This window comes from Salvelinus sp. IW2-2015, linkage group LG8 (genome assembly GCF_002910315.2).
Source record: "Salvelinus sp. IW2-2015 linkage group LG8, ASM291031v2, whole genome shotgun sequence".
NCBI lineage: Eukaryota > Metazoa > Chordata > Actinopteri > Salmoniformes > Salmonidae > Salvelinus > Salvelinus sp. IW2-2015.
The window spans coordinates 38,846,432-38,904,910 of NC_036848.1; the positions used below are offsets into that span (position 1 = coordinate 38,846,432).

The following is a 58,479-nucleotide window of genomic DNA, read 5'->3' on the forward strand; positions in this document are numbered from 1 at the left end:
GGAGATTGACAGTTCTTTTGTGTTTCTTCCATTTGCGAATAATCGCACCAACTGTTGTCACCTTCTCACCAAGCTGCTTGGCGATGGTCTTGTAGCCCATTCCAGCCTTGTGTAGGTCTACAATCTTGTCCCTGACATCCTTGGAGAGCTCTTTGGTCTTGGCCATGGTGGAGAGTTTGGAATCTGATTGATTGATTGCTTCTGTGGACAGGTGTCTTTTATACAGGTAACAAGCTGAGATTAGGGGCTCGTTACCTGTATAAAAAACACCTGGGAGCCAGAAATCTTTCTGATTGAGAGGGGGTCAAATACTTATTTCCCTCATTAAAATGCAAATCAATTTATAACATTTTTGACATGTGTTTTTCTGGATTTTTTTGTTGTTATTCTGTCTCTCACTGTTCAAATAAACCTACCATTAAAATTATAGACTGATCATTTCTTTGTCAGTGGGCAAACGTACAAAATCAGCAGGGGATCAAATACTTTTTACCCTCACTGTATATATATATATATATATATATATATATATATATATATGAAAAATAAAGTTGAATGTAAACATTCTATTTTCGAGGACGGTTGAAATAATGAATGTTGAAATCAAAAACCAAACAACTGAAAGCAAAATGCATAGAATTGTAAACAAAAATAAGACATCAAAATCAAAACCAAAAAACTTGTACGCAAATCATTTTAAAGCGAGAGCAAAACTATGACAAATTATTTAAAAAGATATTTGAAAACGAATGCAACCTATTGAATACATTTTGCCTACTCTCTTGCCTGAATTAATTACCTTTTGGTTACGCTACTCGTAAATTAGCTTTCGATGTCTGCTTCTTTGCTTTCAATGACCGTTTTTCTTTCGATTGGGAATTTTGGTATTATTTTTTCGTGAAGGGCGGGGTTTAGAGGGAGGCGTAGACAATGAGTCTCCATTGGTCCACTCGTTTTGGAGTGACGGTTTTTCTTAACCCAATCAATGAACATGATAGACAGGCTTTTTCTATTGGCTACATAGCCAGATGGTCTGACGTCACCACCACGCCAAATCTTTCCCACTGTGTTATAAACATGGCGAACCAGTTAACAAAACCTGCACTAAACTTTGGGTAACTAGTTCGATTTTGCGTCATTAAATGTATTAGATACACACGCTACTAATATCCGTACATTACCCGTGACTAACAACTGTGAATTACGTTAGCGTAGTTGGCTGGTTTTGGTGTCGGATTAACTAGCCAAATCGACATGGAATTAATGGAAAGACCTCATWGCATGCATGTAACGTTACAGCAGGCCACTGTCAGCAATATATATGTGGATGTGTGAGAAACCCTAAATCGCTTTTCTCATAACAATACCTGAAGCCTAGACTCAATCTTGCCTAAAATGTATTTTAAAGATACGCTTAATATATTGACCTGTTAAGTTACAATTTTGAAGTACGTTACTTAACTAGTTTAGTCGGCTGTCTTAAAGTTGTCTGACTAACTAGACAAATGGAATGAATCGCAAGACTGCATGCCTGTAACTAGTCGCTGCCAGCCTGTAGCTAGCCACTACCAGCCGTAGGGTTGTACATATGTTTGTATCAAACCAAATCACGTCGAAAATAGCCATTGATTAGAACCATCATTAATGGACCCAGTTATGCTAGCTAGGTAACGTTACATGTATCCACCATGACGAGACTCTTACGTCATGAGATTGAAATCACATTTCGCCCTTTATGGACAGCTACTTGGTTTACAGAAAGCATACTTTCAAACTAGTCATCTGATTTGTATCTGAATTACCCTTAGATAACAAAATGTTCTGGACTAGCTGGCTATTTAAGCTAGAGACATTCAAATGTGGTCAAGTCAGTTAATGCATTTCCCCATATATCCAGCTGATGTTCACTTTGTGTTCAGCAGAGAGTATTCAGAGGTGGTTTTGGCTGCACACAGCCTCATCTCTGTGCTGATCCAGACTATGAGTCAGGTTCAGAGTCCAGTGCCACTGCATCAATTGCATGGTCTGGGGCATCATCAGCTGACAGAGGTGCAAGGACAGGCCCAGAGACAGCTGCATTCCTCCAGTAACCAGGAGATGGCCATGTGCATATCAATGGTCCCAGAATACAGTAAATGWGTAATTTTGCTGTCTATACTGTAAAAGGCTGCGTCAATCGAATCTGGTATCAGGATAAAATGTGATTCAAAGTCACCGAATATACTTTAAGTATTTTTATTTAGCATACGTGATAAATGGTAAATACAATTTTTGTATATACGGGTTCACTGTATCACCACGCAGGGTAAAGCAGAGAACTGACTGAAATAGTACAGACATCTTTTATACTGTGACAGATGTAGTTCCAACTTTAGAGTTGGCCTGTSACAGTAGAGGCTTAGCGTGGTTTAAACRTGCTAGCCTATCGGTYGTGCCCAGGCTGGTCCCAGCCTCACAGCACACAGGATCCAGATATCCGGCTTTTCTGCAGTCATGCTATGTTTTGTGATTAACATGTCCTATTTCTATAAGGCATATATTTTTGTTAAAAAGATAACAAAACCATCCTTCACAATACCCAACCCATCATAGGGTCTACCCTGTTTTGATGATTAATCAATTCAGCCAATCTGTAATGTATTACTTTTCTCATTAGCATACATCTATTGCACTCACTCACACACTTTGAAACTGTTATGCATCCACAGTTGTTTGGTACTTTACACATTTGCAGACACAATAAGATGAATAGACATGCTCTCTGATACATAGTGACACACTTAAATCTCTTTCTGATAGTTGTGTCACTCTTGTATACCTCTTCCATTTCCCTACACTGTTTCTCATTACAATTTTGAGAGCAAATCAAACGTAGACTTATCAATGTGAATTTTCTCCCTTTTACTTGCAGGTCCTTTCTGAACCTCTTCCGGAGGCAGGCTGCCTCTTTACAACATTAACAATGTCAACACTGTATTTCTGATCAATTTGATGTTATTTTAATGGACAAAAAAAATCTGCTTTTCTTTAAAAAAACAAGGACATTTCTAAGTGACCCCAAACTTTTGAACGGTAGTATATATATATATACACACTACCGTTCAAAAGTTGTATATATAACATATATACAGTACTAGTAAAAAGTTTGGACACATCTACTTTACTCATTGGAGGGTTTTTCTTTATTTTGATTGTAGAATAATAGTGAAGACATCGAAACTCTGAAATAACACATATGAAATCATGTAGTAACTAAAGAAGTGTTAAACAAATCCAAATATATTTTTTATTTTGAGATTCTTCAAAGTAGCCACCCTTTGCCTTGATGGAAGTTTTGCACTCTTGGCATTCTCTCAACCAGCTTCATGAGGAATGCTTTTCCAACTGTCTTGAAGGAGTTCCCACATATGCTGAGAACTTGTTGGCTGCTTTTCATAGTTTTGATGTCTTTATTTTTACTATTTTCTATTGTAGAATAATAATTAAGAAACTCTTGAATGAGTAGGTGTGTCCAAACTTTTGACTGGTACTGTATATATCATTTTTAAGTCCAAAAATTGATGTAGAAACTACAGATTGCCTCTAAGTATATCAAAAGTTTGCGAGTTTTAGCATGTGCCATTAGGTCTATGGATTTTTWGAAAATTCAGCATGAATTACATTGAACAATAAAAGTTTACTCTATAGGCTGGGATCCACACTATGCAGCTGTTGCGAGAGCGCATGTTTCACTGGCTGTCCACTGGTTTCAAAAACAATTATTGATAGTGTTACGAATCCCTTTTGGCCCGACAGTCAAGGGGGGGATGGTAACGAGACCCGTAACATAACTCATGCAAATTATAATTGTGAAAAAGATAGTGAGAACGAAATAACCACAGACAACTAAATTACCGTCAAACACACATGGTTTATTTGAAAACACAGGGGGGGGGGGGAAGAAAGAAATAATAAGTATCCAAAAACACCCCTAAGCTAGACTAGCCTACGTCACCAACAGCTAACTAACTAACCAAAAATACAGGGGGCGGTCCACCCAGTTCTAACTAGTGTTTATATGCAAAGTATTCCTACGGGTAATGTATGCCCATGGGCGACCTGTCTGGTTACCCCCTTTTCCCACCGTCAAACAAACACCACAACAAAACCAATAGTCACAGGTGGGGACAAAGTGACATGTAGTTGCAAACCAAACAAGAGATCTACAGACAGATGGTATTGACAGAGAGATTGAGCTCTGGAGAAAACAACTGACAGGGTTTTTAAACCAAGGGAAAGGGGTTGTGATTGGGTAAGGGAAAAGGAGCAGGTGTCTTCCGATTAGTGACTGATTGATGACTGATTGGGGAATGATGATTGTCACCTGTGAGTAGGGGAGAAGGAGAGAACAGAAATACACACAGAATACTTGTATCCGTAACAATAGGCAGTTTAAACTTCTTGAGTTCAATCATTATTGGTTTCAAATACACATTTAGATTTATGAACATCKATCCACAACAACCACAATCCCTAAGGCACAAATAGCTAAATGAGAGAGCAGCAGTGTGATTCACATCCTTGCGCTATGTAGATATCAATAATACGTGATGTCCGTATCGCTGTAGAATACACCCCTGCAGTCATCCTTACATCCAATGGTTAATTCAAATTGGATCATTTTTGGATACAGCAGTCGCACCATTGGAAGACATAGCTTGGACTAAAGCCTACAAAAGCCCATTCCTGCTCTTTTCCCGCGATCCATCAAACACATTTGGTGTGTCATCATAGTGGTCTCTGACTTGTGGTCAGATTTGCTCAGGTGGAACAAATTTAAACTTTCGCCTTTTTCAATCCTGATTTAAATGTCATTGCTAAAACAAAGAAGTGTCCAAAAAAAATCGCTAAAATCCTTTCTGAATTGAAAAGTAATCCTCGAAGTAATCATAGTTTTTCAAAAGTATCTAATCTGATTACAATACTTTTGCTGGTAACGTAACGGATTACAGTTACAGTTTTTTGTAATTATTTACATGTAACAGATTACATGAAATCCGTTACTTCCCAACCCTGGTTAAAATGATGATGTCCACAGTGCTCAAACATTGTCATCTAGTATACCTTACACTACTTCACAACTGAAGTGTATCTAAATTACTATGCATTATGATCTCACCTAACAAAACGACACTACAGATGAAATACTACATGATAATTGATGAGAGAGAGGCAGGCATTTGGATCTGAGGTTATCTATGATGTGAAGCGTGTTCGCCACCAGGTGGAGTTCTCAGCGCAAAAAATGAAAACAAATTGGAGTATCTTAAATTCCACTGCACCCAAAGTGCCGTGACGAACAGGGGAATACCTATTCAATTTCACTGTCAAGTTCAACCCATTTTCTGAGGATGGTTAGCCTATAGGGCTGTAGGGGATCGTGTAAAGAGAACAAAAGAGAAGAACTGAACTACTACGTTACTTCACTTTGGTTGGCAGTGGTGGGCTGACGACCACTTAGCACGTGCGCTCCCACGCAGTTGCACTCTGAAATTCCTTCTGTCAGAGCGCACCATCCAAGGTCGCCTTCCCGCCTGTCGCTTTCTTGCTACTGAGACCTCAAATTGAATGGCTACGGAGATGTAGCGATCTCGTACTTTAGGAGCAGCTCTTGCGGTGCGCGCGGTAAAATGCGTAAATGACTTAACTGTAAAATACAGATGTTCCGTTTTTTTGGACGGTGATGATTCTGACTTTCCACTCTCTGATTAGTGTTACAAGTCATTCGGTGTTCTCCTAAAACGGGTGTTGGCAATTGCTCCGAACATATGGGACTGGAACAGCTGCATCAGAACTTGGAGTGGCGCGTTCGAAGTTGCATGCGCTGTTGAATGAAAGAACTAAACTACCAAGAGCAATTCCTCAACTCTGCACATTTGTTTGATTTCAAAAGTGTTTGTTACATATTTATTATATTATTTATTTATTTTTTAAAGAATACGAATATTAATTTTAGACCAACGCGCTTAACGCTCTTGGAGCCTTGATCGGGAGCTTGGAATGGACTCCACAAAGATGACTTTGGACCGGAGCCCTCTGCCTCCCAAGACAAACTCTCTCCATTCCGTGGGTTTACCTGCCTGTTCACCCAAACGGCGCTTCATAAAGCTGGGGAGAAAACCAAGTGATGGCTCTTCACAGTAAGCAATGCATGTAGGCCTACTGTACTACAATGCTTTTCAAAAAATGAAAGCATTGTATTTGGGACAAATCATTCACTAAACCCTAAACCCCAACTAAATCTTGTAATGAATAATGTGGAAATTGAGCAAGTTGAGGTGACTAAACTGCTTAGAGTAACTCTGGATTGTAAACTGTCATGGTCAAAACATATTGATACAACAGTAGCTTAGATGGGGAGAAGTCTGTCCATAATAAAGCGCTGCTCTTCCTTCTTAACAGCACTGTCGACAAGGCAGGTCATACAGGCCCTAATTTTGTCGCACCTGGACTACTGTTCAGTCATGTAGTCAAGTGCCACAAAGAGGGACTTAGGAAAATTGCAGTTGACTCAGAACAGGGCAGCACGGCTGGCCATTAGATGTTCACAGAGAGCTAACATTAATGACATGTACAGTTTCAAGGTTGATGCATGTTGTAGGTGCATGTCGCTCATGGTACCCCGGAATTTGCTATATCATCCACGGGGTTAAAGGTTATGGAATTTTTAGAACCTTTCCAATAGAGTACCACAGTATGAGTTATAATACCAGGGTTGGCAACTACCCCCTGGCCCAACCCCTAGATGGGGGGTGGTTTGACAGTTTATTCAGACTATAATGAAATGAAATGGGGAGACAGGCAAATGGGAGAAACTGTAGGAAGGTTGGAAGCAGGGATTGATCCCTGTTCTCAGGTGGAAAGTTGTATGCGACACGTGCCAAGGAGTGTTACCACTACACCAAGGCTCTGCACAGGAAATACTAATATTCATGGTTGATGGCAGTGGGGAACCAAACCATAGATTGTAGTCTCCTTGTCAATCGACAGCTTTCAAGGTAAGAACACAAACATTTTGTAATTTGGGTGAATGATCTCTTTAAAATAGGACTGGAATAAAATCCTGCTTGCTCTCCAGAAGGGCTGGCCACCCCTGATCTGTGTTCCCAAGTGCTGGGTGTTGTTATAACAATTCATTTCTCAAAATCACCCAGCCTTTAAGAAAAATCGAATGAATATCAATATTCAGGTGATTTACACATACTAGTTTAAGATCCTTTCCATTATCTTACTCTACACAGACAGAAGTTGTGAGTCCCCTTAACATCTCTGCCTAGCATGTGCACAATATATTTGATTCCTGGAGCATTTAATATCCAATGCGTATTTGTATGACTTATTCAAAACTGCCCATGAATGGCTGCAAAAATACATAGCCTCATATCATAATGTATTTTCAAAGACACAAGTAGGCATATCAAATTTCAAATATGTGAATAGACTGGCAAAACTGTGAAGAAGTGGAATAATAAAATAAGTGTGGGGATTAATAGTAGTGTTCTTGCTGACAAGCACACTAATTACCCTATATTTTAGCCCATTGTTAAAAATGAGAATTGTTKCACTGATCAGACTAAATTAGGTAAATATATAATTACATCTTCTGAAGACAAGATTACATAAATCTGACCGTACATGTCCCTAACCAAATAATTTTTCGATGTATTGTTCCCGCTCTAGAATCAAACTTGAACTTTTGGGTTCACAATCTATTTGACAAAATTATATTCATAGTTACAAAATCATGTCACCCACTGGCAATAAAATAAAAAAAAATGGGGGATGCATGCCAGCAAAGCCACTACACAACACAACACTAAACAATACATTAATTGCACTATAATGGTGGCAAACGGTGCCCACAATCTGTTAGGGCCTACATTAAGCTGTTCCAACAGCAGAGTCCTAACAGAAGTCGCAACACCTTAACACTGCTACACCTGGCTATCAGCGGAGCCTTGTCTGGCAGCGAAACAGTTCATTCAGCCTCATTTACTGCCTTTAAAAAAACATATCTGATATGGCTGACTTGCTTAAACAACTGTGGTTTCTARTGACAATTYAGATGTACAAACTATGGCATWAGGGAACGACAAGCGGATAAGAGGCAGTCCTTAATTTTGATTAAGACATTCATGAACGAGCTAGGACGGACGTATTCAATATAACTATTTGTTCAGCACTTTTGAAATGTACAGCAACAGAATTCAGAACATGTGCCGTTCTTACAGTGTTCTCCCTGTACACCAAGTCAGAACCGTAGGATAAATTAAAGGGGCATATATGCAATGAAAGCTCTTACAATATTCGATGATTACATTTCTCAAAAACGGGTTATAGGCTAGATGTGCACCACCAAGTCAGAACAGTAGGTGAAATAAATAGGTGAAAATATACCAAATAAAGTAGAATCATGATGACGTCTGTGATCTTCAGGTCGTAGCTCTAGAAAGAGGCCCGAGTTCCGAATGTACAATTCCGAGTTGGATGAAAGTTCAAAACACATTTTCCCAGTCGTAGCTCGTTTTCCCCGAGTTCCCAGTTGCTTGAACTCACTAAAGTCAGATTTTGCAGTTCCAAGTTAACAGTTGTTTTGAGCGAGGCACCAATCATGCTTCATTGACAGCATGGCCAATGTTGAATGTTTATAATTTTAAACTAGGAAAAGAGACTCTTAATTTTTATTGACTTGGCCAAAGCTTTTGATACGGTAGACCATTCCATTCTTGTGGGCCGGCTAAGGAGTATTGGTGTCTCTGAGGGGTCTTTGGCCTGGTTTGCTAACTACCTCTCTCAAAGAGCGCAGTGTACAAAGTTAGAACATCTGCTTCTTCCTACAGCTCAGGCAGMAGGAAGCACTCTCATCCATCTTATACTCAGCTTGCCCCTCCCCGGATTTTGTGTTAAACGCTCTATAACAAAGCTTTCTTAGTGTCCATCAAGGTTTCTCTACCCTTAACCTTGTTCTGAACACCTCCAAAACAAAGGTCATGTGGTTCGGTAAGAAGAATGCTTCTCTCCCCACAGGTGTTATTACTACCTCTGAGGGTTCAAAGCTTGAGGTAGTCACCTCATACAAGTAATTGGGAGTATGGCTAGACTGTGCACTGTCCTTCTCTCAGCACACATCAAAGCTGCAGGCTAAAGTTAAAATCTAGACTTGGTTTCCTCTATCGTAATCGCTCCTCTTTCACCCCAGCTGTCAAACTAACCCTGATTCAGATGACCATCTTACCCATGCTAGATTACGGCAATATAGTTTATTGATCGGCAGGTAAGGGTGCTCTTGAGCGGCTAGACGTTCTTTACCATTCGACCATCAGATTTGCCACCAATGCTCCTTATAGGACACATCACTGCACTCTATACTCCTCTGTAAACTGGTCATCTCTGTATACCCGTCGCAAGACCCACTGGTTGATGCTTATTTTAAAAACCCTCTTTGGCCTCACTCCCCCCTATCTGAGATATTTACTGCAGCCCTCATCCTCCACATACAACACCCGTTTTGCCAGTCACATTCTGTTTGAGTTTATTTATTTTATTTTTACAGGGACAGTGCACATTAATCAACGTTTCAGTAAAAGTGCCGGTTTTAGCCAACTGGCTAATTTTCAACTGCAGTCCATTAAAGGTCCCCAAAGCACACACATCCCTGGGTCGCTCCTCTTTTCAGTTCACTGCAACTAGCGACTGGAACGAGCTGCAGCAAACACTCAAACAGGACAGTTCAATCTCAATCTCTTCATTCAAAGACTCAATCATGGACACTTACTGACAGTTGCTTTGTGTGATGTATTATTGTCTCTACCTTCTTGCCCTTTGTGCTGTTGTCTGTGCCCAATAATGTGTGTACCATCTTTTGTGCTGCTACCATGTTGTTGTTATGTTGTGTTGCTACCATGCTGTGTTGTCATGTGTTGCTGCCTTGCTGTGTTGTTGTCTTAGGTCTCTCTTTATGTAGTGTTGTGTTGTCTCTCTTGTTGTGATGTGTGTTTTGTCCTATATTTATATTGTATTTATTTATTTTAATCCCAGGCCCCCGTCCCCACAGGAGGCCTTTTGCCTTTTGGTAGGCCGTCATTGTAAATAAGAATTTGTTCTTAACTGACTTGTCTAGTTAAATAAAGGTTAAATTTAAAAATAATAATAATACACATTAAAAAAAAAATTATACTTGGGACCACACAGCCACTCACTGAATAGCAGGCTAATGATTGCTTTGTAATGCTTGCAGTTAGCCACTGATTCCTTCCTAACCACTCATTGTTGAATTAGCGATTTCCAACTTGCTGTGTAATGTTTGTCCAATGGCCGATGAGCACCGATACGTTTTATCTATAATTTATTTTCATATGGCAAGGATTAAAAAGGATTTGCCAGTAGATTGTCGACTTGATTTATGATGATGACTGCTAGCTAAGATTTTGAAGGTATGATGTTGACATGATCAGTCCAATCAAAGCCACTGTAGATATGTGATTTGACGTCATTTTATCTGTGGCCAATGACCTTGAGCCTTCTTGTATGGGCACTTTTTAATATAACTCTATGGCAGCACCCAAGGGGCTTGCATTTTCTAGCTCTACCCAGTGACCGAACACTGAGCCAATCACGGCACAACGCTCCGTATTTTCTGCTGGCTTGCCCCACCACCACAGAAAGCACTGACCTAGGCTGAAACACCTGCATTTTGGAACTGCCTTACTCCAGAAAAAGAGACCATGTTTGTATACGGCTTTATTAACTCAATTATATGTATATATATATATTTTTTATATTGTTTACAAACTGATATGTGACATGTATTAATACCAAAATAACATGCAAAACAGGAAAGCCCCACCTGCCCTGAATGAGGGGCCGCCTCTGATGTCACCCTACCAAACTTCCCTGATAAAACATACTTTAGGTCTCTGCTGCCTTTTCGTTGTGACAGCTTAAATTCCGATCACCAAACGAGCCTGTCATGGACTAATGCAGGTGTGGATTCATTTGACTTTAGTACATGCTGTCAGAAGGCTGCATTCTGCAATAGGGACGGGAGTAACAGAAACCTCATTTTGTTGGCAACATTGTACATACAATGTAGTGCTACTGTGCTGCTCATTTTACAGTTTTACAATCACAGCGGAGAGTGCTCTAATCTTGAGGGGTGTTTCTAAAAAAATATTTTTTGCATCCAATCCCCTTGATCCCTTTCATAACTAGACCAATCAAATGTTTCAATGTGCTGCGGTTCACTGTGCTGTGGTAAGACAGTACAATGATAGAGGTTCCACTCGTGGTGTTGAATTGCAGGTGCAGATGCTCCGGATTCAAAATGATTTGGAGCACAGTTGAAAAGTTAACGCATTGACTATACAATTGACTAATTAGAAAAAGAAAAGCAGTACTGCGTGAGATATAAGAGGTGTGCCGTGTGAGCGTGACAAGAAGGTCAAATGCGGTCAAACACGGAAATGATTCCAATGGTTTTTCCACCTTTCATTTTTCACATAGGGGATTTTTTTTAAACACTTCAAATAAGGGCTGTGTTTCATGTAGACTTGACATTTTGACCATAACCATGTAAATCTCTCTCGGACAAGGTGACTTTTATCAATATATTCGCCAGTATTTACCCCCCTAAAAAAATGAAATGCTAATTTGCTGCTAATGTGGCTATCATACAGAACTACAAATGTCTGTTTCTATCAAGTTTAGGTAAGACCCAGATGCAGACAGTGTAGAAGTAACAATAGTTTATTACAACCACAGGGGCAGGCAAACGACAGGTCAAGGCACTCAGGGGTCAGTAATCCAGAAAGGGTGTAAACGGTCCAGAACAGCAGGCAGTTTCAGGGTCAGGGCAGGTAGGGGTCAATAATCCAGAACGGTGGGGGTAAGGTACAAAACGGCAGGCATCTCAGGGTGAGGGCAGGCAGAACGGGTCAAAACCGGGAAGGACTAGAAAACAGGAGCGGGAAAACAAACGCTGGTAGGTTTTACGAACAAAACGAACGGGCAACAGACAAACAGAGAACACAGGTATAAATACACAGGGGATAATGGGGAAGATGGGCGACACCTGGAGGAGGGGTGGAGACAATCACAAAGACAGGTGAAACAGATCAGGGTGTGACAGTCTCAAGCTTCACATCACTCACCAGAGCCATGATGATCTGGATCAAATCAAATCAAATGTATTTATATAGCCCTTCTTACATCAGCTGATATCTCAAAGTGCTGTACAGAAACACAGCCTAAACCCCAAACAGCAAAGCAATGCAGGTGTAGAAGCACGGTGGCTAGAAAAACTCCTAGAAAGGCCTAGGAAGAAACCTCGAGAGGAACTAGGCTATGAGGGGTGGCCAGTCCTCTTCTGGCTGTGCCGGGTGGAAGATTATAACAGAACATGCCAAGATGTTCAAACTTTCATAAATGACCAGCATGGTCAAATAATAATAATCACAGTAGGTGTCGAGGGTGCAGCAAGTCAGCACCTCAGGAGTAAATGTCAGTTGGCTTTTCATAGCCGATCATTAAGAGTATCTCTACCGCTCCTGCTGTCTCTAGAGAGTTGAAAACAGCAGGTCTGGGACAGGTAGCACGTCCGGTGAACAGGTCAGGGTTCCATAGCCGCAGGCAGAACAGTTGAAACTGGAGCAGCAGCACGGCAGGTGGACTGGGGACAGCAAGGAGTCATCATGCCAGGTAGTCCTGAGGCATGTACCTAGGGCTCAGGTCCTCCGAGAGAGAGAAAGAAAGAGAGAATTAGAGAGAGCATACTTAAATTCACACAGGACACCGGATAAGAGAGAAGTACTCCAGATATAACAAACTGACCCTAGCCCCCCGACACATAAACTACTGCAGCATAAATACTGGAGGCTGAGACAGGAGGGGTCAGGAGGACACGGTTGGCGCCATCCGATGATACCCCCGGACAGGGCCAAACAGGAAGGATATAACCCCACCCACTTTGCCAAAGCACAGCCCCCACACCACTAGAGGGATATCTTCAACCACCAATTTACCATCCTGAGACAAGGTCGAGTATAGCCCACAAAGATCTCCGCCACGGCACAACCCAAGGGGGGGCGCCAACCCAGACAGGAAGATCACGTCAGTGACTCAACTCACTCAAGTGACGCGCCCCTCCTAGGGACGGCATGAAAGAGCACCAGTAAGCCAGTGACTCAGCCCCTGTATATAGGGTTAGAGGCAGAGAATCCCAGTGGAGAGAGGGGAACCGGCCAGGCAGAGACAGCAAGGGCGGTTCGTTGCTCCAGAGCCTTTCCGTTCACCTTCACACTCCTGGGCCAGACTACACTCAATCATATGACCCACTGAAGAGATGAGTCTTCAGTAAAGACTTAAAAGTTGAGACCGAGTCTGCGTCTCTCACATGGGTAGGCAGACCATTCCATAAAAATGGAGCTCTATAGGAGAAAGCCCTGCCTCCAGCTGTTTGCTTAGAAATTCTAGGGACAATTAGGAGGCCTGCGTCTTGTGACTGTAGCGTACGTGTAGGTATGTATGGCAGGACCAAATCGGAAAGATAGGTAGGAGCAAACCCATGTAATGCTTTGTAGGTTAGCAGTAAAACCTTCAAATCAGCCCTTGCCTTAACAGGAAGCCAGTGTAGGGAGGCTAGCACTGGAGTAATATGATACATTTTTTGGGTTCTAGTCAGGATTCTAGCAGCCGTATTTAGCACTAACTGAAGTTTATTTTGTGCTTTATCCGGGTAGCCGGAAAGTAGAGCATTACAGTAGTCTAACCTAGAAGTAACAAAAGCATGGATGCATCATTTTTGGACAGAAAGTTTCTGATTTTTGCAATGTTACGTAGATGGAAAAAAGCTGTCCTTGAAACATTCTTGATATGTTCGTCAAAAGAGAGATCAGGGTCCAGAGTAAKGCCGAGGTCCTTCACAGTTTTATTTGAGACAACTTTACAACCATCAAGATTAATTGTCAGATTCAACAGAAGATCTCTTTGTTTCTTGGGACCTAGAACAAGCATCTCTGTTTTGTCCGATGAGATTGCCGAATCAAGGCAAAGCTAAGAATCTCTGGATTAACTATCTAATGTTTGCTCAATTTAATAATGAATACATTGGCTACATTTTATAAATTGACAAATATGTAAACTGTCTTGAGTAAGTTTTAAATTTACACAATACATGTTATCTAGCATGGTTAGCTAGTCAGTGAGACTAGCCTGGCTAGATGGCTACATTAGCCATCAATTTGTCGAGCTATTTACATGCATGAGAAATGTATAGTTTTCTTTGGCCTTTATAAACCAACAGTCTCGCTTGCTCGTTAACTAGCTAGCTAGCGTAGATGGTGAAGCCAGGCATTTAAAGGCCCTTACACACTGGCCGCAATAAATGCCAAATGAACCTCAATAGATTTCTGGGTACCGTGGGTAGAGACCAGTGGTCCCAGTTGTTGTCAGCTTGGATGTTGTCATTAAAACATTGTTTGATTGGTTGGCAAGATGAACTCTGCTCCTTGGTCAATATGCTGTTTTACATTTTGTGTTATTTGTACTGGTCTAATTCCTAAAATGGAAAAGCAGAAGGGATGTCCCCAATTAGTCGACTGGTTGATTGTTTGGGCGGTAGGCTATTGGTCGACCAAGTAATTTCTTGTTGAGTCATAGCAAATATATATATTTTTCATAGCACACGAGACACCTGTCTTATTCGTGCCCATCTCAGTGTATTAATCCATTGCGGAGGCCGAGACTAAAAGCCAATTTGTGCTTTATCCATTAATGTGGTCGGAGGCTTRGTATGGCGGGTGTGACGCAATTGCAGAGCCTCCGGAGGCAAGCAGAGGCCAAATCTAGCTCCGTACCGCATCGCCGTCCGCCTCTCAAATTTTGGAACAATGCAGAGGGCTCTGTATAGCTCCGCATTGACATGATTGGTGGGCGGTACGTCCTGTATAAATACAAATTCACTTCCTTGACATCTTCCTTGCGATGTTTGCTCTATAACCTGTTAGTTCATATGCCTTGCGACCGTGATATATAGGCCTAAAGGCCGAGACAATAAGAAGACACAGTGGCAGAATATATTCAACCACACCTTTGTTTCATCATAAAACCGGAGAGCAACCTCTGTCCGGTGAAGTCCACAAAGCATATTGCATGTAACAGACAGTTACATGACCTACAGCATGGTCAAGCAAGTTAATGTTTCCGCCATTTTCGGACCACTAAACAACTATTGATTTAGAACCATGGAGAGTTACCGCAAGTCACAAAGGAAACAGGAACTGCCTCAACTGGGCTCCCGAGGGGCGCAGCGGTCTAAGGCACTGCATCTCAGTGCTAGAGGCATCACTGCATACCCAGGTTCGATTTCAGGCCGTGATTGGGAGTCCCATAGGGTAGCGAACAATTGGCCCAGTGTCGTCTGGGTTAGGGTTTGGCCGGGATAGGCCGTCATTGTAGATAAGAATTTGTTCTTAACTGACTTGCCTAGTTAAAAAATGTAAAATAAATAAATAAAAACTATTCCAGCACCATTTCAACTTCAACATTTCAACATCATAAAATCACATGTGCTTAGTCTAATACAGTGACAACTAAAAGATTCCAAAAACAGTTTAGTCCAATCAACGTCAGCTAAATATGATGTGGCTGTCCATGGTTCTGATTTCTCTCTGTGTGTGTGTGTGTGTGTGTGTGTGTGTGTGTGTGCGCGTCATGTTGATGAAACGGTCTATCACTCTGTCATACTGTACACGCTTTTAGTTTTTGTAGTCCTAGGCTACCTGGCTAAAATGCTTGCTCGCTAGACTAACTTCCACTCATGGGTAACGTTAGGTCGTTAACATTAGCCTTTTACATCTAGCTGCATATTGAACTTCCATCTTCTCAGAACAGGGGCACAACAATGTATGAATGAATGCTTGGATCAGAACCAGAATCATGTTAATGTCAATGATGTATGCTCTCAATGTGATTTGATAGGAGTGACGCCAAATCCAAACAGGCTTCCCTTGACACTTTTTTTTAGTGAGCCAGGACCATTCAAAGTTGAGCTCGACGCTGATTGGCTATTATTTTATATATTTTTTAATCAAGGGAGGCCAAATGCATTCAATGCTACGGGCGGCAATAATGTCATACTCGTTTGGTCCAGACAGCATCAGATAGATGGCCTACACGTAGAGAGACAGTGGGGCGCTTTTTGGCTTGCTCGGATGCTTTCTCCAGTGAGATACATTCAGCCTCTTGCGAATTAAAGGAAATGTATGAAACACAGAGAGTCATAACATCAATTATTTTATAGATATTTTCTTTTTTTCTTGATGATTTTTTTGGGGAAGCCTGGCTTCCCTTGGCATCCATGAATACACGCCACCAGTTGTTTGCAGAGCTCACAACCTATGCTAGACTTGTGAGAAACAAGTTTTGGTTTAAATTGGCATTCCACATGAGAAAGGTTGCCGACTTCTCGTGTAGCCTATTACCGCCAACTTCAGGAGAGTAATGGCAGAATCTGCGAAAGCCAGGTAGAGCGGGAGGAGGATGGTTGATTTCTGTGTCTTATCTCATCAAACAGTGCGCTTAAAGCATCAGACCAGCTCAATGCATATATATAGTTGATTTTTATTAAAACACAGTCTATATATGGAAAATATACCTTTTAAAATGTTTACCAATCAATTGGTTGAAAGAACAGACGACTTTCGTCTATCTTGCTTTAATACAGCAGTGCATTCTGACACAGTGAATTGAAATAGATTTCACCTCGTTTATATTGTTGGCAGACATAAGGGATTAAATATGGCTAAAGAAGAAGAGGTTCTGGTAAAATAAGGGTATGTTGCTATTGTCATCTAGGTTGCTAGCTAGCTAGCTTTTTGGCAAGAAACTAGCCTAGTATTCATGGCACATTGTAAATATCTGACTGCTACTAGGATAGTATTCTGTACAAGATACAAGACCAAATGCATAAATAAGCCAACAAATATGAGTTAAATCAAATGTGGAAGAGTAAATGAAAATGTAAAATATATAGTTCGTTTTAGATCAAGGTAGGTAGTAGCTGGCAGCAAAGGTGCCGGAGCTTGCAGGGATTTGTAGTTTTGCATGATGTCTATTTTGATGCTAATTAGCTTTTTTGAAACAGAGAGTAAATAGAGACTTATATATTGATAAAAGTCACCTTGTCCAAGAGAGATTTACACGGTTATTAAAATGTCACGCCAGGGAAAACCTACATGAAACAGAGACCTTGTTTGAAGTGGTTCTAAATTCCCCTATGGGAAAAATTAATGGTTAGAAAATGGTTGGAACCATTTCTGGTTTTAATCACTAGGTTTTATGGGTATTATGACCCATGTACTGTGGGGCTCTATAAACGTTAATCTGAAAGAAACGACTCAAATTCCCTTAACAATGAAGCATTGAGCAATTAAAATAAGAAGCTTACATGGATTGTTGCAGAAATAGGTCTAACAACATCATATTATCTCATTAACAGACTGAGCATAGCACAGTAAAGTAAGATTGGGGACTGTTGATGGATGGATGGTAATGTCTAGTTGAGACTCAATGTTGATACCTTTCTCAAAGAGGGTAGAGATATCATGAGGAAGTGACACAGTGGATTTAGATTACTATTCTTTAGATTTTCTGGAGGGTTTTTTAATTAGAGTTCTACAGTGTGTCATTCTAGCATTTTGTAACACTCTTATTGGTGGGACAACATTGCTTACTGACAGAGCGATTTCTCTCTATAGTTCTCTATCCCTTTATCTCTCTTTCTCATTATCTCGATCTGTGTCCCCCCCAGGTCAGGCTCCTCTGGTTCCAGTACCAGGTCAGCTGACAGTGTGGGCGTGGTAGTCATCAGACAGCCATCCAGGAGTCGCATCCGTCGTCATACCAACCGCTTGTCTTCTGTGTTCCAGCGAGGCTCCGCCCATAACGCCACCGCTATGGCCTTACCCGGGTTACCTGGCATACCTAGCCATGCTTGGAAGGAGTCGAATGACAGAAGTATGCCTTTTTCTAATCAAAATTGTATTTTTATAAACATTAACCCTAACCTTGACAATGACAAATGAGTTGGCTTAAGCAGAAAGCATCTGACTGGCAAGCAGTCTAAACCTTAACCCCGACCCCAGCCTAAAATAAATGAAGTGCACTTGCTTACCAGTTCTGATGATGTAGTCACTACTGTTATTCCTGACGCGTCCATCTAGTTTCTCCCGGGGATGCATCAATGACAGATGACCCTGCTGAACTGTCCAATCAGATAACGGCCCCAGGCATTCTGAAGATCTTTGGCAGTGAGATCTGCCAGGGGGCCAACTACAAGAGTGTCCTGGCAACAACACACTCCAGTGCTAAGGAGCTGGTCAAAGAGGCACTGGAGAGGTACAGGAGTGTGCGTGTGTTTGTGCGCATGTGTGTATGCATGTTGTCTTAGATTTCTTAGACTTTGGGTAGATTTAAAGATCTATCACCGTCCCCTTCCATTGTTTGTTATGGTATTCTATGTCCTATATACAGTACCAGTCAAAAGTTTGGACACACCTACTTATTCAAAGGTTTTCCTTTATTTTTACTATTTTCTACATTTTAGAATAATAATGAAGACATCAAAATTCTGAAATAACACATGGAATCATGTAGTAAGCAAAAAAATACATTTTTTATTTTAGATTCTTCAAAGTAGCCACCCTTTGCCTTGATGACAGCTTTGCACACTCTTGGCATTCTCTCAACCAGCTTCACCTGGAATGCTTTTCCAACAGTCTTGAAGGAGTTCCCACATATGCTGAGCGCTTGTTGGCTGCTTTTCCTTCATTCTGCAGTCCAACTCATCCCAAACCATCTCAATTGAGTTGAGGTTGGGTGATTGTGGAGGCCAGGTCATCTGATGCAGTACTCCATCACTCTCCATCACTCTCCTTCTTGGTCAAATAGCCCTTACACAGCCTGGAGGTGTGTTGGGTCATTGTCCTGTTGAAAAACAAATGAGCACAAACCAGATGGGATGGTGTATCGCTGCAGTATGCTGTGGTAGGCATGCTGGTTAAGTGTGCCTTGAATTCTAAATTAATCACAGGCAGTGTCACCAGCAAAGCACCACCACACCATCACACCTCCTCCTCCATGCTTCAAGGTGGGAACCACACATGCAGAGATCATACGTTCACCTACTCTGCGTCTCACAAAGACATAGCGGTTAGAACCATAAATCTCAAATTTGGACTCATCAGACCAAAGGACAGATTTCCAACGGTCTAATGTCCATTGCTCGTGTTTCTTGGCCCAAGCAAGTCTCTTCTTCTTATTGGTGTCCTTTAGTAGTGGTTTCTTTGCAGCAATTCAACCATGAAGGCCTGATTCACGCAGTCTCCTCTGAACAGTTGATGTTGAGACGTGTCTGTTACTTGAGCATTTATTTGGGCTGCTTTTTTCTGAGGCTGTTAACTCGAATGAACTTATCCTCTGCAGCAGAGGTAACTCTGGGTCTTCCTTTCCTGTTGCAATCCTCATGAGAGCCAGTTTCCTCATAGCTTGAAGTTTTACGCATTGACTGACCTTCATGTCTTAAAGTAATGATGGACTGTCGTTTCTCTTTGCTTATTTGAGTTGTTCTTGGCGTAATATGGACTTGCTCTTTTACCAAATAGGGCTGTCTTCTGTATACCACCCCTACCTTGTCACTACAACACTGATTGGCTCAAACGCATTAAGAAGGAAAGAAATTCCACAAATTAACTTTTAACATGGCACACCTGTTAATTGAAATGCATTCCAAGTGACTACCTCATGAAGTTGGTTGAGAGAATGCCAAGTGTGTGCAAAGCTGTCATCAAGGCAAAGGGTGGCTACTTTGAAGAATCTCAAATGTACAATATATTTTGATTTGTTTAACACTTTTTTGTTTACTGAATGATTCCATATGTGTTATTTCACCATTTGGATGTCTTCACTATTATTCTACAATGTAGAAAATAGTAATAAAAAAATAAAAAACTTGAATGAGTAGGTGTGTCCAAACTTTTGACTGGTACTGTACTTACGGAGAATCATAAATATACTCTAATGACATACGGAGTCTTTGATCGTATATGAAACTTGTTTGGCAATTGTTTTAACGACGTGACATGTGCAGCTTGTTATCCAGTGTCAGGGGCATGTGAGCTGTAAGTACTATACCAGAGCGCCCATTGTGAAGTAGATGACTAATGCACATCCTTCACGCTGGTGTTGAGCCTATGCTATGCAAGGAATAGAATTCAGACAAATGTATATATTGCTCTCAAGGGTAGTTGTTTAGTATAACTGCAGTATAGTGCATTGAGTGTACATGTCCGGTGTGTGTGGTGTGTCATGTTTTGTTTTGGCTATATCTTCAGTATAATGCATTGAGTGTGTGTGTGCCAGATCTAGCGTTTACATGGGCGTTATGGAACATTCTAGAGAGAACCACAAACCGTGAAGGCTGACCAATTTAACCATGCTGTTGAGAGCCTCTCTCACTCTCACTCTCACTCTCACTCTCTCACCTTACTTAATATACTGTATTATAACCAGAAACAGAATGGAGATACTCAGGGTGGGTTTCTGAGCTTGGTGTGTTAATGCACATGCAGAGACAGTTTACCAGACATAGACTAAGCCTACTGAAGTCCGTTCCCATTGTCCTCCAAGAGTTGTTCGTTGTAAATACTATCCTTGTTATAAACAGCTTCAATTCCTTTAATTGCCCAATTCCTTTAATTGCCCAGGTACGGTCTGAACAAGGAAGAGGCGGAGTCATATGTTCTCTGCGACTCCATTGGCTACGTGGGTGACCACCAGTGGAAGACGGAATGCTTCCGGGTCGTCAGTGACAACGAGAAGCCCCTCCTCCTGCAGTCACTATGGAAACCCAGGGAGGGTTTGGCGAGGCGGTTTGAGATCCAGAGGAGAGCCAGTGTGGAGGAAAAGAGATCAAGAGACAAGGACACGGTCACTGCTGGTAGGACTGATAGGGAGACTGCAAGGTCTGCAGTACTAGTGGTTTTCTTTGTTCCCTGGTAGTTAATTGATTGATTAATGTGGGATATGATACCAGGGTAGGGTCTTTGCTAGGGGGAAGGGACTAAGGGACAGCAAAATGACGTAGAGGTGCATCCTGTTATGTGTTTGTCTTATGAATGGTTAAACCAACTCTTATGATAGCCCCCTGCCTGTGTTTTACTGTTTTACCGTTTTAATGTTGAACGTTTCTCTCTCCCAACCATCATATCCACCACTGCAGTCTGTTTCCTGCACGTTAGCTTCTGCATGTTGACTTTGGCAGCCACACACACACACATATCCAAACTCTCTCCTGTCTCTCAGGCATCAACGCCCAGGCTCGTAAACTCCAGAAGAGCCGCTCTAGAGTCACCTCTGCCCTGATCGAGAGGAGGAGTGTTTATGTGACCTCTACCCAAGAGAGGGGTGTGTGTGGGGCTCGGAACCAAAAGGACAGGGGTGGGAGGGTATGTGGGGGCCAGAACAAGTCTGAACGGGGGCCGGGTCTGTGGAGGAGCCAGAGTGAAGCAGACCTCTCATCCCAGTCCACAGAAACACAACAGAAACACCAACAGAACCCCACTGAGCCCCTTAGTCAGAACCCCAATGAGTTCCACACTCCCAGTCAAGACAAGAACCACAATCAGTGTCACAGTCAGGACCATGAACAGAATGTGGAACTGAATCACAAATTGAACCCCGATAAGAACCTCAAACAGAGAGATGGAGAGAGCTACGTTGACGCCAATGTTTCCCCTCTGGAGGACCCTGGATCAGAGACTTACACAGAGCCCCTCTGTCCTTCCCCTGAGATGGAGATAGAGAGGGAGAGAGAGAGGGAGGAGACAGAGAGCAGTGACGATAACATAACACTTTACTCCATTCACCCTCCCCAAGACTGCCCCTACCTACTGCTGCTACAGGGCTACAGCAACAGACAGGTAGGAAACACAGTACCCCATTCACTCACCCCACGAGTACCCCACACACATTGAGTCTCATCAATCCCTCTCTTGAACACCTCTCTCCCCTGTCTCTCTCCCCTTTCTCTCCTCTCCTCTCTCCCTCACCCTTCTCTCCCTCCTTCTCTTTCTGAGGTTGCTGCTCCATATGGAAACAGATAACAATGTTCTCATTCTCTCAAGGTGTCTGTGCACAATGGACAGAGAATCTATCACATTATTCTCTCCCTCGTGGCTCCACTTTGTCCTCAAACTCTGCCTGCTCTTACTCACCGCATTGGGCACACACACACACACACACACACACACACACACACACACACACACACACACACACACACACACACACACACACACACACACACACACACACACACACACACACACACACACACACACACACGCACACACACACACATTGGTGATGTTCCATCACATGCTGCAGGGGCGGACCGGCCATCTGGAATTTCATGCAAATGCCAGATGGGCTGGTCCATTTTTAGCCCAGTTGGCCTTTTTATCATTATTTGGCCAATAATGGGGGCATCAAGGGAAAAAATGGACGGTGTGTTAGAAATGCTAAGGCCGAGTTCTGGTCCCAGTCCGCCCCTGACATGCTATCTCTGGCTCACAGTAAACATTACAGTTGGAACATATGAGATTCCAGGCAAGCAATCCCATTTTCCCACTGGAAAAATCCACAGAGACAGTTAGGGACAAACAGCGGAGAGAATCCTTCTTGGAAATGCCAGCGTGAGCAGAAACGTGTGTAAAAACACAGATCCGGATACAGAGTGGTGCAACAGTGGCACTGCTTCCTGACTGATTACAGTGGGCTATAACGGATTCAGGGCGGGATACATACACACGCATGCACACGCACACACGTGCATGCATGATGTGCACACATACGCAACACAAGTAATCTTAGGTCAGCACCTAGGATTTTGAATGTATTTGTTTATTGTTCCCATAGTAATCAATTTGTTATCTCACACGAAGGGTGAATCATCCAAATATAATAGTTTCAAACTCACTCATGTGTAACACACATTTAATCTTGGATAGAGGCTAAATAAAAAGTTGAATGCTAGGTGTTTTGGTATTGAACTCATCTCATACTGTTTGTTCTGCCAGGTATTCTAAAACTAAATTATCTCTCTCTCTGGTAATTTCTATGTAATAGGACCCATGAACATCAAATCAAATGTATTTATATAGCCCTTCTTACTGTAACAGTATAACTTTAGACCGTCCCCTCGCCCCGACACGGGTACGAACCAGGGACCTTCTGCACACATCAACAACGGTCGCCCACGAAGCATCGTTACCCATCGCTCCACAAAGGCCGCAGGCCTTGCAGAGCAAGGGGAAACCCTACTTCAAGTCTCAGAGCAAGTGACGTAACCGATTGAAACGCTATTTGCGCGTACCCGCTAACTAGCCATTTCACATCCGTTACACTCACCCCCCTTTTCGACCTCCTCCTTTTCCGCAGCAACCAGTGATCCGGGTCAACAGCATCAATGTAACAGTATAACTTTACGGCTCCCCTCGCCCCGACCCGGGCGCGAACCAGGGACCCTCTGCGCACATCAACAACTGACACCCACGAAGCGTCGTTACCCATCGCTCCACAAAAGCCGCGGGCCCTTGCAGAGCAAGGGGAAACCCTACTTCAATTCTCAGAGCAAGTGACGTAACCGATTGAAACGTATTAGCACGTACCCGCTAACTAGCTAGCCATTTCACATCCGTTACATTACATCAGCTGATATATCAAAGTGCTGTACAGAAACCAGCCTAAAACCCCAAACAGCAAGCAATGCAGGTGTAGAAGCACGGTGGCTAGGAAAAACTCCCTAGAAAGGCCAAAACCTAGGAAGAAACCTAGAGAGGGACCAGGCTATGAGGGGTGGCCAGTCCTCTTCTGGCTGTGCCGGGTGGAGATTATAACAGAACATGGCCAAGATGTTCAAATGTTCATAAATGACCAGCATGTGAAGTTCATAGGAGCATGTCAAATTGGGTGTCAAATAAAAGCTAAGAGTCTATATGTTTGAGAAATTAAGGCATATATACATTTTCAACCATTTTCCATCCTAAAAATTTGCAATAAGCAAAGGCTTTGATTTCTGGTCAAACAGATGGAAAAGGGGTCTTCATTTAAAAAAATATATATTCTAGATTTTTTCTAAGTATTAGAAATACATCAAAACACAATCATGTTGAAGTAAAGACCCCTGCCAACTAATATCAACACTTATATTTAGTTTTGGAGAAATTATTTGCCTTCTGTGAGTTAAAAAACATTGCCTTATGCCTTGTAATTACATGACCAAAAACCCACATATCTTTAAGATATTACTCTGCAATTGAATTGACTACAATGGGAAACCATAGTAGTCACATACAACAGTTGGGTCACCTGCTACTGTTCTCCCTTAGCATACTGTTATGTTCAGCTCATACAGTGCCTTCAGAAAGTATTCATACCCCTTTACTTATTCTCCATTTTGTTGTTACAGCCTGAATTCGAAATTTATTAAATTATTATTTTTTCTCTCACCAATTTACACACAATAACCTAAAATGATCCAGGGAAAACCTGTTTTTATAAATAATTGCAAATGTATTGAAAATCTAATTTACATAAGTAGTCACACCCCTGAGTCAATACTTTGTAGAAGCACCTTTGGCGGTGATTACAGCTTTGAGTCATCTTGGGTATGTCTGTATCAGCTCTGCACATCTGGATTTGGGGTGTTTCTCCCATTCTTCCTTGTAGATTTTCTAAAGCTCTGTTAAGTTAGATGGGGAGTGGCGGTGAACAGAAATCTTCAAGTCTTTCCACAGATTTTCAATTGGATTCAAGTCTGGGCTTTGGCTGGGCCACTCAAGGACTTTCACATTCTTGTTCTGAAGCCATTCCAGCATTGCTTTGGCTTGGCTGTATGCTTGGGGTCATTGTCCTGTTGGACTGTAAATCTTCCAACAGGAAAATGACGTTTGCAGTCTGGACAAGGGTTGTTTGCACTCTGAAGCAGGTTCTCATCAACAGTTTTCCTGTAGTTGGCTCCATTAATTGTTCCCTCTTATCCTTAAAGTTCTCCATGTCCTTACCGCTGAAAAGCATCCCCATAGCATGATGCTGCCACCACCATGCTTCACGGTAGGGATGGTGTTAGGCAGGTGATGATCTGTGCCTYGTATTCTTCATGCATTCAGGCCAWAGAGTTCAATTTGTCTCATCAGACCACAGAATATTTTGCCTTATGCTCTGAGTCTTTCATGTGCCTTTTTGACAACTCCAGGTGTGCTGTCATGTGCCTTTTTCTCAGAAGTGGCTTCCATCGGGCCACTCTCCCATAAAGCCCAGATTGGTAAAGTGCTGTAGAAACTGTTGTCCTTCTGGCAGGTTCTCCCATCTTAGCCAAGGAACTCTGTACTTCTGTCAGAGTGGTCATTGGGGTTCTTGSTCACCTCCTTGACCAAGGTCCTTCTTGCCCGGTTGTTCAGTTTGGTCGGATGGCCAGCTATAGGCAGAGTCAGGGTAGTTCCATATTTTTTCTATTTTTCCAATGATGGACACCAATGTACTCTTGGAAATGTTCAACACTATAGAAATTGTTTTATACCCTTCCCCAGATATATCCCTCATCACAATTATATCTCAGAGATCTACGGAAAGTTCCTTGGACTTCATGATATAGTTTCTGCTCTGACATGCACAGTCAACTGTGGGACCTTATATAGACAAGTGTGTTTCCTTCTAAATTATGTCCAAACAATTGAATTAAAAAAATATATATATTTCACCTTTATTTAACCAGGTAGGCTAGTTGAGAACAAGTTCTCATTTGCAATTGCGACCTGGCCAAGATAAAGCAAAGCAGTTCGACACATACAACAACACAGAGTTACACATGGAATAAACAAAAGTACCATCAATAATAATAATAATACAGTAGAAAAATCTATATACAGCCTTGTATTGACCTCAGGAGGTCTCCAATCAAGCTGTAGTGACATCTCAATGATGATCAAAGGAAATCAGATGCACCTGAGCTCAATTTGGAGTGTCACAGCAAACGGGTGTGAATACTTATTTCATTTTCAATAAATTTGTAAAAATGTCCAACATGTTTTAACGTTGTCATTATCGGGTATTGTACCAGTCAAAAAATGGACATGTACTAATTCAAGGGTTTTTATTTATTTTTTACTATTTTCTACATTGAAGAATAATAGTGAAGACATCAAAACTATGAAATAACACATATGGAATCATGTAGTAACCAAAAAAGAGTTAAGCAAATCAAAATATATTGTACATTTGAGATTCTTGAAAGTAGCCACACAGTTCTTGCCATAATATGGACTTGGTCTTTTACCAAATAGGGCTATCTTCTGTATACCACCCCTACCTTGTCACAACAGAACTGATTGTCTCAAACACAGGAGGAAAGAAATTCCACAAATTAACTTTTAACATGGCACACCTGTTAATTTAAATGCATTCCAGGTGACTAACTCATGAAGCTGGTTGAGACAATGCCAAGAGTGTGCAAAGCTGTCATCAACCAGATTACTGTACTTTGATGAATCTCAAATATAATATATATTTTTGATTTGTTAAAAATGTTCTGGTTACTACATGATTCCATATGTGTTATTTCATAGTTTTGATGTCTTCACTATTATTCTACAATGAAGAAAATGGAAAAACCCTGGAATGAGTAGGTGTGTCCAAACTTTTGACTGGTACTGTAGATGGGTGAGAATTTTTTTAATTTAATAAATTTTGTATTAAGGTTGTAACACAACAAAATGTGGAATAAGTCAAGGTGTATGAATACTTTCTGAAGGCACTGCAACTGTTTTCTTTATCTTTCTGTCGTCTGGTGGTCAAAGCAAGACTGAAAACAGACAACCCATCCCTCTCACTCTCCCTCTCTCTGCCGCTCTCTCTCTCTTCTTTCTCTCTTCAGTTAATGTCGCCTCTCCCGGCTCTTATTGACACCTACCACCTACCCGCTTTGCAATTACTGTAACAAGCATCCTCACCCACTGAGCACCGACCAAATCGTCCACGGACGTTAAAAAGTAGATCAAATTGGGTCAGTCTGTCCTGGCCGGACCAAATCTGAACCAATTATTGATGTCTATGTTTCACAAGTTTGAACAGTACAGTACAGTAGAGCACAGTAGAGAACAGTACAGTATAGAACAGTACAGTAAAGTAATTGGTATTTGGTATTTTATTAGGACCCCCATTAGCTTTTGCGAAAGCCGCAGTTACTCTTCCTGGGGTCAACACTGAACATGAAACATGACATAATACAGAACATTAATAGACAAGAACAGCTCAAGGACAGAACTACATATATTTAAAAATGGCACACATATCCTACATATCAATACATAGAGTCACACAAAATATCTAGGTCAAAATAGGGGATAGGCGTTGTGCCGTGAGGTGTTGCTTTATCTGTTTTTTGAAACCAGGTTTGCTGTTCATTTGAGCAATATTAGATGGAAGGGAGTTCCATGCAATAAGGGCTCTATATAATACTGWACGCTTTCTTGAATTTGTTCTGGATTTGGGGACTATGAAAAGACTCAAGGTGACATGTCTAGTGGGGTAAGTGTGTGTATCAGAGCTGTGTGTAAGTTGACTATGCAAACAATTTGGAATTTTCAGCACATTAATGTTTCTTATAAAAAMAAGTGATGCAGTCAGTCTRTCCTCAACCCTCCTCAGCCAAGAGAGACTGGCATGCATAGTATTTATATCAGCCCTTTGACTACAATAAAGAGCAAGACGCGCCGCTCTGTTCTGGGCCAGCTGCAGCTTAACTAGGTCTTAGCAGCACTTGACCACATGGCTGGACAGTAATCAAGATAAGACAAAACTAGAGCCTGCAGGACTTGCCTTGTTGAGTGTGGTGTCAAAAAAGCAGAACATCTCTTTATTACGGACAGAACCTTTCCCCATCTTTACAACCATTGAATCTATATGTTTTGACATGACCGTTTACAATCTAAGGTAACACCACGTAATTTAGTCTCCCCAACTTATTCAACAGCCACACCATTCATTACCAGATTCAGCTGAGGTCTAGAGCTTAGGGAATGATTTGTACCAAATACAATGTGCTTAGTGTGCATACAATGTGCATTTCCACTGCACCAGAGTCCAATTGTGGCAAGCTTTACACCACTCCAGCCGACSCTTGGCATTGCGCATGGTGATCTTAGGTTTGTGTGCGGCTGCTCAGCCATGGAAACTAATTTCATGAAGCTCCCAATCGAACAGTTCTTGTCATCTTGCCCTTTTCCTGTTTAAACTTATTGAGCTGGCAGAGTTGCAAAGAAAAATCCATATCTCATACTGGCCAATAAAAATAAAATATTAATATGGGCAAAAGAACACAGACACTGGACAGAGGAACTCTGCCTAGAAGGCCAGCATACCGGAGTCGCCTCTTCACTGTTGACGTTGAGACTGGTGTTTTGTAGGTATTATTTAATGAAGCTGCCAGTTGAGGACTTGTGAGGTGTCTGTTTCTCAAACTAGTACTTGTCCTCTTGCTCAGTTGTGCACCGGGGCCTCCCACTCCTCTCTATTCTGGTTAGATCCAGTTTGTGCTGTTCTGTGAAGGGAGTAGTACACAGCTTTGTACGAGCTCTTCAGTTTCTTGGCAATTTCTCGCATGGAATAGCCTTCATTTCTCAGAACAAGAATAGACTGATGAGTTTCAGAAGAAAGGTCTTTGTTTCTGGCCATTTTGAGCCTGTAATCGAACCCACAAATGATGATGCTCCAGATACTCAACTAGTCTGAAGAAGGCCAGTTGTATTGCTTCTTTAAACAGTACAACAGTTTTCAGCTGTGCTAACATAATTGCAAAAAGGTTTTCTAATGATCAATTAGCCTTTTAAAATTATAAACTTGGATTAGCTAACACAACGTGCCATTGGAACACAGGAATGATGGTTGCTGATAATGGGCCTCCGTACGCCTATGTAGATATTCCATAAAAAATCTTCCGTTTCCAGCTACAATAGTCATTTACAACATTAACAATGTCCACACTGTATTTCTGATCAATTTGATGTTGTTTTAATGGACACCAAGTAATTTAGTCTCCCCAACTTATTCAACAGCCACACCATTCAGTACTGTACAGTACAGTACTGTACAGTAGTGTCGATTTCAGTACTGTACAGTAGTGTCGATTTCAGTACTGTACAGTAGAGCACATTAGAGTAGAGTACCGTATGTGCTGTAGTATAATGTACTTTATTGTACTGTGCTGAACATATCTACTTTCCTGCGCTCTACTGTATGGTACTGAACTCTACTCTGCTGTGCTGTACTGTGATGTCCAAACTTGTGAAACAAAGACGTCTAGGATTGGTTCAGATATGGTCTGTTCCGGACCAACCAAATGTGGTCTTGTTTGGGGATGGAGCTCACTAGAATAATAGCCAGTGTGTAGAAAAATACCCAAATATGGAAAATAAGGATATTGCATATTTCTACCTTTGTGAACCTATTCAGGATACATCACCATGATGAGAATAATATCCATAATTACGAATTTGTTTATTGTACAGATCAGGGGCCCARGATGTAATCCATTATCATAATTCTGTTACTGGATGTAAATCTATTTCACCTACTGTAGTTCAATAACCAAAATATATTTTTTAAACTTAAGATGATGATCAGGGGGATCTGGAGTTGTTCTTTTAAACCCTTTTTAAACTTCWATTTTTCTTACAGGGTGGAACACATGAGGGCCGTGGTGCATGATGTCTGATGGTTGAATGTTGATGTACTGTAGGGTCTTMACCCAATAAAGTAAATGGGATTTTACAATTCAAATTCTCTCTCTTTTTCTCCTCAGGACTTCGTCATCTACGTGCTGAACGGTTCAAGCACTTTGATTGGTCGATGTAGTGGCAAAGACAAGGAGAGGTCAAAGGTTGACTTCCCGCTCTCTGCCCCCGACATCCTGCCTCTTCACTGCTGCCTATGTCGTCATGACCACAACGATAAAGGTTGTTCCACTGTCCGCCTCCGTCCCTTCCACAGTGCTATGGTAACACGGAACGGGGAGACGTTGTCCAAAGAGGCAGAGCTTAGTCCAGGTGATGTCATCGGGATGGGACGTCACTACCTATTCTTGTTCAAGGACCCCACTGCCTGGGTTGTTATGCAGAAGGTGAATACGTTTAGTCACTATAACCACGTTTCCATCCACAGTTGTCATGCGAGTAAAGTCATACCGTATAAAAAAAAATCACTACAGTTGTGATGGAAACAGGGAGTTTTGGTACAATTTTATAAATGGCAACAAATAGTTTGTTTGTTTGACATCGTGGGATCAAAAATGAATTATGCGAGAAATGGCAGTGGAAAAGTATTTATGCGCATATATTGATATAATAACCATCATATTGAAGTAAACTTGGAGTCACGCGATGATATGTTGTGTGGTCCTCCCTCTACGACTCGGGAAACCATGCAGTTTATTAGACTACAGATGAAATAAGTTAGGAACTTCACAGGGTGATGAAAGTGCACGGTGATCTTGATGCTCCTTTCCAATAAATYTCKAGGGTCTMAWTSTGGTGACATGATGATCGATGCTTCTGTTTGACAAATACAAATATTTGAGCTCCTGTCCATAATAATTTCATCATGTAGACTAGCCTACCTGCACAGTCTACCTGCACTGTATTTGCAAGCTGTTGGCTAGAGCACACAGGCTAATACCAGAGTTTTGCTATTTAACACTATTTAACACAAAAATTGGTAGAGTTGAAAATGCAATGGAAACATATTGAAATTTAGATTTTTATTCGCTGTATGAAAACTTGAGCGAAAAAGTACATTTGTGTGCATTACATCATCACGCAGTGATTTTGATCTGCAACAAGTCCATTTGGTGGAAACACACCACTGGTTGGAAAATTATATTTTCTTTATGCCGATTTGAGAATATTTGCATGAAAATCAGTCTCCAATTGTATGGAAACCTAGCTTATGAAAACATTTAGATCTAACAATTTTGTTCTAGCTCTATGTTTGTTACAAAACAGATATTTTTGGGGCAGGTTTTAAGGTTAAAATGTGACTTCTGACGCATTTTGTTTTTAGGTGAAGGACCCCACTTCTTCTCCCGATCCTACAGTTACCGCTGCTCCCGGGGTTCTGCCCCAGGCCACTACACTCMCTACTAGTGAACCAGCACTCTGCAACACCTGTATCTCAGCTAGGAGGGAATCTAGTGGGACCAGAGAAATAAGGTAACATCTGCTCACTGGTTGCTGCTCCTCCAAGCTTTTAGTGATACAGGTCGTTATTGTAAATTATGAAGATTAAATTAAAAAAACTATTCACAAGTTTAAGGACCAGACATTGAAATGGGTTTAGAATATTTATTGAGSAAATGAGAATGAGGATTCAGGAGGGGAATGAGAATGGACTGGATGAAGCCGAGAGCTACAGATGAAGGATCCAGAGGGGTAGAGTTTGGCTTGGAGTCTCAGGTAGACATCATCATCGGGCAGTGGTAGTAGGCTGCTGTGGTGATGGAAATCTCCCCATGAGATCCTTAGAAGAACATAAGAGATACTAGATAGAAGGCGAGATGCTAAACTTGATAAAGCTCGTAAACACACAGCATCGTGCCACGTGATACGCTGCAGAACAAACAGGAAGAACGTTAGTTTGATCAGTTTTAAGTAGGGTGGCAGTGGTGATTAAGGAGAATGAGGACAGGTCGGGAGGCTGATTAGCAATGAGTTGCAGCTAATGCTTGTTGAGTTGCTAGGGAGCTGCGCTCAATGCAACTAATTAAAGTGTTGCATTCAAGTCTGGTCCTCTCCTGAATTTTTGTTCATTCTTAACACCATTAAAACATTTTTTAACTAGACACGTTTCCACTGACATGGTCTTCGTCAGGTCTAGAAGGGCCACAGCTTGCCTAAAAAACCCTGAGGGTCGCGACCTGAACCTACTCTACGTTGTGGAGCACGAGGATGCCGTCGTCAAGGAAATCGTTGCCATGGGGAGTGTCCATAGAGACAAGCCGCCGTTGACTATAGCATTCCTACTGAGTGTGTGTGTCGAACATTCCGCCACACACCTCCAAACCTCAGACCTCCGCAGACTACTGCTGCTCATAGCCAGCCAGGTCCAGAATGCCATGTGGGTAAGTGACGTTACTGTATGTTACTTTATATTCAATATAGCTGTATGAATGATCATCTCTTATTTTCTCTTAAAGTGTATGTAATAAATTATATAACTACATTTGGATCAGAAAAGTTTGTAGGCCTAATATTTCATTTTGTCCCCATGCTTTATAACAGGAACACACCAAGGAGCTTGCTGCTAATCAACCAGAAGTGTGAGTGCCTGCACAAAGCCAAATATTTCCATCTCTGTATTACACAGAGTTATACAGTACCAGTCAAAAGTTTGGACACACCTACTCATTCCAGGGTTTTTCTTTATTTTTACTGTTTTCTACYTTGTAGAATAATAGTGAAGACATCAAAACTATGAAATAACACATATGGAATCATGTAGTAACCAAAAAAGTGTTAAGCAAATCAAAATATATTTTATATTTGAGATTCTTATTTGGTAAAAGACCAAGTCAATATTATGTGAAGTACAGCTCAAATAAGTAAAGAGAAATGACAGTCCATGAATTTCATGACATGAATTTCAGCCAATGCGGAAAATGTCAAGAACTTTGAACGTTTCTTCAAGTGCAGTCGCAAAAAACATAAAGCGCTATGATGAAACTGGCTCTCATGAGGACCGCCACAGGAAAGGAAAACCCAGAYTTAACTTTGCTTCAGAGGATGAGTTCATTAGAGTTAACTGCACCTCAGATTGCAGCCCAAATAAATGCTTCACAGAGTTCAAGTAACAGACACATCTCAAAATCAGRTGTTCAGAGGAGACTGTGTGAATCAGGCCTTCATGGTCATTGCTGCAAAGAAACCACTACTAAAGGACACCAATAAGAATAAGAGACTTTCTTGGGCCAAGAAACACGAGCAATGGACATTAGACCGGTGGAAATCTGTCCTTTGATCTGATGAGTCCAAATTWGAGATTTATGGTTCCAACCGCTGTGTCTTAGGTAAACGGATAATCTCAGCATGCGTGGTTTCCACCATGAAGCATGGAGGAGGAGGTGTGATGGTGTGGGGGTGCTTTGCTTGTGACACTGCCTGTGATTAATTTAGAATTCAAGGCACACTTAACCAGCATGGCTACCACAGCATTCTGCAGCAATACGCCATCCCATCTGGTTTGCAGGTGGGACTATCATTAGTTTTTCAACAGGACAATGACCCAAAACACACCTCCAGGCTTTGTAAGGGCTATTTGACGAATTGAGTGCTGCATGAGATGAACTGGCCTCCACAATCACCTGACCTCAACCCAATTGAGATGGTTAGGGATGAGTTGGACCGCAGAGTGAAGGAAAAGCAGCCAACAAGTGGTCATGTGGGAACTCCTTCAAGACTGTTGGAAAAGCATTCCACATGAAGCTGGTTGAGAGAATACCAAGAGTGCAAAGCTCTCATCAAGGTAAAGGGTGGCTACTTTGAAAAATTTCAAATATAAAATATGTTTTGATTTGCTTAATACTTTTTTGGTTACTACATGATTCCATATGTGTTATTTCATAGTTTTAATGTCTTCACTATTATTCTACAATGTAGAAAATAGTACAAATAAAGAAAACCCCTTGAATGAGTAAGTGTGTCCAGACTTTTGACTGGTACTGTACTTGRCACTGTATGGTTATAGGCATAGGATCTGATTCCAGATCTGTTCCTTGGTATCCCAGTCTCTGTAGTGACCCAGAGGAGCAGCAGCCTCTCAACCTGGCAGAACTGGTCTCAGGCCTGCGTACCCTGGTGGTCTGGATGTCCAACGCCCTGGAGCTGCTGTATTACATCCAACAACAGATGCCCCAAWCACTGGCCTGGAGGTCACATCGAGAACAAGGGGTGGAGGCAGAGGGAGAGGAACACGATGACAAGGAGGATGAAGAGAGGGAGGAGGAGAGTATGGGTTAGTTTTGGGCTTTTCTAGCCTAGCCTCACCTTCTAGCCAGGGGACTAAAAGAGTCTAAAGAAAACCTACTAAGAACTTTACGTAGGATCCATAACATCTATTAAGACATTTACCTATATTTTCTGTTTGTTGTCAGCCCTGTTGGAGATGAGGCTGTCGTGTGTGAGGTCGGCCAGTGAAGAAACCATGACGGTTCTGGAGGAAGTTATCATGTTGACCTTTCAGCAGTGTGTCTACTACCTCACCAAGGTCAGTATCCCACACACCTGAACTTTTAACTCCATCAGTTGAATTTTAGTGAGTTCAGACCCAGAGACTAGACCAGGGGTACACAACTCTGGCCTACAACTGCAGAACTTTAAAGGACTAAACTCCTCAGCAACACTCTACATATCCCATGATGTAGTAGTTAGCTCACCTTGCTTTAGCTTTTCCTTTCAGGGCCTGATGGGTTTGTTGTGTCTCTTAGTCTGAGAAAGAAAAACAGAGAGGGAGTCGGTACAAAGAGTCCAGTTAGTTAGTCCTCTCTAGAGTAGAGCCATGAGAGGTTTTCTGATAGAGCAGCCTTATTGGACTACTACACTGGGGGCTTTATTGCTGGTCACAGACAGACAGCAGGGGTATTGTAGGCCTGTGCGTGTGCGTGTGTGTGTGTGTGTGTGTGTGCGTGCGTGCGTGCGTGCGTGCGCGCGTCAGGCCTCTTGTCATTAAGGAGTTTAGAAGTGTTGCCAGGTGTGTGTGTGTGTATACTGTTTGAGAGGACCTATTGGCAGCTGGGGTACAGCTGGTTGCCCTATATCAGTCGGCACACCATCAGTCAGTGTGCAGTCTGACAAAGAATTCCACAATGGAAGTTTACTTTGTCATCTTTTGATCACTCCTTGGAGAGGGTCAGGGATAGTTGTTATCATAAACAGACGTCATAGACACAGTCCTCACCCACCTCGACCACCCTCTGCCTAACCCTGCCTGTGACCTGTGACTGCACACTACAGTACCACCCAAACCAAGAGAACATGACTCAGTCATGTACAGGTTGCCACGTCAAGCGTTAGCCGTGTTAGCATTAGCATTAGCCAAGGTAAATTAACTCAAGCCGAGCGTTAGGTGCAGCCTATGCTAAATGCTACGCTAACTGGAAGTCAGTTGTATGCTTACTGAGGCAGACGAGGCCATGGCACCGTTCCGTATCTGTTTCCTGTCCAGGAAGGAAGTGGGAGGGAAAGAGCATCATCACTATAATTTATCCAAAGAGGAAACAGAATAGATTCCTGGAGAGGGTTCGGGGATAGGCAGGCTAGCAGGTTAGCAGCGGTGACCTATTGAACTGAAGCTCCCAACCACATGACAGCATTGGTGCATTGGCATTTCAACTGACTCAGTCGACAGATAATGACAAGTGATTCATCCAACAGACAGAACCTTCTCTGTTATGTCTCCTGGGTTTCATAACCAGGTCTTTTTAATAATTCAATTATGATGAGACAGGAGACTAGAAACACTTCAACAATATATCTGGAACATGATCATCTTAACACACATAACTCCCATGGTGCTCTGCGGCACAACCCCAATACACAACATCTCCTCCCCACCTAGTTAAATTGTCCCCATTGTGAACAACAATAATTGTTCTACAAGTCCAAGCATCTAGTTTCCAGCCTAACACTTGTAGGGTAACGGCGGTCAACCTGACTCTCAACAACAATATCTCTAGACTGAGGCGTTGACACAGGTGTAGGTATTTGAGTAGCCTGTGTCACAGTCTCATCACACACTTGTGTTGTTGTGGCTGAGTCAGTGTCGTGAGAACATGACTGTGAGCCCCTAGGTGATGACGGCTGGGTTAGGGTGTCACCCAGTAACAGTTCTGGACCCATCATGACTGGTGGTTCTGTCGGTGTTGCTTTACTCAACCGTAACTGCCCACTGGGCACACTTCGTAATTTTAACTTAATTGGGTAACATTTGGTTGAGACGTTGGTCAACAAGATTACAACTTATGTATATTCACCTACTCAAAGAGACGGCCAACAGTTACTTTTTAATTTTGGTAAGATCGAGTTTGAAAACTATACTCGACTAATAATTACCTCAGTGCATTCATAAAGTATTCAGACCCCTTGAATTTTTGCACATTTTATTACGTTACAGCCTTTTTCTAAAATGTATTACGTAATGTTTCCCCCCTCATCAATCTACACACAATACCCCATAATGACAAAGCGAAAACAGGCTTTTAGAAATGTTTGCAAAAAAACAACAACTAATAACTGAAATACCTTATTTACATAAGTATTCAGACCCTTTGCTATGAGACTCGAAATTGAGCTCAGGTGCATACAGTTTCCACTGATCATCCTTGAGATGTTTGTACAGCTTGATTGGAGTCCACCTGTGGTAAATTACAATTGATTGGACATGATTTGAAAAGGCACACACCAGTCTATATAAGGTCCCACAGTTGACAGTGCATGTCAGAGCAAAAACCAATCCATGAGGTCGAAGGTATTGTCCAGAGAGCTCTGAGACAGGATTGTGTTGAGGCACAGATATAGGGAAGGGTACCAAAACATGTCTGCCGCATTGAAGGTCCCCAAGAACACATTCTTAAATGGAAGAAGTTTGGAACCACCAAGACTCTTCCTAGAGCTGTCCGCCTGGCCAAACTGAGCAATCGGGGCCGAAGGGCCTTGGTCAGAGAGGTGACCAAGAACCCGATGGTCACTCTGACAGAGCTCCAGAATTCCTCTGTGGAGATGGGAAAACCTTCCAGAAGGACAACCATCTCTGCAGCACTCCACCAATCAGGCCTTTATGGTAGAGTGGCCAGACGGACTGGAGTGGCCACTCCTCAGAAAAAGGCACATGACAGCCCACTTGGAGTTTGCCAAAAGGCACCTAAAGGACTCTCAGACCATGAGAAACAAGATTCTCTGTTCTGATGAAACCAAGATTGAACTCTTTGGCCTGAATGCCAAGGTTCACATCTGGAGGAAACCTGGCACCATTCCTACGGTGAAGCATTGTGGTGGCAGCATCATGCTGTGGAGATGTTTTTCAGCGGCAGGGACTGGGAGACTAGTCAGGATCGAAGGAAAGATGAACAGAGCTAAGTACAGAGATCCTTGATGTAAAACTGATCCAGAGCACTCAAGACCTCAGACTGGGGCAAAGGTTCAGCTTCCAACAGGACAATGACCCTAAGCGAACAGCCAAGACAATGCAGGAGTGGCTTCGGGACAAGTCTCTGAATGTCCTTGAGTGGCCCAGCCAGAGCCCGGACTTGAACCCGATTGAACATCTCTGGGGAGACCTGAAAATAGCAGTGCATCGACACTTGAGAGGATCTGCAGAGAAGAATAGGAGAAACTCCCCAAATAGAAGTCTGCCAAGCTTGTAGCGTCATACTCAAGAAGAATCAAGGCTGTAATCGCTGCCAAAGGTGCTTCAACAAAGTACTAAGTAAAGGGTCTGAATACTTACGTAAATGTGATTTGTCTGTTTTTTATTTATAATACATTTGCAAGAAGTGTGTGTAGATTGATGAGAAAAATATATATTTAGTTAATTTTAGAATAAGGCTGTAACGTAACAAAATTTGGAAAAAGAATACTGAATACTTTATATATATATATAAAGAAAGTATTCAGTATTCTTATATATATATATATATATATATACAGTGGGGAGAACAAGTATTTGATACACTGCCGATTTTGCAGGTTTTCCTACTTACAAAGCATGTAGAGGTCTGTAATTTTTATCATAGGTACACTTCAACTGTGAGAGACGGAATCTAAAACAAAAATCCAGAAAACACATTGTATGATTTTAAGTAATTAATTTGCATTTTATTGCATGACATAAGTATTTGATCACCTACCAACCAGTAAGAATTCCGGCTCTCACAGACCTGTTAGTTTTTCTTTAAGAAGCCTCCTGTTCTCCATCATTACCTGTATTAACTGCACCTGTTTGAACTCGTTACCTGTAAAAAGACACCTGTCCACACACTCAATCAAACAGACTCCAACCTCTCCACAATGGCCAAGACCAGAGACGCAGTGTAAGGACATCAGGGATAAAATTGTAGACCTGCACAAAGGCTGGGATGGGCTACAGGACAATAGGCAAGCAGCTTGGTGAGAAGGAAACAACTGTTGGCGGCAATTATTAGAAAATAGAAGAAAATAGAAGAAGTTCAAGATGATGGTCAATCACCCTCGGTCGGGGCTCCATGCAAGATCTACCTCGTGGGGCATCAATTGATCATGAGGAAGGTGAGGGATCAGCCCAGAACTACACGGCAAGGACGCTGGTCAATGACCTGAAGAGAGCTGGGACACAGTCTCAAAGAAAAACCATTAGTAACACACCCTACGCCGTCATGGATCTAAAAATCCTGCAGCGCACACAAGGGCCCCCTGCTCAAGCAGGGCATGTCCAGGCCCGTTCTGAAGTTGCCAATGACCATGTGGATGATCCAGAGGAGGAATGGGAGAAGGTCATGTGGTCTGATGATTCAAAAATAGAGAGCTTTTGGTCTAAACTCCACTCACCGTGTTTGGAGGAAGAAGAAGGATGAGTACAACCCAAGAACACCATCTCAACCGTGAAGCTGGAGGTGGAAATGCATGCATTCTTCTGGGGATGCTTTTCTGCAAAGGGGACAGGACGACTGCACCGTATTGAGGGGAGGATGGATGGGGCCATGTATTGCGAGATCTTAGCCAACAACCTCCTTCCTCAGTAAGAGCATTGAAGATGGGTCGTGGCTGGGTCTTCCAGCATGACAACGACCCAAAACACACACCAGGGCAACTTACGGAGTGGCTCCGTAAGAAGTCATCTCAAGGTCCTGGAGTGGGCTAGCCAGTCTCCAGACCTGAACCCAATAGAAAAATCATTGGAGGGGGCCGAAAGTCCGTATTGCCCAGCGACAGCCCCGAAACCTGAAGGGATCTGGAGAAGATCTGTAGGGAGGAGTGGGCCAAAATCCCTGCTGCAGTGTGTGCAAACCTAGTCAAGAACTACAGAAGACGTATGATCTCTGTAATTGCAAACAAAGGTTTCTGTACCACAATATTAAGTTCTGCTTTTCTGATGTATCAAATACTTATGTCATGCAATAAAATGCAAATTAATTACTTAAAAATCATACAATGTGATTTTCTGGATTTTTGTTTTAGATTCCGTCTCTCATAGTTTGAAGTGTACCTATGATAAAAATTACAGACCTCTACATGCTTTGTAAGTAGGAAAACCTGCAAAATCGGCAGTGTATCAAATACTTGTTCTCCCCACTGTATATATATATATATTTATTTTTTACTCAAACCTCACCACGGGCAGTATGTTTGACGGCCCTGCTGTAATGTCTTTCATGCTACCCAGCTCTCCATTAAAGACTTGTACATGTTTATTTAAGATGGCCGGTAGGCTTGTGTCTCCATGGGTCATTGCAATCCAGTGTGATTCACAAACTGCCCAGTAGTGATGAATAGTCCCCTTTCACGACGTAGAGTGGGAACTTTTCAGTTTGTCCATTTAACTAAACAGTGACCTCAGTGATGCCTCTCACGTCTTTTACGCGATGTGTACTGGTTGAAGTGGAAAGTGTGTCAGTGTCTTTTTGTAGACTGTGTCTGACACGTGATACAGTTGCCCCTGTGTCAATCTCCATACACACTGGTTGCCTCTCTAGCAACTGAGAGACATAGTGGTCGTGCCACAGTCAGTATATTCAGTTCGACTTCCTCGTTGGATGAGTCATTCATCTCAGTGGTCTCTTGCTCAAAAGCGTGAACATGTCTCTTTTTCCTTTTGTTGGAATGTTTCTTTCTTCTTTTCAGTCTTTGATATTTTCTCTTTTTGTTTCTGCACGCTCACTCAGTGGGGCCCTTTTAAACACGCTCGGCAATCCATGTCCTTACACCAGCATACAGGCGCCTGATGTCCAACCCYTGCCACAGCGGAAGCATGTGCCTTCATTTCTCTATCTGTGATTTTCAGTTCCAACTCTGTGCACTTTTCCTGATGAACTCAACTGCTGAGCCTCTTTAGCAGCTAGTTCCATGGACACACTGACCTTCAATGTCTCTTGACAAGGTCAGATTACTTTCAGTCAATAGTCTCTTTTGTGTAGCTTCACTCTGTAGCCCACATACTAGTCTGTCTCTAATGTTGTCATCATTAAACTCTGATAGTTTATTTAATGCAGCAGCAAAGCATTGTCACTGATTCTCCCTCTTCCGGATTTCTTCTGTGGGACCTAAACCTTTAAGCAACTAGTGGTTTTGGTGAAAAGTGTCCTTTCAGTATTTCCACAATATCCCCATACGTCTTATTACCTGGCCTGACTGTCTGTAGGGGCGGCAGGTAACCTAGTGGTTAGAGCTGACAAGGTAAGAATCTGTCGTTCTGTCCCTGAGCAAGGCAGTTAACCCACTGTTCCACGGGCGCCGAAGACGTGGATGTCGATTAAGGCAGCCCCCCGCACCTCTCTGATTCAGAGGGGTTGGGTTAAATGTGGAAGACATATTTCAGTTGAAGGCATTCAGTTGTACAACTGAGAAATGAAGGCACGTGCTTCCCCTTTCCCCTGTAGCAGGCTGCGTAGTAAACTAATGTCTTTGGCCCCGTAACACAAAAAAATGTAGGCACAATTTTATCCTCATCAATGTGATTTGCAATAACTAAATATTCAAACCATTTGTTATGAGCTCCACTGCTCAACACTTTCATCAAGATGTCCAGCGTTTCGAACAATTCCAGACATTTTTAATTTCTCAATAGGCTCCTGATTATCACTCACTTCAATATTGTCCTCAACCACATTTTCTTTAGTCACGTGATCTTCATTCACTTCACTCACTGACTTTTCATCCTCAAGTTAGCTCATTTAGCAGTTTTTAATTACAGAGTTCGTCTTCGCAGTTGAATAAATGTTCTTTCCTTTACTGTATATCCCTCCCATTTGAATATTTTTGTTTTCCTTCTACGACGTCCGTCTTGAATCCTTTTCTGCCGTTAATGACAATGCTAACTCTCTCTCTTAGCTAGCTCGACTATTCACTTGCCTCTGCTAGCAATACACTGTGGTAACATAGAGCCTGTACCACGGAAAATAAGTTTTAAACTTGTAAAAACCAACATCTTCCGGACAGAATAGTTGCTGTAGGTTCAGACTTACTCGTCGTCAATCTTTTGTGATGTCTCCTGGGTTTCATAACCACATCTTTATAACAATTCAATAATGATGAGACGGGAGACAGGAATACAGGTCAACCATTTATCTGAAACGTGGTCATCTCAACACACACAACTTCCATGATGCTCTGCAACACAACCCCAACACACAACACTCTAGATACGTTTGTGGTTTACATATTTTTGCACAATGCAGAAGGAAATGGTTGTCTAGTCTGTGAACTACCTGGCCTCAGTATCCATTTCTGCTGTGCTGGGATGCATTTGAGTCATACGATCCTGAGGGTTTCCAGATGTTTAGGTCATGTATGTTCATTCATGGATGACAATGTAATACTTATTGCTATATCTAAATTCATGTAAATCTAGTGGTTTATTGGTGGTGATTGTGTTGRTCCTAGAGCTGTGCAGAGGTCCGTAGTTCTGGTGATTGTCTTGCTCCTAGAGCTGTGCAGAGCTCCGTAGTTCTGGTGATTATGTTGCTCCTAGAGCTGTGCAGAGCTCCGTAGTTCTGGTGATTGTGTTTTGGCTCCTAGAACTGTGCAAGAGCTCTGTAGTTCTGGTGATTGTTGCTCCTAGGCTGTGCAGAGCTCCCGTAGTTCGGGTGGATTATGTTGCTCCTAGAGCTGTGCAGAAGCTCGCGTAGTTCTGGTGATTGATGTTGTTCCTGAGCTGTGCAGAGCTCCGTAGTTCTGGTGATTTTGTTTGCTCCTAGACGCTGTGGGCAGAGGCCCGAGTTCTGGTTGATTGTGTTGCTCCTAGAGCTGTGGCAGAGCTCCGTAGTTCTGGGTTTGATGTGAGTTGGACTCCTAGAGCTGTGGCAAGAGCTTCTGGTAGTTCTCCGTGTGTTGTTGCTGTGGATGCTGTAGTCGGGTTGTCCTAGAGCTGTGCAGAGCTCTGTAGTTTGGTGATTATGTGGCTTGCCAGAGCTGTGCAGAGCTCCGTGTTCTGGTGATTGTGTTGCTTCTAAGAACTATGCAGAGCTCCGTAGTTCTGGTTGATTGTGTGGTTGGTGGTTTCTCTGGATGTGATCTCCTACATCGATCATATATGTCAGGACTAGAGCTCCAGTTAGTTCTGACAGCTAGACTGGACCAAACAGCTAGGAAATGTGTTAGCAGCAGGGGCGAGCTGTGTTGTGCTTGTGTGTGTGTGTGTTTGTGTGTGCCAGCTAACATTCATGGGGAATAGCTTCGCAAAGCCCCACTTCTTCACAGATATCTATTTCATCTTTGTATGGCAGCCAGGGTATTTTGTGATGGAAAGGGTGTTTATCGAGGGCTGCCTATATGTGTGACTGTGTGTCAAGGTGTGTGTGTGTGTGTGGGGGGGGGGCGTTCAAGAGACAGGAGCCAGAATTTATATTCTCGCCTCTCAATACTCTCGTTTGTCACACCGCCGCTGTTGAGACTACTGGGTCTGGGTCTGGGTCTGGTCTGGGTGGGTAGGTAGGTGGCTGTGTTGCATGTGGGCGCTGTACTGTGGGCATGTGCTACCGTTTCTGAGCAATTCAATGTAAACGCAAACAAGCATAATAACAGAATGAAGTGTGTGTGCTTATGTTGGGATCATGTCGTGCCATCTCCATCTGGTGTAGGGGAAACAGATGCCTGGTGTGGGCTGGAAAACAAAAGACGTCTTCTGGTGATCGGCCGGTCCCAGAGGAGGACCTGGGGCATGAATAACACACACACACACACAGCACAACACACACCCACACACCAACACACACACACACACACACCACACACACACACACACACACAACACACACACACACACACACAGCACACACACACACACACACACACACACACGACACACACACTTTCAGCTACAGAGGCATGATAAGTGCCATGGCTACAGTGTGGCATTACAGTGAACACACTGGAACATGTTGAGGGTGGGTCATTGTTTTGTTGGGCATCTTTGGTGATGAGCTACATTTCCCAATGAAAACATGGACACATTGTTTGGGTCTATTTTCTCGCTAATTTGTCAAGTGTCCCTGTTTGGATGTCATGGAAATGTTACGCTGTATATGCAATGGCTTAAGGACTCAGTGAATGTACAGTATTTGGGCTAATAACAGAGCAATAAGCATGGAGATATATAGGTTCACATACTGCTGTACTATACTGTAAAGGGATGTGAAGGAGAGGAAACACTCCAGAGATTCGTACTGTACACTCAGCAGTTTTATCATGCCAAGCCCACACAAGCAGATTCACAGGCTTTTTTCACAATACATATTCAGCTCGTAGGAATGTCAATCCACAGAGCTCGCTGGCTGGTTGTCTCCAGTGCCAAGTGGAGATTGGAAGAGGGGGGGGTGGGGTAGAGGAGAGGAGAGTGCTGAGGGACAGGGAGCGGTGGGGGGGGGGGGGCTTGTTCTGTCTGACTACAATTAGCCAGAACAAAGCTATCATTGTCATAGCTAGCCTGCCCTGTAGAGCAGAAGAAAGGGGGCTTTTGGCTGAGAAGAAATAAGAGAGAGAGTGGCTGTAGACATTAACTGTAGTCTAGTCTCCCACTACTCTCTCTGTCAGACCTCATCTCTGGTCAAACACCCACATTCACAGCGAAATCATTCTGCTGCAGAGGGAGTGGTATAATTTGTTATATTGTATATACAGTATATTATCTTTGTATCCCCTCTAGACTCTGTACCCAATTCTGCCTAGTTTGCTGGACAGTGACCCATTCAGGGGGAGCAGTGGGCTGCTTCTCCCTGAGCAAAATGAGCCATTCCTGGATAGTGGTGGTGTGCAGGTCCCTGGAGAGACAGACCAGGTCCTGGAGGTACTGACAGAGACCAGCAGACTGCTACAGGACTGTCAGCTCCACCATGAGATCTCCTCTCAGCTCCTGGCCTATCTCTTCTACTTCATCAATGCTTCACTGTTCAACACACTCATGGAGAGAGGTGAGGACACACACACACACACACACACACACACACACACACACACACACACACACACACACATTCTCTTTCTACGTCATTAACACTGATCTTTTTGTGAGTGAAGGTTCAGAGGATGAATTCTACCAGTGGTCCAGAGGGGTCCATATCAGCGCTAACCTAGACCTGCTACTGGACTGGGCCCAAGGGTCTGGACTGGGTGACTTGGTTGTGGAACATCTCCACACACTCTCCTCTGCTGTCAACCTACTGGCCACTCCAAGGGAACAACTAATGCAGGTCAGAGACGCTCATACACACCTGCATGTGCGCACGTGCACGCACACACACACACACACACACACACACACACACACACACACACACACACACGGGAGAGGTGACACACACACGCTCACCCCTCCACACACACATTTTCCCTGTAGTCCTCCTGGGAATCCCTGCGGTGTGCGTTCCCCAGTCTGAGTCCAGCCCAGCTCCACCACCTGCTGAGAGGCTACAGCCCAGCCACACCCTGGCCCCCACACTGGGCCCCTTCTGATGAGGATCAACTAGCTACACAGAACACTGGTCAGTTGGTTGATTGTCTGCTGTTAGTCCACTATAGTAAACATCTGGCTTGTTTTGTGGTTTTGTTTTTTCACAGTTGCCATTTCAAACTGAGACAAGCAAACCAGCAACATAGACACAGTATTAAACCTATGATGACTACATGATATTTGTGCTACACTATCCTTTGATTTACTTTCTCTTAACCCCTCTTGCCCTCCTCTCACTAGCTGATATCCTGGAGAGTTTTGACAGCCACCCTCCCCTGGTGCTGCCCAGCTCTGGTTTCAGCCTGGGGCTCGGGGGAGAGGTGACAGACTCAGGCCTGGCTGGACAGCTCAGGAGGCTGCAGGAGTTTATCAGCAACCTGTCTGTCAAAGAGTCACCAGGGAACTTCAGTCATACGCACACGCAACAGGTAACACATTTGGTTCACAACTTTTGCTTGAATGAATTAGACATGGGTTTATATCTATATGATACTGGTTTACTAGTTTTCCCTGGAACTATTTTGTTCTAGAACTCTTTTAGAACTCATATGGTTTGTTCTGGAACTCCCACAGGATTATGCTGTTCCCACGGAAGCCAAGCTGACAAAAATGGCAACTCTCCCAAAGGCCTCCCTGGAGTCTCTCGAACCCCCCCCCGTAGAGAAGGTCCTACCTCTGGCCTCTCTCCCCAGCCCCTCTCCCCCATCATCCCCCTCTCAATTATCTTCGCCCTCTCCCCTTCACCTTCCTCCCTTTCCCCCACAGCAAAGCCCTTCTCCCCCAAGTGATTTGAACTCTTGTGGGGCCCTACTGACCCAGAAGCTGAAGAGTCTGGAGCTCCAGTTCAGAGAGACAGACCTAAGCCCCCTCACCCAGAGGAGGTCTGCCCTGGACCCCTCCTGCCTCCTCACCCCTCCTAACACCCCCCACAGCCTGGAGCTGGTTGAACCAGAGACTGAGCATCAGGAGGATGAAGAGGTGTTTACTCTAGAGCTACAGAGAGGAGACAGAGGACTGGGATTGGTGGATGCAAGGGTGAGTGACAGAGACAATGATATACACTTTTTAAAAAGTACTATTTGGATCAACCCCCCCCAAAAATACTTTAACTGATTACAAGTAAATTAGTTAGGTTTTCTCATTTGAAAAAAACTACCTTGGTTGAAACCAAATATATAATTCAATGCCAACAGGTATATTTGATTATTACCAAACCTATATTTCAAGTTGGGACCTATTTCTTTCAAAACTGAATCTACTGTAKCCCTTTCGTTAAACCTAATAAATAATAAATACTACCTTAACAGAGACAACTTATCAGGCTGTTTAGTATCATGTGCACATATGGCAGTATCTTTACAGAAGCTGGCAGTATTAAGGTTAAAATTGGAAAAACAAATACAATAGACCAGATTAACTGGAATGACATTCAATATCACGGGTGGACAAAAAGAACAAACTGAAAGCCACGCCCCCAATAAACCACGCCTCCAACTCTTCTGATTGGCTACCGCCGCTACATTGCCCCTACCGCTTTTCAATGCCCATGCCATGAGGTGTTGAAAGCAATTAAGAAGCTTTCATTCAATTCCAAAAATCTCATTGATCTGACAAATTCTTTWTTTGATTTCAGACAAAGTGAATAGAAAAGGTTGAACAAACCAAAGCGTAATTTTAGATCATTCCAAAAGTGTACTCTTCTCTATTCTGACCCATCTGGAACATCCTGCAGCTGTCCAGGACCAGTGGTGTTCGTGCTGTATGAGTGACTGGCCTTAACCTTGGTGAGATTCATCTTTAGGTAATAACTCATTCTGAAAACATTTAGACCTCCCTGGTAGCCCTGATGGCTATCTGAAATAACTCACTCAGAGAAAAAACAACAAGGTCCAAGTTCAAATCAATGAAGCTCAGATGACAGGAGTAGGCATTTTTATCATTTCCTCTATCTGCCCTAAAAAACAGGTTTTGTCATATATAATTGTATGATGTTCTATACATTCTCCTCCACACCTGGGTCCAATAGTCCAGCATGGTGGTCTGAGAACTGTTTGTTTTCTTAAAAATAACAGATAGGTAAGAGCTTTTCAGGACTGGGTTTTTATCTGGGTTTGCATTTTTTAGGTAATTAGTAGACATGAGAGGATGCAAGTGAACTGCTTTTGGTATGCATTGTTTGGCCACTCGGTCTCTGGAAGTGTATTTTGTGTCAGACATTGCCTCCTGGTGGTCTGGGAACTAAGTGCAATTTCGATGTAACCTCATGTCACAGTGAGTAAGGTTTACATGCACCAGGGCCGTAATTATAATATACACTGCTCAAAAAAATAAAGGGAACACTAAAATAACACATCCTAGATCTGAATGAATGAAATATTCTTATTAAATACTTTTTTCTTTACATAGTTGAATGTGCTGACAACAAAATCACACAAAAATTATCAATGGAAATCAAATTMATCAACCCATGGCGGTCTGGATTTGGAGACACACTCAAAATTAAAGTGGAAAACCACACTACAGGCTGATCCAACTTTGATGTAAGGTCCTTAAAACAAGTCAAAATGAGGCTCAGTAGTYTGTGTGGCCTCCACGTGCCTGTATGACCTCCCTACAACGCCTGGGCATGCTCCTGATGAGGTGGCGGATGGTCTCCTGAGGGATCTCCTCCCAGACCTGGACTAAAGCATCCGCCAACTCCTGGACAGTCTGTGGTGCAACGTGGCGTTGGTGGATGGAGCGAGACATGATGTCCCAGATGTGCTCAATTGGATTCAGGTCTGGGGAACGGGCGGGCCAGTCCATAGCATCAATGCCTTCCTCTTGCAGGAACTGCTGACACACTCCAGCCACATGAGGTCTAGCATTGTCTTGCATTAGGAGGAACCCAGGGCCAACCACACCAGCATATGGTCTCACAAGGGGTCTGAGGATCTCATCTCGGTACCTAATGGCAGTCAGGCTACCTCTGGCGAGCACATGGAGGGCTGTGCGCCCCCCCAAAGAAATGCCACCCCACACCATGACTGACCCACCACCAAACCGGTCATGCTGGAGGATGTTGCAGGCAGCAGAACGTTCTCCACGGCGTCTCCAGACTCTGTCACGTCTGTCACGTGCTCAGTGTGAACCTGCTTTCATCTGTGAAGAGCACAGGGCGCCAGTGGTGAATTTGCCAATCTTGGTGTTCTCTGGCAAATGCCAAACGTCCTGCACGGTGTTGGGCTGTAAGCACAACCCCCACCTGTGGACGTCGGGCCCTCATACCACCCTCATGGAGTCTGTTTCTGACCGTTTGAGCAGACACATGCACATTTGTGGCCTGCTGGAGGTCATTTTGCAGGGCTCTGGCAGTGCTCCTCCTGCTCAAAGGCGGAGGTAGCGGTCCTGCTGCTGGGTTGTTGCCCTCCTACGGCCTCCTCCACGTCTCCTGATGTACTGGCCTGTCTCCTGGTAGCGCCTCCATGCTCTGGACACTACGCTGACAGACACAGCAAACCTTCTTGCCACAGCTCGCATTGATGTGCCATCCTGGATGAGCTGCACTACCTGAGCCACTTGTGTGGGTTGTAGACTCCGTCTCATGCTACCACTAGAGTGAAAGCACCGCCAGCATTCAAAAGTGACCAAAACATCAGCCAGGAAGCATAGGAACTGAGAAGTGGTCTGTGGTCACCACCTGCAGAACCACTCCTTTATTGGGGGTGTCTTGCTAATTGCCTATAATTTCCACCTGTTGTCTATTCCATTTGCACAACAGCATGTGAAATTTATTGTCAATCAGTGTTGCTTCCTAAGTGGACAGTTTGATTTCACAGAAGTGTGATTGACTTGGAGTTACATTGTGTTGTTTAAGTGTTCCCTTTATTTTTTTGAGCAGTGTATATTGGGGGGGGATCTCCAGCCCAATTTTCAAATATGCTCAAAATCCCCCCCCCCCCCAACATATTGATATAAAAAAAATAGAAAAACTTTTTTTTTGCTATGCTACAACAGGCAACCACGCACCGCTGTCCGAAATAATCATTAGCAAATGTAATCATAATTATAACTTAACAAAACGCCATTATTATGACTACCGGTTCTAGTATTACGGTGTACAGTACTGCAGTTCTGCGTGTGGCTTGTCCAAGTGGTGTTGCCGTACCCCAGCACAAGCCGTTGCTCGACTGCTGTGGGTAGATATAATCCATGTCAAACACTGTACTGTCTTTCTATTTCATTACTTTCAAATGTATTAACAAGTGGAAAACTAGAATGTAATATGAGTGTTACGTAGGCGATATCACTGTTGATTGTGATAGTTTTAACGTCAACACGTCATTTTGCGCGGAACTGTAATTGTGGAAATAAATATTTTGCAAAAAAGTGTCAGTAATTGCATGGGAGTGGAAACAAAGTTTTTGGTAAAAACGGGCCGATTTGCGAGTGCGAATCAATCAACCATCACTAACGTTAGCTATCATACTAACTCCCCTGGAATGTTCATTAGCCACACATTCACCCAGCGATCAACAATGGTACTCACGCGGGCGTATTCAACTAACGTTAATGTCTTTATTGAGTCAATGTTTCTGGATATAATAATCATTGCCATTCAGATCAGAAATGGTTAGTCATCCATTCCTGAACATCATGGCAAGAAACACCACTTGTTTACTGGTGATATTTACTTAATGTTCACTCTGGTGCGTTCTGAATAACAAGCATTTCGCTACACTCGCATTAACATCTGCTAACCATGTGTATGTGACTAATAKAATTTGATTTGATTTGATTTGAATAGGGAGAGAGCATGAGGATGCCAACAGGGCAGGGAGAGCAGGTGACATGGAGGTGAGTGAGAAAAGGAGCAAATGCTGATGACTGAACTGATATCGCTGTGTTGGTGTTGTTCCTACCACATCATAATTAATGTTGGCACAGGTGAGATTAGGTTTAGGCACAGGCCTCACTGAGGTTAGGGTTAGGTCAATCGGTGGGGGGCAGGGGAATATTCTGTCTGTGGACTGGGGTAACCAACTAACTACAGGTCAGTTGCAATGATGGTCCTGAAGCAACTTTAATTATGATGTTTTAGGAACAACACCAACACGGCGATATCAGATCGTGCAAATATTGATAGTTAAATAGTCTTAACCACCAATATTTGCACGATCTGATATCGSCATGTTAGTGTTGTTCCTACGACATCATAATTAATGTTGCTCCAGGACCATCATTGCAACTGACCTGTAGTTAGTTATGAATAATGACACCACAACAGTCTAATCCTAATGTACAGAGACTCCTGTTGGCCTCCATATGTGTATCAACATTCTTTCTCATCATTAGTTTACAGATAATATTTATTTCATGTTCACTCTGGTGCGTTCAGAGTAGAGGGAGAGGGAGAGGGAGAGGGAGAGAGGGAGGGGGAGAGGGAGAGAGAGAGAGAGAGAGAGCGAGAGAGAGAGAGAGAGAGAGAGAGAGAGAGAGAGAGCGAGAGAGAGCACGAGAGAGCACGAGAGAGCACGAGAGAGCACGAGGATGCCGACAGGGCAGGGAGAGCAGGTGACATGGAGGCGAGTGTCAGCACTTAGTCAGCACTTAGTACACTAACCATAACTAAATACTGAGTGGGCTTCATCAAGTTCACTTCCAGGACAAGCGATGAAGTGTACTTTGAGGACCAGTGTACTTTGGAGACAAGCAATGAAGTGCACTTTCAGGACAGGCTGTACTTTTGACACAATCGTTTTTTGAAAATAAGCAAGTGCACTATGGTCATATTTTGCACACTGTAATTTCATAGCATGCATCAAGCTCTTCAGTCTAATATGGAGATACTTATCCAGCTCTTCAATACAGAGAAAATGAATCATTAAACATTTTATGAATCATTAATTGATGTGGTTATAATATTCCCAGAGGGCACAGGAGTATTCTGCCCTACCAAGCAAAAAGGCAGTAACTGCTCAGAGTGTATAACTGAGAAAAAGGGCTTTTATTTACCTTTGTTTCACAGTAACTTTATGCAGAGGCTGTGGTATGCTCTCAATCTTTTTATCTCTTACTAATTACCTTAATCCTTCATTAAAACTCAAACTGTATTTCATTTCATAGAACTGTAACTGATTTGTGACAACGGTTATGCAATCATGTGTGTTAGCCTAAACTTTCAACTGTAAGTGCCTGACAATGCACAATGCCACAATGAAGTGTTGGAATATACTGTGTATATATATATATATATATTTTTAGGAGGTAGATCAGCTTTAATATTGCAGATAGATTGTGGCTTCCATCAATGTAATTGCATAATTTCCAATCCCCCATATATATATATATACACACCCAGTGCATTCGGAAAGTATTCAGACCTCTTGACTTTTTCCACATTTTGTTACATTACAACCTTATTCTAAAATAGTTTATTTTTTTAATTCCCCCWTATTAATCTACACACAATACCCCATAATGACAAAGCAAACACGCACCACAGTAAACACTGCATATGACCCAGCAATGAATTAATCTTGTCTTTCAGGACCAATGGAAGGCAAACAACAATATGAGCGAGTAACCATCCCATCTGTCATGCAGGGTTGAGTGGCCAAGCCCACGTGCCCTTACGACCAAGAGAAAGAAGTGATTTTATCATCAACGTCCTCTTTGGTCATGACTGTCTTGTTTGGTCATGGCTGTCTTGTTTGGTCATGGCTGTCTTGTTTGATCATGACTGTCTTGTTTGATCATAACTGTCTTGTTTGATCATAACTGTCTTGTTTGGTCATGACTGTCTTGTTTGGTCATGGCTGTCTTGTTTGATCATGACTGTCTTGTTTGATCATAACTGTCTTGTTTGTTCCAGACTGTCTTGTGTGCAACCCTAGTCACAGTTTGTGTTTTCCTACAGTAAGTGTTTGCTCAAAAACTGACATGTTACCAACTGCACACATGAGAACCTATGCGGAATGTAAGCATGTTTTCACAAAGGCAATTTGCTATGGTGGCCAAGGGTTTCACAATGTTTCAAATCCAGTAGGTTACTGTGAAATTGTTTGAGGCGTTAAAATGTTTCATTTGTTATTTGCTGCCAGCTTATCTGGCCACAGTTTGTCATCCATTGTTCCTATGCTAGGTAACTTTAGCATAGTACGTTTTACTATAAGTAAAATAAGCCCTCATGCAGTTTGTTATTACAGACTGCAAATCTTACCCTTATTCCGGCTGTTGTTTTATTTTATTTTATTGCAGGTCCACTATCTGAAACGTGTACATTGAATGTGCAAGTCAAGGAAAGTTAAGTTGGTGTATGGCTGGATTTAGAATTCAAAGGGAATGCTATACGTAAGCATCAAAAAATGAAACATTTCTAATTAATAGTCTGTATGTGCTATCAGACCCTAGATGCTATGTATTAGTACATTTAATGCTGACTTGAGTTTAACATTTTAAACAGAGTGCATCCTGTGAGAATCCAGTGCTCTGCATATTTAGCCCAGAAATGTGTATGTTAAATACAAGGTGTCATTTCACCTCTAGACTGCTGATGTCTTTAATTGCCAAATAAATCTCCAATAGTAATGAAAATTCTACAAGTCTACATTGGATCGGGGCCAGACTACAGAAAAGGGCCATTATCTTTATGCAATAATATTCAACAAACTGGACAAGTTATGCAAGTTTTGGCTGCTACGTAAAGGGAAAGGGGGATACTAGTCAGTTGTATAACTGAATGCATTCACCTGAAATGTGTCTTCCACATTTAACCCAACCCCTCTGAATCAGAGAGGTGCGGAGGGCTGCCTTAATTGGCATCCACATCTTCGAGAACAGTGTACAAGTACATGTAAAGTTTACTCAAGTTTAAAATGTTAAAGCATCGTATGTGGGAATTCAGTGCACTGCATATTAAGCCTCAGAAGTACTTATGTTAAATACAAGATATCATTACACTTGTCTACTGATGATCTGAGCCAATGTAGACTTGTAGAATGTGTCGAAATCAATTTGGCAAGGAAAGAAACAAATCCATACTAAAGGGCCACTACTTTGATGCAATAACACTTCCAACAAACTGGGCAGATGTTCCGTAAATATCAGCTGCTATGTATAAGCACATTGACTTGACTCATTTAAAATGTTAAACAACAAAGCATGAGAGAATTCAGTATACTGCATATTCAGCCTCAGAATTTCATATGTTACGTACAAGATATTACACTTGTCTACTGGTGACTTGCATTTTTCATGCCAAATGAATCTTCAATAGTAATGAGTTCTAAAAGTCTACATTGGATTGGGTCTAATAAAACGTCTGAATCTTTAAATGAAGGACTTTTATGCACCAGCACAATATCCCTTCATTCTAAAAACATTTAGTTCATTTAAAACAAAGACACACATTCATGTGTTAGATTTGTTTCTAAAACTTGCCTAATCAGTTTGTGGTTGGTGTCTATATGCATAACTTCCTGGGGCCCAGCCACCGAATATGTTCGTTGGACAACACAACCCATCTTGGTCATCCAAAGGATAACCCTGGCTGTGACGATTCGATGCATTGATGCCTTTACCCTTGCCCACTGTGCACATTGGCCCTGGGCCCTTCACAACTCTCTAGTCTGCATGGGGCATGTTGGATTTGATAGCCGACACTACAGTACATTGTCTAGCTCCTCGTCGGCCATTGAGAGGATGATCCCTGGACTGATAGATCGTTCTTTCTCATACGTTGCAACAGTGCGTTCTGACACACCAAGGACTTGTGCAAGGCTTTCTACTGGCAAAAACTGGGCAAACAGATCCTGGAGCTGGCTCTAAGGTACAGTGTGTCTGGGCCTACCGGTTCGTCCTTGCCCCAGGTGTAGTGGCTCATCTTAAGGTACATCAACTTCTCAACCTCTGACACGGTTCAGCAGTTCCATCAAAGGTCCTAAAACATATTCAGGGATGTGACTGACGTTAGACACAGCACTGATGAAAGTGAGCTCTTGATTGCAGGTTAATTCCAAAAAGTCTAAATCGATTGGTGGGTAATTGACTACCCGCAAGAGGCTGGTCTGAAGCCTCTCCATTATGTAACTTATTTGTAGAACCCGAAGACAGAGTGACAAGGTTATTATTGATGTCAGTTAAACTTGTGTTAGGCTACTTAGCTAGCTAACTTAGTTACTTTTTTATAACTCATGAGAAAAACTAATAACGCCAATCAATAACTTATTACTATATCTAGGTACTGCATGTGGGTCCTTGACTAGGGCGACCTTTTGGACAGTAAACTTTCTCCTTTGAGATATTTCATCCTCCTTGGTAGCTAATCATTACCATAACTGTAATTGGTACTTCAACAGTGGCTAGCTAGACACACTTACTCCTTGCACAACAATGTGTCATTTTGTCAGTGACGTGAGCTAACTAACTAGGTAATACTAGCTAGCTATCATATGCCACGAGCCGAGATCGACTGTGTGTAAGCTAGTTATTTAGCTAGCTAGCTAGCTACATGTCATTTTCTGATGAAATTTCACATTTACCTTTCACGCATGGCTTTTCTTACGATTCTAACAATTTTCTTTACGTATGGATCCTAATGATACGTACGTTCAACCTTTTGGCACCTATTTGGTTCCATACAACCCTCCAGTGCTCCAATGTGCATGCTCGGAGCAAGGTAATACTGTATGTATTTTTATAAACTGGGTGGTTGGAGCCCTGAATGCTGTTTGGCTGAAAGCCGTGGTATACCACGGGTGTGACCAAACAGTTATTTGTACTGCTCTAATTATGTTGGTAACCAGTTTATAATAGCAATAAGGCACCTTGGGGGTTTGTGGTATATTTCCAATATACCAACGCTAAGGGCTGTATCCAGGTACTCTGCGTTGTGTCGTGCTTAAGAACAGCCCTTAGTCATGGCATATTTGGCCATATACCGCACCTATACCATATACAGTAATCGAAAGGTTGCTGGATCGAATCAAGGTAAAAATCTGTCGTTTTGCCCCAGAGCAAGGCAGTTAACCCACTGTTACGCTACTCGGATTTTCGTTTTCGGTGTCTGTTTCTTTGCTTTCACTGACAGTCTTTTCGATTGCGAGTTTTGGCAATATCTTTCCTTGAAGGGCGGGGTTTAYAGGGAGGCGTAGACAATGAGTCGCCATTGGTCCGCTATTTTTGGAGTGACGATTTGTCTTAACCCAATCGATGAACATGATAGACAGGCTTAGGAGGGGACTTTAACATAACTATAGATAATGCATCAGCTTGATGGCACACAGGTAGGCCAACCAATCAGAATTTGGGTTTAATACTTTTTATGGAAAAGTTTYATCTTACTGATATATGGAGAGAGAGGTTTCCCGGCCGACAGATCGTTCACTTGGAGTAACAAAACAGGTTCCAGACAGTCCAGAATATATTTTTGGCTTATATCCAAATGTATTGATAGTGAGTGTGTTACTACAAATATTTGTACTACTCCCCTCACAGACCATAGGGCCAATTACATTGATATCAAAATATTTACCCCTGATACTAACCTTGGTAGAGAATCCTACTGGAAGCTAAATAGCTCGTTATTAAATAATGATATAGMTAAGTTTGAGGTTAAGATCTGCTCTCACAAGAACTGGGAGCTCTTTAAATTTGAGCTGTTTAAATACCTTTGAAAATATGGTAGTAATCTTGCTCAAACTAGAAGAGCTGAGGAGGAAAAGGTGATCATTAAGACTTCCCTTTCTCAGAGGTCCCCAGCCGGCCTCTCGGGGGAGGAGAAGATGGAACTGATTGAGTTACAAAATTATAATATATAGAGATTAAATAAACTGGATAATATATAGAGATTAAATACTGGATCAWATATATAGATGAAATAAACTGGACAATATATAGAGATGAAATAAACTGGATAATATATACATAGATGAAATAAACTGGATAATATATAGAGATTAAATAAACTGGATAATATATAGAGATTATATAAACTGGATAATATATATAGATTAAATAAACTGGATAATATATACATAGATTAAATAAACTGGATAATATATAGAGATTATATAAACTGGATAATATATAGAGATTAAAAGCAGAAGGAGCCTTTATTAGATCTAGGAAAAAATGGATTGAGGAGGGAGAACAGAATTCATCCTATTTCTTTTYACTTGAGAAATTTCACTCTACAAATAACACTATCCATAAATTAAAATTTGATGGTGTTATTACAGATGACCAAAAATTTATTGCTGAATTCTGTAGCAATTTTTACAGGAAATTGTATAGCTCTACGTACTGTCAGGAATCAACAGATATGTTTTTTAAGTCACTGAATAATGTTCACTCTATCAGTGATATAGAATCTAAACAGTGTGATGAACCCATCAAAGTTGAAGAGATTATAGAGTCTATCAAACATCTAAAGAACAATAAATCACCAGGTGTTGATGGAATTACTTCAGAATTGTACAAATTATTTTCTGAACAAATAGCTCCCTTCCTATTTGAAGTCTTTTTAGAGAGTATTAAAAACAATGTTCCCCCTCCTACAATGAGTCAGGGGTTAATAACACTGATACCGAAGCCTAAATAAATAAGTGCTGCTCATTGATAACTGGCGTCTAATTTGTCTTCTTTATTATGACTATAAGATATTAGCCTTACTACTTGCAAAAATAATTAAAGAAGTCCTGGATGCAATAATTGATGAAACACAGTCTGGCTTTTTGAGGAACGTACAGTTGAAGTCGGAAGTTTACATACACCTTAGCCAAATGCATTTAAACTCAGTTTTTCACAATTCCTGACATTTAATCCTAGTAAAAACTCCCTGTCTTAGGTCAGTTAGGATGAGCACTTCATTTTAAGAATGTGAAATATCAGAATAATAGTAGAGAGAATGGTATATTTCAGCTTTTGTTTCTTTCATCACATTCCCAGTGGGTCAGAAGTTTACATACACTCAATTAGTATTTGGTAGCATTGCCTTTAAATAGTTTAACTTGGGTTAAACGTTTCGGGTAGCCTTCCACAAGCTTCCCACAATAGGTTGGGTGAATTTTGGCCCATTTGGCACATATATCTTAACATTAATAAATGTGAACTCATGGCTGTCAAAGATTGTGTGACACCTTCATATTATGGTATTCCAGTGAAAGAATAACATATTTATGCATAACCATTACTAAGGATCAGAAGTCTAGAGGCTTACTACATTTTAACCCTCTTATTAAAAAACCCAGAAGAAGCTAAAGCAATGGCTACAGAGGGACTTATCTTTAAAAAGAAGAGTCCTAATAACCAAGGCTGACGGTATCTCTAGGCTAACATATGGCGCTCTATCGTTATATCTTGACGGTAAAATAAGCAAGGAGATAGACCAGATGCTTTTCAACTTTCTGTGGAGAAACTGTACCCATTACATTAGGAAAACTGTTGTAATGAACATATATGAGTATGGTGGGCTACATTTTCTGGACTTTAATAACACTTTTAAGATCAATTGGATAAAACAATTCCTAAATAGACCCATTTCTATGTAGAATTTTATTCCTCATCATGTCTTCTCTACTTTTGATGGCCTTAACTTCATGTTGGTTTGCAATTATAATATTGACAAATTTCCAGTGACACTTTCTGCTTTTCACCGGCAGGTTCTTGTCATGGTCCTTAATTTATAAGCATCATTTTTTCTCCATACAGATATTATATATGGAATAATCGGGATATATTGTATAAAAATACGTCTTTGTTTTTAGAATATTGGTTCCGAAATAATATCCTATTGGTGAGCCAACTTGTAAATGCAGAGGGTTTTTTACTTAGTTATAAGGAATTACTTTACAAGGTCCCTGTAACACCTAAATATTTTGCAATTGTTTTACATGCCATTCCCTCAGGTGTTTATTTATTATTCAGGAACCTGTCAAGACCTGACCCTCAGAGCCTACCTTCCATTAATCCTGCTAACTCATCAGTAGGAAAGATTTGTTTCTCGTTTGGTCCATTCAACAACAGAGCGATACGAACCTTGTTTCACCAGGATGTTGTATCTATACCTTATGTCATGCATTATTGGAATGGTTTGATTGATAATATCTGTTGGAAAAAGGTTTGGATGTTGCCACTGTCGGGTTCACCTTGGGGTCATGATAGGGGCTTGTCATGATGCTGGCCTGTTGGGGGAGGTTTATGACCCCCATAAATACCTTTCCCCTTTTTCCTCTCTCTACTCTACCGATGTGACTATTGAAAATCCCTTTGTTAACATAGAGAGTCTGGTGACATCAAAAGATGGGAAATGGAACCATATTTCGGTAATCCAACCAGTTGAAAATATGCGTTGGGACTTAATGAATATGATGTCAGTTCAGTTGATGTCTGAGACATGATTACTGATGATAGGACGACATAAACTGTATCTTGGAAAATCTACACATTCTAGTTATCAGATTCACATGGAATTGTTGTMCAATTTAAATGTTTAAATATAAGACTATTTGTGAAAAGAGTAAATGTAATTTTTASCTTCTTAATGAGAGAACGGTTTGTCAGAAGAACACCACTSTGCTCACTCAGAGGCCCCGCCCAAGTGAACAGACATGGGTTGTAAACTATGAAACACAGCCCTCTCTCCCAATCCTATATAAGCCCCTTGAC

At 42.1% G+C, this 58,479-nt stretch overlaps 2 protein-coding genes across 2 annotated transcripts in view; one reads left to right on the forward strand and one right to left on the reverse strand.

Moving 5' to 3' along the window:
- Nucleotides 1–903, reverse strand: part of sult2st2 (sulfotransferase family 2, cytosolic sulfotransferase 2) — a 6,263-nt gene extending 5,360 nt beyond the window's left edge. The window contains exon 1 of the mRNA XM_070444933.1: nt 800–903. The gene's annotated coding sequence lies outside the window, so the exon portion shown is untranslated. The remainder of the gene's footprint in view (nt 1–799) is intronic.
- A 4,413-nt stretch (nt 904–5,316) lies between these two features.
- On the forward strand, nt 5,317–53,147 carry LOC111968242 (ras-interacting protein 1-like). Its single transcript, XM_023993790.1, has 18 exons — nt 5,317–6,179; nt 17,846–18,051; nt 18,258–18,432; nt 20,799–21,031; nt 21,397–22,013; nt 29,951–30,268; nt 31,207–31,355; nt 32,014–32,263; nt 32,424–32,461; nt 33,926–34,152; nt 34,292–34,404; nt 44,029–44,293; nt 44,400–44,572; nt 44,719–44,863; nt 45,073–45,260; nt 45,406–45,867; nt 49,619–49,668; nt 51,362–53,147. The coding sequence occupies exons 1-18, from the start codon at nt 6,040–6,042 to the stop codon at nt 51,387–51,389; spliced, it is 3,777 nt and encodes a 1,258-aa protein (XP_023849558.1). The 5' UTR covers nt 5,317–6,039; the 3' UTR covers nt 51,390–53,147.
- Nucleotides 53,148–58,479: the final 5,332 nt, after the last annotated feature.